Raw genomic sequence first — 57,950 nt, 5'->3', positions numbered from 1 at the left:
TGCAGTGACAGGATGAGGGGCAATGGTTTTAAACTGGAAGAGGGTAGATTCAAACCGGATATAAGGAAGAAATTTTTTACGCTGAGGGTGATGAAGCCCTGGCCCAGGTGGCGGTGGATGCCCCATCCCTGGAAACATTCCAGGCCAGGTTGGCCGGGGCTGTGAGCAACCTGATCTGGTTGGAGATGTCCCTACTCCGTGCAGGGGGGTTGCACTGGGTGGCCTCTAACGCCCCCTTCCCACCCCAAACCGCTCCGTGACTCCCTGTGACCGGCCAGCCCAGGGCGGTGGGGGGGCGGTGCCTCCCCGGCGCGGGGGCGGTGCGGGGGGCGGGGATTCCCTAACGTCACAGGGAGGGGTTTCCCCGCCGGCCCGGGGGCCCAGGCGCCCCGGCGGGGCCAGGCGGTGCGGGACCGAGCCGAGCCGAGCTGAGCTGCAGCAGAACCATGACGTCCCGCAGGTAAGGACCGACTCCCAGCCGACCTCCGCGGTTACCGGCCGCCGCCTCCCTCCGCTACCGGTACCGGTGGCCGCCGCCCCCGCGGCGGGCGCGGCTGTGCCGAAGCTGCGGGCGCCTCCGCGAGCCGTGCCCCTGCCCCGCGGGCTGTTTCGGGTGTGTCCCCCCCCGCCCCGACCAGCGTGCACCCCAAGCCGGTGGGAGAAGCCCCGCTGCCTCCTGGGCTCCGTAACCGGTGCTGGGGATGCTGAAGAGGGGACAGCGAAACGGGACCCAGCTTTACAACTTGCTTGGGATGCTTCGGGGGCAGCGAGGTGGGAATAAATTTTTTTAAAAAAAAGATGCTCTGGTGCACCTGGTGTTGGTGCTTCTCCCAAAGAAACCATTTCAAAGCTTCGGTCTCTTTTTTCTTGGGAGGCTGGGTGACTTGGGGACATCTTTTCGTCATTGTCCCTTCTCGGTTGCTCCTTCTCCGCTGTGGCTCCAAGAAGGGTTGATGACCAGCCGGTGGATGGGCTCTTTCCGTACCGGTTTGCCAGCCAGCTCTGAGCGCCCGGTCGCGTGCGCAGCGCCCCGGGACGCAGGGTGCAGGGGTTTCATCGTAACGGGTTTGGGGGTTCCTCATCCCTGTCTGGGGGGACGGCCTTAGGGTGACCCGAGAAAGCGTTTGTTGCTGTTGGAAGTCGCGGGTGTTGTGAAAAAGCCCGAGGAGGGCGGTGGCCGGGGAGCTGCCGTACAGCTGACAGTCACCTCGGGCTGAGAAACGGGATCGGTTACAGGACAGGGAGTGCTTGTTCGGCGTGGGTACGGGACCGAACGCGGGCAGGTTATGAGTGGGACTTCCACAACCGTCTCTTGAACGTGTAATAACTCCAGGTCCTCCTGCAGTGCCGGGGTTCTGGGGCTTGGTTGGTACGTGGTTTTTTGGGGGGGGGGATCTCTTTCCCATCTCTCCCCTGGGCAAGTGCTGAGCCGGGTTTTGTGAGCGTCTTGTTCAAAGCGTGCAGAAGTTTAGGAAGAGGCAGCGTTCGTCTGGGCGGTGCCACGTGAAGTTACGAAAGGCCCTTGCTGATGAGTGATCCTGAGATCACAGCCTGTGCTGGTGGAGCTCCGAGGGGCTCAGGTGGTCCCTCACAAGGGCCCAGCTGATGTCCTAAATAGTGGGTCCTTTGCGTGCTGTCAGCATCGTACCCGCATCCTTTCCTGCAGGTCGTTCCGGCTTGCGTGGGATCCCAAGGGCTATTTTTTGCCCTTGCTCGTCTCCCTGGGCTGTGAGAGCTGTTTGGATAAACACGTGTGTCTTAACCCCTGACGCTCTCCGAAAGGCTCGTGGGAAGCACGGGCTCGTGTGAGCGCTGGGACCAGTAACGCTGATACCCAGCGCTGGGCGCTCTCCCTGCGTGGGAGTGGATCTGTGGAGGGACTGGGAGGAGGTGGGAGGAACAGCTTTACCCCAGGACACCTGTGTGCGCTAATTGTTTTCAGGGGGGGTGGGAGGGGAAATAAACCTCCTGGTGGGTGTCTGACTTGTTTGGTAAGTGGCTGTGCTGGGAGCAGAGGGATCGAGGACCGGCAGATGCTGGTCATGCTGGTTATGGCTTTCCAAAAGGCCGTACTGGCCTGTTAGTGTGTGACATGAGGGAGAATCAAGCCCCGTTGTAGAAATAAAACAAATTTGTTGCCGTCAGCCTAAACCACAAAGCTGTTGCAAATACTGAGCTCCAAGCTGCTGCCAGGGCCTTGTTATTGCGTTATTTCTTCAAAACAGCTTGCTGAAAGAGTGACCGTTTCTTTCCTTCTCCCAGCTTTACTGGCACTTGGCCTCTCAGGAAAGGTTTGGAGGTCAGGGATGTGCCACCCCCCTGCAAGGACTGAGAAATTAGGGTTTTTTCTGGAACAGCGAGAGCCTGGGAATCGAAGGATAACTGCTGCCCCTCCTCTGCTTTGGTGCTTACATCCGCCCGGGCGCGACGAGAGGCCTTTTGCTGTGGTGTAGGGATCTCGGTGGATGAACCTCACATCCCCATCGCTGGCGAGGGGCTTGCAGATCCCAAATGCCCCGTTTCTTTTCCCAGAAAGGAGTTGGAGCGCTTGATCGGTGGCAGCTGGATTCTGCATTGCCCTCATCTGCAGGGCAGGCTTTCCTGGGATCCTGTGGCTGGGAGGAAGGGAAAGTCTGGAGGAAATGAGTAAATACCAGCTGATCGTCTCCAAGCGCGGCCGCGGTTCCGCAGGACCGAGTGCGGCGCTCGCAGGGTCGGTGCCGGTGCATGACGGGTTACGGAAGCCCTTTCTCCTTGCTCTCCGCACTGCGGTTCTGGCGCGTTGCTGTCACTGGGGAAGCAGGTCCCTGTGCTGGGAGTGGGCTGGAGAGACGCTGCCTTGCAGCTCCCCAACTCCCGGATGGGTTGTGACGGTGAGTGTGAGCAGGGCTGCTGCAGCCGCTGGGTTGGGAAGCAGTGGCTGCTCCAGCATGGCCGGTGACTGGGAACTGGCCAACGTCCCGCGCGTGCCCTCTCCAAGATGGTTTACCGCACTTGCGCAGGCGCCTAAGGCACCGCGTGTGTCCGGCTGTGCCCTCAAACCTTGCTTGCTGTCCAACCTTGAGCATCTGCTGCAGTAACAGGACCGATGATGCCAGTCCCCTGACCGGCTGAGCAGCCTCTGCTCCCAGCTTTCCCACTCCCTTTCCCAGTGAGAACGCGCGTGCTTCCTGCGCTGAATCCAAATGTAAATATTAACCTTGAGTATTTGAAATAGCTGCTTACTTTGGCAACTTGGGTGGTGGGGAGGGGGGAGGATGTGGTAAGTTCTGGTCCAGGAAGCAAAACCAGGTCAGTGTTTTGGCACTTTGGATATTCATCGACGAGAAATCACGGGCAGAGCTTAGGGCAAGGGTGGATGGAAGCAGGGTGACCGCGGATCTCGCTGGTGGGAGGAACTGGTGTACTTCTTTCCTATCTGGAAATACAGTTTATTCCCAGATACACCATCTCTCCCCCTTTCCAGTGAGGGAATAAGAACGGTTGATGGCCTCACTCAAAGAGAGAAAACTGGCCTTGCCTAGGAGAGGTTTTTGGACCAGGCCCTCGGTGATTTTCCAGCATCCCATGGTTTCCCCCAAGGCAGAGTGAGCCGCTCTCGTTCTGGTCCCAAGACAAACGAAGTGCTCCCGGCCCTGGAAGGCGTTTCTCGGGCGCAGCTGTATCCCTTTTGCGGGCTGCCAAGGAGAATTCCTCGCCGTCTGCCGTGGCGGGGTAAGGCAGAGCGCACCGAAGAGGCAGCTGGTCTCCTACGGCCAACGCTGTATTGAGGTTTCCTTTGTGGTTGGGTGGTACCGGAGCTGCTCGCTGCCGCTTCCAGCGGGATGGGAACGAATCGGATTTCTAGGAGATGGTCCCACGGAGGCACCTGAATGAAGGAATCAGGGGTTTTGGGCTCTGAAGCGGCGGAGCTCAGCCAGAGGAGCAGCAGTAGCCGACCGGGCTCTCCCAGGTATCCGGGCGCAGGTCTCGTGCCTCCAAAGCCCATTGGGAGATGCTTTGTGGTGTGCAAGAAGGTGGGTGTTGGCTTGCTCTGTGAGGCAAGCGCTGCTCTCGCGGAGCTCTTCCCAGAGGCTGGCTTCTCACGTTGACCGTGACGTGCTGGAGCTCTCGCTGGCTCCGTTTAAGGCGGTTTGAGGGAAAGTCTGCGTTCTGTAACGGAGGTTTTGACATATCCCTCAATTTGAAAAGCCAAAGGGCTTTTGGTCTAGCCAATTTGGTCTAGCCAAAGGGCTCCGTTATCCCTGGTGCCAGTCACTCCATGAGCAAACCAGTAGCAGGATTGTCCTGTGAGCGGGGAACCCGGAGCTGAGAGCTTTTCTGTTCCCAGCCAGCTCACGGATTTCGTACCTCTCTCCATAGCGTCTTTGTGGTGGTCACTCTCCCACCCTTGCCATGTAGATGCCCTTTGACTCCCAAATGGCTCGCTAAAAACTTATTCCCCAGGTGCTGACGTTTGGGTCCCCATCCCTGCCCTGAGGGATGAACAGAGCTAATACCCATTTCCAAGCTAAACCAGGCTTACGCCTTCTGGGGGGTGTGGGAAGGAGAAGCGCTTCGAAGCCTGCAGTTCTTTAAGCATCGATTAATGCTTTTTCTGCAGTAGGAATGGGTTTATTCTTTTGCTGAGCAGTGGGGAGGGATGGAAAGTGGCTCCTGCGGTCCAATTGCGTGTTCCAGGAAACGTGCGGAGGATGGAGCCGAATCAGATTTTGGGGCTGGTCTGTTTGCAGGCTTCCTGCGTGAGTCTGAAGGGAAGAAGGAAATTCTTTGCTTCAAACCAAGCTGGAAATCAGGAACTGTGTGTTTCCTGTATAGGTAGTTGTTTGGTTTTTTTTTTTCCTGCAAATAGCTCGTGCTGCTGCTGGTATCGATGGTGCTCTCCAAAGAGCTCTGCCCGCTTGCAGTGGCTGAGGGACATCCTGGGAAGGGACGGACACTTGAGCATCTCCTGGGCTCGCTGAGCTCCTGCTCTCCTTTCGCAGACGCCCCGGCTGCCGCAGGCATCCTGGGCAGGTCCCACGCGGAAAGGACCTCGCTGCGATCCAGCTGCAGGACAAACATCTGTCAGGTGGTGCGAGGGTGCGTGGCTGTGAGTATCAGGCTTTCGGGTGGGGAATCACAGCGGCGTTTCCTACAGCCCCCGTCGCGAGGGCTTAGGGCTGGGGGAGGCTCTCACAGCAAGGTTCAGTTTATCTTGCTTGCTGCAGCTCCTTGGTGTCGAAAGAAGCGCTGGGGGAGGAGAGGGTGAGATGAGTTTTCTAGTCGGGCTGGTGTTTGCTGCAACCCTCCTGATTGCGTTATCGGGTGAAGCGCCCGTCTCATAGCAAACATCTGCTCAAGGTTTGCGTGCACAAAGCTGGCCGAGGTGGTTCCCAGGGTGGACTTGCCGTGGCTGGCGTCTCTTGATTTATTTTTTTTTTTTTTTTTTCCCCCAAGGAAAACACAAACATAGATGTGAGGCTGCTTTCTGGCCTGGGAAGCAGCAGGGACAGGCACGCGGCAAGCGCGGGCAACCCCGGCGTGCTCCTCCACCCGGTCCCTCTCGCGCGCAGAGGTGGGGATGCTCTGCAGGTTCCCAGCATCTTTGGCCAGGCTGAGTTCTCACTTTCTTCCTGTGGTCCGTGCCTTCATGCCTTGGCATCGCCTTTTGTATTATCTAGGGGAGAAGATACCCGTGCTGGTGATGCACTAGGGCCTTTCGTGCGACCCCATCCTTTCCTTTTCCCTATCCAGCTGAGCAAGAACCTGTCACCTTAGGATAATAAGGCCTGGAAATTCCTCCCATTCCATCACAATCATTACATTTACAGTGCCATGACTCTCTTTAGCTGTAGCTCTGGATGCTACGAAAGATTTTTTATTATTTTTTTTTTTCTCTTCTCCTTCCCCGCTTAAATAAATTTCGGGCTCACTGGCCCACACCAGAACAGCCTGATGGGAAGAAGCTTCTCCTTGTGAGCAGATGCTTAACAAGAAATCTGCCACGCTGGACTGGAGTCAGCGGGAGGAGAGAGGCAGCTGGGCCGTGGACCCCTTCCCTGTCCCTGGCCATGATTTCAAGGGAACTAACCCTGGCCCAGGCTATTTTACCCCAGCCAAAGGCGAGAGGAAGGCAGCAGCACCAAGGGGATGGTTCCCCTTCCGTCCCATTGCCCCGCGCTCCTCTGGGGTGGCATGGCCGTGCCAGCCAGGGTCTTTGCTCCCCCATTCCCACCCCGCTTTGGAAATCCCCTCTCACACCCCTAAGCAGCATCCCTTCCCTGGAAGGAAGTCACCAGGGCTGTATCTGTCCTTGGGTTGGTTTTGGGGGTAGTTTGTTTGTTCTCCTCTTCCTCCCACCCTCCTGAAATATTTCCCTCGGTCTCCTCTCTAAGAAGCGTAACGAGCCCTGCCACTGATTAAATTCTAAAAATAGCCGTGGTATTTTTTTTTCTCTCCAATTCTTCATGATGTATCTAGGTAAAAAATAGCCCTGGCAACTCTTCAAAGGGGACGTGGGCCCGCTACGGGCTATATTTTTGTCTTGTCACCCTGCCCGGGTCCGAAATAAACCTCCTCATTTTTAAATTAGCTCGTCGGGTTATATAATCCTGTGAAGCGGAGGATTTTCTGGGCTCAGCGAGGGCGCACGTGATGCTGCGGGCTGGGGCAGAGGTGGCGTGGCGGGGTCGGGGTGACAGAGCAGGAATCTCCTCTCCTCCTGCTGACCCCGCTGCCAAGTGGGAGGGAGCCCGGGGAAGCCAAGGAGCCGTAGCATGAGGCTACCCAGGCGGTCCCGCTCATCCTGGGCTCTGCTCTGGCTTTTCTTCCTTATTTATTCATTTATTTTGTTGTGATGCTCAGAGGAACCTGCTGAGTGAGGAAGGGCTGGGTTAACGGTGAAAGCTCGTGGGCTCCTTGGCTCTCTGTCTTGCCTTGAGGGCTGGTTTTGATTTTCCTCTGCGCCTGGGAGAACGGGTCAGGGTTTTTTTTGCCCTTGGCATCATCCTAGCAGTGGTTCAGCCAGGTTGGTTAAGCGTTACCCTATTCCCATCATCCCAGCGCTCTCTCTCTGGATCTCTTCTCTGGGATGCTCTCGGGTGCTGGGCTCTACAGCACCTCTGGCCCTACCACTTTACTTGCCTTCAAAACATCTCCTGGGAGCGCCCGCCGTCCTTGCGTCTGCACGTGGGAGCCCAACCGACCCTTCAGGTGCTCAGACGCTGAGCGAGCCCGGCAACCCAGCGTGGGGGTCATCCCCTCACACAAGTCCAGCAGAATTCTCCTCTTCCAAAGCGCTTCCTTGTGCTTAACCAAAGTGCCTCATCCCATGCTTCTCTTCCACCGCTCTGGACAGAGTCCAGAAGAAGAGCAGGCCATGCAAGGGAGCAGCGTGATGGCCCAGAAGACCATGCAAGGGAGCAGCATGTGTTTGCTCTACACAGCTTTAAAAACTTCCTAACCACCAGATGGAGCAAAGGAACTTGAAACAACCACGATTGAGGCTTTGGCCAAGGGCTGCCATGGGGCACTGAGGCGCGGCCACTGCCCTGTGGGCATCTGCCAGGCCTGCAGCTTGCCAGGCTTCCCGTTGACTTCCTTCTCTGAGGCCTTTCCCTAAAAAGCAGGGCTCAGGGTTGTCCCGGGGGCCGTCTTAGCAAGACGATGGGTGGGTGCTGCCACGTGCGCGTGGCAAGGCTGTTCCTCGCCCTTCGGTTGTAACTCGCCATCGGGATCGACGTTCCCGCTCCCTGGCACGTCTTTTTATCGGGGCTTATTCCAGCCCGCGCAAGGGAAGGACGTGCCGCAACGGCAATGCCCGTTTGCTCTCTTGAGTTGAACCAACCCCACCGCCTGCTGTCATCTGTGCTGCAGACCGGAGTTTCGGTCCTGCCCCGGGGAGCGGGGGTGTTGGTGTTCGCTGCTGCTTTAAAGCAGTGGAAACTTTTGACGTTGTAACCTCGATGGTCAAAGCTAAGAGGAACCGGCGTACTTCGAGAAGCGTAATTTAGTGAGGAAGGCGTTGTTTGGGTTGAAATTGGCTGGTTTTGGTGTCCCTCCTGACCTCTGGAAGAAGAGGGATGCAGTGCCTCTCTGGGATTTGAACAGCCTTCTCCAAACTTTAAACCTCTAATTTGGGGTTTGGCAGAGCCGGGTGCCTGCCGCAGAATTAAGGGGTCTGCAGAGTAGCACGAGTGAAGACGGGCTGCCGTTTCCCATGGCTGGTTTTCAGACGAGCAGCCATCTGGTGATCTCGGGGCAGAGCGTAGAGCGGGCTGTTTGCATACAGTCCCTCTCGTGTGACGAGCTGTCCTACGAATCGTTCGCAGCTGGCGGGGAAGATGCATGTCTTAGAATCACAGAATGGTTTGGGTTGGCAGGGACCGTTCAGGGCCACCCAGTCCAACCCCCCTGCAAGGAGCAGGGACATCTCCAACCGGATCAGGTTGCTCAGAGCCCCGGCCAACCTGGGCTGGAATGTTTCCAGGGATGGGACATCCACTGCCTCTCTGGGACACCTGGGCCAGTGTCTCACCACCCTCATTGTAAAGAATTTCTTCCTTATATCTAATCTAAATCTACCTCCCTCTGTTTTGAAACCGCTACCTCTCATCCCATCACAACAGACCCTGCTGAAGAGTCTCTCCCCATCTTTCCTGTAGGCCCCCTTGAGGTCTTCAACGCGTAGGCTTTGCTATCGATGATGGGAATAAAAGTCTGGTTTCTGTACGGGGGACTGATGCGGTTTGGACATCGCTGAATTTCATGAGACAAACGTTGTAGTCCTGTGTTAGTTTGCTTCTTTTTTCCCCCCTTTTTGCTGCATCATGGCAGCTGTTATCTCTGGCATCTCTGGTGCCCGACCTGTGGCGGGTAAAGCTGTCTGCTTACGTGAGCAGAGGAAAAGTCTGAGTGTTAAGTAGGAAACCGGTGTGTATTTTAAAGCACAACTTTGCACGGAAGCGCTGGCAGTAAACAAAGGAAAGCCCTGTTTTAGTTGTGAAATCGCTGATGCTCTTGATTAATAGAAGCCGGTTCAGCTCTTCGTTGTCAGAACACGGCTCGTTTTCCCCTCTTGCTCTCAGCCTTGGGATGATGACAGAGAGAGAGATAGGATGCAGGTTTCTTATTCCTTGGATATTTTGTTAAGTGCCTTCGGAAAAGTTTTCTTGGAAAAGTTGGCTGTTAGGGCAACCTCGGTAGAAAATCTGTCTTCTGTTTGTACCCTAGAGGTAAGAAGAGAGCTCAGGTGCCAATTCTAAGCGATGCCCTGCCCAGAGACAGAAAATAAGGGGTTTTTTTGAGGCTTCATTGCTGTGTAGAGTCCTTTTCCTGCTAGCTCAGCACTGGTTTCTACGAGAAGAGATGCAGAAACATCCCTGAAGAAGAAGATGTTTCCTCTGAGCCCTCCTGCATCTCTAAGTGCCATGCAGGGCTGGCCGTGGCCGTGGTTCAGGACTGCTTTTCCACGAGCGGCATATTGCTAAAAGCAAGGCTGCCAGGCTTAGAGAATGACCTGGAGAAATGGTGAAAGGATGACAAAGCAGTGCCAGGGGCTTGGAGCCAGCACAGCCTTGTGCAGAACGGCCGCGCTAAGCCTCCGTGGTGCTTTACGACCCTCTCGGGTCCACGGGAGCTTAAAAGCCTTCACCGGGGTTTGATATTTCTTACTCTCTGCCCCATCCCTGGAAACATTCCAGCTCAGGTTGGACGAGGCTCTGAGCAACCTGATCTGGTTGGAGATGTCCCTGCGCCTTGCTGGGGGGTTGGACTGGGTGGCCTCTAACGCTCCCTCCCAACCCAAACCCTTCTGTGAGTCTGTGATTCTGAACATCTCTGCGGTGCGTGCTGCCCGTGCTGACTCCAAGGTGGAGCACAAGTTGGTTGTTTCAGAACACTGGCATCTCACCAAATCCACTGGAAAACTGTGGCAGGCACGCTGCTCCTTTGGGGTGCCATTTAGTGGCTGCTGTACAGGATGGCGTATGCTTGGGATGGTGGCATTGTCATTGATGCCGCAACGCTGGCGTGAGAAAGTAAGGATGATGGGTTTTGGCTGAACAGATGTCTTACGGCAGTTAACCTAGAAAATGTCAGCATCCTTCTTCACCATGAGAGCTACTCTTCCTCCTTTAGCAGGATAAGAGGCCCAGCTCTTGCTCTACGAGCCACTTGGATGGGGACAAACCCTCCAAGCAGACACTATTCGCCTCCCGCTCCCCCTCTCCAGGACAAGCCGTGCCCCGTGGGGTCATCCCCCAGTCTTGCCCAGCGTTTCCCAGCTTGGTGTGGCCAGACGGGGCTTCCGGAACGCTGGGCTTTGCTCTGCGATTGAGGCTCTTGCCGATCTCTAATCTCCCCTGCGCCTCAGCTGCTCCGTTGGCACGTTAAAGGCCAGCCGCAACACAACCCTAATTGTGCTAAGTGGCTGCGGGATAATGGACTGGATACTCGGGATTGTAGGGGCGGCCGCATTCCCGGCTATTTAATACCTCGATGGATGTCTATTTAGTTGTTTGCCAGCCCACAGGACGACAGCCTTCTGAGCTCTTGTTTCTCAAGCTGGTGATGCAAGGATGTTAAAGAACGAGGCAGGGGTGAGCTATGTGGTCAGTAGGGCTGTAATGGTCCCGAGTTTGCAAGGACGGGGTGTTGTGGTCTTGCTGAGCCAAGCGAGGGAGATCAGTGGCGGTTCTCGGCACTGTTTGGAAGAGCGGAGTTGTCCTCTGTCGCCCCGGCCTATGGCTTCTTGCAGGACTGAGGATGCAAGTTCTTGAAATGCTGGCCCAGGTTGCCCAGAGAGGCGGTGGATGCCCCATCCCTGGAAACATTCCAGGCCAGGTTGGCCGGGGCTCTGAGCAACCTGATCTGGTTGGAGATGTCCCTGCTCCTTGCAGGGGGGTTGGACTGGGTGGGCTTTAACGCTCCCTTCCCACCCAAACCATCCTGTCAGTCTGTGACTCTTTCTGCCCAGGGGTGACCTGTGAGCCCAAGAACTTGCCTGCATGTTCCAGTTATGTCGTCTGATCTAATAGAAGGTGTTATCTCTCCCTGTAAAGCCTGGATGCAAAGATGTTTCGGGACCTCTGAGCATCCCGAGGGTTCCTCCCGAAGCAGCGCAGCAGTGCTGTCCGGGACAGGGGCAGAGCCCAGATCCGTGAGCCGGTGCTCAGCCCTCCCAGCCCCTCCTGAGGCCTCGAGCAGAAACTTCTCTGCTTTGCGTGGAGGAGGACGATTTCGTAGGAAGTGCTGTTCAGACGCAGCAGCTCCATGGAACATAACTTTGCCTGTTAGCCATTTGTTTGGGTTTTTTTTTTTTTTTCTCTCTCTCTTTCTTTAGCTTTGGCTGCCCATAAACCGACAGACAGATGTCGTCACGTGCCATGTGGTGTGGTGGTTACCCTCCCCAGTCCCCTCCTAAACACTCAATTCACAGCTGCTGGCTTTGTACCGATAAGAGAACGAGATGACTTCCTTTTCTTCTCTCCACCCCCACTCCCTTCCAGAATAAGCTGGGCTGTTTTTTGGTAAATAACCAGCTGTCACTTCTTCGCTTGAAACTTTCCAGGCTCCACCACCTTGGCCAAGCCTCCTGAAGGATGCTGGAGGCTGGAACGTTGCTATCGGGCAGCAAACGGCCTTCCTCATCCTAGAGCAAGCTCTCCCCACCTCCCGTGTCCCACGAGTCTTACTGCCTTTTTTTTTTTTTTTTTTTTTTTTGTGGTTTCTGTGGACTAACGAATCTCTCTGCCGGGCCAGGAGCCTTGACCGGTGATGGTGAGGTAGGATATCTGTTCTGTCTGCATCTAGCTTCTATTTTTAACAACGCTGGGCAAAGCGAAGGGGAGAAGGCATGGAGATCATCTGTGCAGCTTAGATTGCGCAGAAAGGTTTCACTGGTGCTACGGGAGGATGTGAGCTGGTGACAGTCAGAGAGGTGTGGGTGCTGCTGGAGGGGGAATAGTGATTAACAGTGCTCGTTAGCCCCAGACTAGCAAATCCTCTGCAGAAGCGCAAGATTCTCCAGTGGAAACCACCCTTCAGGTGCCTCGGCAGCCCGTGGGTGATGGTGACTTTCTCCTTGCGCTGGGAAAGGGTGCGTTAGCAGTTTCGTTTGTATGATGACTGTTAACGAGCTCGCTGAAGAGGCTTTTGGTGCTGACTGCAGCCTGGGAGAGGCCGTCCCTGCCGTGTTATTTTGTGCTGTTATTAGATTTTTATCTCGCATTATCTCATTAGCGATGCCGTGTTAATAGTTCCTCGCTCATCTCTTCATTTGCCTTGCCGTGTCTCTAGCCGAGCGCGCTTTCTGGTGACCAGCAAGTTGGTCGCTGGCGTGCCTGTGTCGGAGCTTCGTCATCTCGAGGTGCTGGACGCCACCGGCCCAATTTTGTAGGTATTTACCATGAAATGGCACCGTTTAGTCAGAAGGGCGGTTTGGGAAGTAGTGAAGACTGCAGGAGCAGGGGAGGGAGTGTGATCCCTTTGCCAGGCCGGGGAAGCGCGTGAAGACAATCCCGTCTGCTGGAATCGCAGGGAGCGGATCCAGGGCCGGCACCGGGCTGTGGCTGGAGGCGGGTTTGAGGCTGTTCAATGCGCTGGGATCCTTGTGCAAGCGGCCGTGGCTCTCTGCCATGGAGCGTAATGCGGAGCGTGCCTTGGGTTTTCCTTCTTCCTTCCTTCCTTCCATGGGCGTGGGCCGGCCTGCAGCGCTCTGCAGGGATCCAGACGACGAAAGCCGCCGCAGCCTGTTGGGAATTCACATTCCCTTCGATCTCAAGAGCATCCCGCGGCTTTTCCGCTCACCTCCTTTCAGTGCTCCTCTCTCACATGTTGCAGAAGCGACCGGTTTCTCAGTTTCGGGTCTCTTGGGTGCGTTCTGCTTCACTGGATCACTGCAAAGCAGCTAAACAAACACGTTTCTGCTCCAGGAGGAAGCCCGTCAGTCAGACGGCAGCTGGGCCGGTTTCGGTGCTGGCCGGTGAGACCTATTTTTAATGGCCCAACTGTCTGGCAGGTGGGCTCGCAATTTAATTTTAACTTGCTTTGTGAGAACAAAACCATCTGTAATATACAGGGCAGGAAACTTCCATGGATGGAGGGACTTCAAAAGAGATTTCTCCTTCTGTCAGACCTTTAGAGACTAGTAGGTAAAGCTTTCTCTAGCTGAGCTTAAAGTGTAGGCTGGTGGTCCTAACACTGGAATACCCTTTGGGTGGAGAAGGCTGATTCAAATATAAGCTGGATTCAGAGAATTAACTCAGAAAACTTGAAAACTGCAGCTGCAAACAATAACCTCGCACGCCTTTGGGGCTGATGCGCTCAAAACTGCTCGAGGGACTGAGCTGCACCTTTTTTAATTAAGAGAAGATGGGTGTAATCCTCTGGGTGACTTGGAAGAGCCCCAGCTGCCACTGGTTAAGGCGAGTGTAACTGGGTGTTGAAATGCATGTTGGCCTGATAGAACCAGCTCTGCCTCTCCCATTCTGTGGAAACCGAGGAAAAAATTGTGTCTTTTTCCCAGTGGTTTTGGTCTTGTGCTGTGCTCCTTGTCCTCCACTTCAGCTCCCCATGGGAATCCACGCCAGTTCCCGGGGGAGCAGCTGATGCCCGTTACCCCACAGTCTCTGCCCCAAACTTTTGTCAGAAGTTGTAAACCTTAACTCAAATTCTATATAAGAGCCCTCTGCCCAAATCATGTGGGTATCCCGTGCACGCGTTCTTGGTGGTGAAGAGGGGCTGTAGCTCACCTCCTGAGCTGCCAGACCCACTTCTGAGGTGGCCGTGTGTTTAAATCCAGTGAACGATGAGTGGAAAGACTCTGTCTAATTTCAGCGCTCAGGAATGGGCAACTTCATGGACAGATTTACAGGCAGGGATGCCTGGCTTCAGGTGCAACCAGGCCAAGAGGAAATTGAGGAGATGCTACATCCTTCACCTCCAAACATGAACAAGGGAAGCTATTGACATGCAGAAGTGAGGGCTGGAAACCCATGTCTTGCAGAGCACGCTCGGATATCACTTTCTGCAAAAAAAAAAGCTTCCTTGTGGTGTTGGTGGCCCATGCTAGGAGGGCTCCGCTGTGACCCCAAAGCTGGGTGTAGGGGAAACCTTTTCACAAGGTGTGCTCTGCTCTTGGCTATTGCCTAGAACAGCTATGTCTGCAGTGATATCTTTGAGATTTGACAGGAGCTGGTCTGCAAAAGGCTGATTTTCCTTTGTTATGGCTCATATGCCAAGGTTTCTATGGTCGTCTTTCTGATGTGACTCTGTCCTCAGGGTGCTCTGACATGGGTCTGCTGATAACACGTGAAAACTGGTGGGAATGGGCCCTTGTGGGATAGATAACCAGGTGATGCCCTAAAGAAGGAACTCTTGCATCCAGGCAAAGAGCGTGCAATACCTTATTTTGGAAGTGAAAACGTACATTTGCACTTGTGGTGGGAGGCCAAGCTCTCTAACAACTCCTCCTTCCTTCCTGCCCTCAGTTCTTAGTTTGAAGCATCTCTTCCTGTGGCTAGAGAGGACCAGCTGGACCCTGAATTTTGGCAGTGTCCTTCCATGGCTGTAGGGGAGGCATGTTGCATATGGTAGCCCCAAGGCGACGCGGGCGCAAGAACACCCAGGTGTGAAGGCCTCTTTCACATCCCTCGTGAGCACCCATGCTTCGCGCTGCAGTCGAAGGCCAGGTCACGCGCTCATGCTCTGCTGCCTTCTGTTTGCCTTTTTGTCTGCAGACGATGTGTGTTTGCCTCCTGGGTCTTAATTTTGTCCGTGGCTTCCTTGCCTTCTCGCTGTAGGGTCTTTATCTGGGGAGTGCAAGGCACGATGGTGAAAGAGGTTTTCCCGTATCAGCCGTGTGGGACGGGCTGAGAGGAAGCCCCTACGATAGGCAGGGCCTTCAAATGTGCTGGCTTAACGTTTGTGGGGGGAATTTCGGCAGCCACTTCAGCCTGGAAACAGCTTAGACTGAGGATGACTGCTGGAAGGACCATCGCTCTCTCTTATTTTATTTTTTTCCCTTGTAACAAGCCTGCCACACTGGGTGTCTAGCAAGAAGGGTAAGAAAGAACGTGACCTTTTGGCTGTAAAGTTCACCTTAAAGTTCTTCCTTAATGCTGAGTGTGAAAATCATGTGTGGCGCACTGCGAGTAGAAGTCTTCTCCACAAAGGGAAGTCTGCGTTCGCAGTTTCTGGATTTTCTTCTGGAAATGGCTATTTTTGAGCTGATGACCTGATCAATAGTCCTGGGTTTTCCCAGAGAGATATCAGGTGATCACGTGATTGCATTTTGACTCTTGGCATCTTAGACCTTTGTAGAGAAGTGAAGTCGTACTCGCGGACTTTTCTTTTCCCCCAGCGCTCGTGCTCTGGTCTGCGTGGGGCAGAGCCGCTTTCCTGGGGTGGGTGGCTGATGATGGCCGTGCTGGAGCACAAAGGTTGCTGCCAGACACCGTTGGCGTCAGCCTGCAAGGTCTGAGTCCCTTCCAGGTTCATTGTCCCATGTGTTGTCCTTCCAGGCTGCTCAGCCGTACTGGAAATTAAGCCTAGCTTGGAGGATGTGTTTAATGGGGAGCGTGAAGCACCAGTCCTGGTGTCACTGGGTGAACTTCAGCGAGCCGTGCTACTTCTGGCCTCTCCCACGCTCTTCATCCCAGGCATCACATTGTGAGGACCTGTTGCGGGGACCTCCCTTTGAGAGCTTTCTGTGCTGTCTGTCATGGTGTGGCTTTGCTTCTGGCCGTGACTGCCTGTCCTGGTTTCGGCTGGGATGGAGTTATTTTTCTTCTCAGTAGCCGCTGTGTTTTGGATTTGGGATGTGAAGAATGTTGATAAAGGCACTGATGATACAAGATGTTGTTAATGAGACCAAGGACACTGTCTGGCTTCCCAGGTCTCCCTAACGTGCAGGTGCAGGAAGCTGGGAGTGATACAGACAGAATATTTGACCCAAACTGGCCAAAGAGAGCATTCCATGCCATAAAAGTCACGCTCAGTATGTATGGGGGTTGTCTGGGGGAGGCATGGCTGGTATTGATCTCTGGCTCTCTTGCTCCGTTGCTTGCTGCTGGGTTTCGTTTCTGTGATCTGGAAACATTCAAGGCCAGGCTGGATGGGGCTCTGAGCAACCTGATCTGGTTGGAGATGTCCCTGCTCCTTGCAGGGGGGTTGGACTGCGTGGCCTTTGAAGGTCCCTTCCAACCCAAACCATTCCATGATTCTATGATTGCTGCTCAGGACGGGCTGTATCAGTCATTGGGACACCAGGAGATGAGAAATCATGCATTGCTCATTTTGTATATTTTAGTAACCTTCTAGTCTGTTATTATTGTCATTTTCCTTTGCTGTTCCAGTAAACTGCCTTCATCTCAACCCACGAGTTTTTTCCTTTCTCCCTGTTTCTCCCCCCCATCCCGCTGGCGAGGGAGAGCGAGCAACTGCGTGGTGGCCAGGGCCAAACCATGACACTGTGCTGTAAAGAGGGTGAAGGCGTAGAAAGGAAGGACTTCAACCGGCTTGAATGGAGGGTTCCTGTGCCCACGCTTGTCACTGCAGGTGTTGAACACGACGGCAGCTCAGAGGAGGACTCGGCTGCACCTTTATCGGTCCACACTAGGCTGATCGGTCCCACCTTGGGTAGCGTAGGTGCCGCATCCCCGCGGTTAAGTGGCCGGTCACTGGCTCCAGAGATGATGGAGGGCACGGCGTAGCTGTGCGCTTTGGTTTGCGTTAGCGAGACAAGAACAAAGAGCGGGGTCTGTGTCTGAAGCGGAAAGAGCATCAGTTAAAATGCTAATTCAAACGGTTTCACATTCGAGCAGGGAAGCAGAGTGAACCCTTGCGGGCTTTGCAAAGCGTGGAGTCAGGGACCGCAGTAAGACCTTCTGGATGATGTGTTTGCCTGTGCATCCATCCCAGGTGGACCAACCTGTGTGCAGCATCAACTGGCTGCTACCTATGTGACGGGAGTTTTTCGTGGCCCTCATCCTCGGAGTGAATTTCTCTCCGTTCTGATGTCAGACAGATTTAACAAGCTACCTACTTGCTTAGGAAAAATCAATTTTTTTTTTTTTTAGACACGTAAGCAACTTGAAACCCTTTGTGAGGAGACCGTGACAGGTCATGAGTGTGTTGGAGATGGGGTGGATGGCTAAGGAGGTGAGTGAAGGGGACAGCGTGTGAAAAGAGGAAGATGTGTAAGCACGGGCTGGGATAATTTAGATAAAGGGAGCAGCTGAGAGCAGAATCTTGCATGTGTCAGGGAGACAGGACAGATGTGGATTTATATTAATTAACAATTAACGCCAGCTGAGGCTCCAGAGCCAGTGAATGGAAACTGTCTGCGCCCGCTCCCTGCCAGGAGGGTGTTTCCTGCTCCTATTTCTGGAAGGCCTGCGGGGAAAAAAGAGCTCCTGGGGTGCTCTGACTGCTCTCTCTGGGTTTTCTCTCTTCTCTCCTCTTCCTGTTTCAGCAGAAGCCACCCCCTCCCCCAGGACGGCGGCTGCGGGTCTGTCCTTCCTCCAGGTCTAGGACTGAAACCAGAATTAAACGACAAAGTCATAAAACTCATCTTGCCCGTGTAGTCAGAGGCCGCTGCTAATCCCCAGCTCCAACCAGTTTCTTTAGCTGAAACCGCTCTGCCCGGCGCGCCGCCTTGCAAGCGACGGTTGTGGAAAAGCTCTTCTGAAGAGCTGCGTACGAAACCATTTCTGACTGCCGTATTCGAGTTTCAAACCAAAGCGTGGGCGGTGAATTCAAAACCTCTCCTTGAGTGAGGCGTAGGGGAACGTTGGGCGCAGCTCGCCGTGCCACAGCGCGAAGCGTTGCCGTTCGTGAAGGTCATCGCGTGATGGGCAGAGGTGGAGGCTGAGGTTTCCATTGCGGCAGCCGGGGCTGCTTGACGCCCACGCCACTCAGGCGGCGGCGAGCTGGGGATGGCCTCACGAAGGACCGAGAGCGATGAATGGAATGGAAAAGTTGCGTTTGCGTTGATGCGGGGCTCTGATGTGCCACGCTTAATGCGTGGGGTTAGGCTAACGGGCAGCCCAAAGGTGTCTGCGCCCACCGCTGCCGGGTCACCGGGCCTCTGCCGGCATGCTTCACCCCATCTCCTCGCTCCGACATTGCGCTCTGCGTTGTTCTGGTTGTGTTTTCTCTGGGGAAGTCCCTCTGTGCACATGCGTTCGCTAACTGGGTGCCTTGAAATTAAACGGGGTGGGGGGAAAAAAACCTCCCGCTGAGCAAAACCCTGGCTCCTTTCTCAGGGTGTCAATTAGAAACCAGTCCTTTCTGGAGGTGGTGGTGGGGCTAGTGGTTGGAAATGTGCGTGCGTCCTCAGCCTAGGCTGGCCGCTGCACGCCAAGGGGCGTGCATCAGCTCTGTCTTGTGGCGTCCAAATCTGGTGGGGTACATCAGTTGAGGAGTCTACAAAACCCCGTGGATAGCTGCAAAAAATACCAGTCTGCCCCTCCTGAAATGGGAGCTTGATTTCTGCTTTGCAAAAAAAAAAAAAGTTGCTCTGGCCTTGTCCAACCCAGCACATCTTTCGTCCTTGCTGTTTAATATCGATCTCTTCTCAACCATTCAACTGTTGTCCAGCTATGGGCTAGGGGTTGGGGAAGCTGGTTACCCATGTCAGAAGCACGGCAGGGTTTTATCTACTTACGGTTCCTCTGAGAGCCTGTGTTACTTTCATTGTAGGGTTCGTGAAGAACCAGAGGACCTCCAACGATATCATGTTATGCTTTCTGCAGAAACACCTTGTTTGCGTTGAGCTGGCCGTTCCTGCTAGTGGTGAGAACTTGGTTTGGGCAAGAGTTGGAATCTTTAAATGAGCCGAAGGTGTTAGACATCTAGATGCTACTGGAATTCGGTCAAAATAAGTTGTGTACCTTCTCAGAGAAGGTCGTTAAGCATTCTCACCGGAGCGTGAGATCCATTAGGAAAATGCTCCGTAAAATACACAGTGAAGGAAGCAAGGTGGTTTCGATAGAAGTGGCTGTTGCACCCCAGGGAATGCGACGCAGGCTTTCGTACCTGCTATGGAAATGGGTATGCTGATCTGGAAATGGAGTACGAATTGTGTGTGTTTGTTTTCAAGTTGTTCACAGAAGTCTTGGGGGACGTTAGATGATGTGCACTGGCACGATGAGCTGTCGTGATGCTAATTGCTTTAGGAAAATGAAAATATTTACCTGTATGGAGAATGGAATAGATTTTCAGGGTATATTTATTTAATATGCTCCCTTGAGGCTATGCTTGGTATAATGAGTCTTCGGCTAGAACCAACGAAGGAGGCTGTTGCGGCTCTGTCAGGTTTGAGAAATGCTTTATGTGCAGCCAGGCCTGTGTTAAACGGCTTTCAATGAAGATATGGAATCATGGAATGGTTTGGGTGGGAGGGAGCGTTAAAGCCCACCCAGTCCAACCCCCCTGCCAGGAGCAGGGACATCTCCAACCGGATCAGGTTGCTCAGAGCCCCGGCCAACCTGGCCTGGAATGTTTCCAGGGATGGGGCATCGACCACCTCTCTGGGCAACCTGGGCCAGTGCTCCACCACCCTCAGCGTAAAAAATGTGAGTGTGCCAGATGTTGGACCCTCCAGCCAGGAGCATTCCAGTGACAAATGGGTCTAAATATTACTCTGAGCCCCAGGATTTTGCACCTTCTAGTCCCAAGTTAGTTCTGCGCTCACAAGCCAGCCTCCTCCTTGCTCTGCCGGAAGAAGCTCCGGTTGTTGACTTGGCCCATCTGCCTCCAAGGGCAGGGCTCACATCCCGCCCACCCTTCGCCGCGGTGGGACAGGGGGGTGTGGAACCGGGGGGGGGATGTCCATCTGCCTTGCATCGGCAGCATCTGCTGTCAGCGCTGACCCTTGCTCCCGGCTGGTGTCAAGAAGGAGAAGGGAAGTCTGCTGGTGGTGGGTCCCCTCCTCACCCTTTTCAAGTTTCTTGAGCCACCTCAGCTTGCAGGGTTGGAGTTTGTGTTGAACCAAACAGCTCTAACCACACACGATGTGCGTAGGCGTTGTCTCTTGAGCCACATTTATTTTGATGCTCTCCAAGCCTAACAAAAAGAAATTTCACCATTACAGATGCTCCAAATTCTCCTGCTGGTGTTGGGCTAAATTGGCCTTCAAACCCAGGCCCTACAGGACCTGTGGTAGACGTGCACCTGGTGCTGGCTCCTCTGGGGATGCCCAAAAATAAGTGCAGTGAAACCCTGGGCATGTGCTGTTCCCACATTTGCTTTCAAGCCTTCAGTGGTGACTCTGGCTCTTATGGGCGTGGGATTCTGGGGTAGACATCCTACGTCTGCTCGGAGGGGTCTCCGAGTCTCCGCAGCCAGTGTCTTCACTCGGCAGCCTTCTCTTCTGTGCCAGATGCACCTTATGCCTTCTTTGAGCTGGGTGAGAGAAGGGAACAAGAAAAGGTGATCATCTGAAATAACGTGCCTCTGTCTCCCATGGGACTTCGCTTGGATGGTTTGCCTGTAGGTTAGGGGCCCCAGAAGCTCTGTACGCGTTGGCTGGGAGCTGTGTCCCTCTGTGATACCTCAGAAAGTCGTTTTCAAAAGCTCATCTGCTAGTTTATCGAGATGCTGGCACCCCACTGCCACCTTCAGTGGCCTCTGAGTCATTTCAGAAGTATCATTTCAGGTATTGTGTTTTTTATCCGTGGGATGTTTGCTGGAGCTGTTTAGAATACCAGGATTCCCAGCTAGGCTTTAAAAAATGCCTTGTTTAATAGATTTCTGAGAGTGTAACGGTGTTGCTCAACTATTTGTTGTGTTTTATCCCAAGACAGGGGCACGAGGATGGGTTCCAGCAGAAATAAAAAGAGCATTCCTGCTTATGTTAGGGAGGAAATGAGTAATACTGTATGGAAAAGATGACTTTTTAGTAATTAAAGAGAAATTATTTAATAATTTTTAAAATGGAGAAAGGTTTCCTTTTCCAGAGCTTCTGCTGGAGCATTGCTCTCACCCAAGGGTCCATTTTGGAGCCAGATGCCTCTGTACCTGATTTACCTGGGCCACCACCGTTGCTCGTCTTGGTGCCCACAGTGTCAGGAAGGGTCCGTAGCCATTGTATCAGTCACACCGCGTTCCTCACGCTGGGTTTTTGGTGTTCTCATGGCTATCGGACCTTTCTGCTAATGAACGTGTGCTGGTCAGCCTGGCCTGGACCCAACACGGAGCCCCCTCCCACCCCTTCTGACCAAACGTATGCCCTTCCCCTCCCTCAGCCGAAGAGATGTATTTCTCTCAGCCTGTGTTGGGGATGGTCTCTCCCTTTCCTCTCTGTGTATTTTAATAAATTTCTTCATGTAGCTTTGGTTGTGGCCTTGGGTTCCTGAACGGCGCTTGCGGGTGCCTTTTTAATTTAAGTTTGACTTTTAGATGGGTTGAACGATGGAAGGGAAATGCATTTCTCTGCAGGAAAGCAGTATTGCCAGAAGTAGTGGCTATTTCCTTGCAGCAGTAGAGATGAGAAGCCGTTAGATCCCCGCTCTTATTTAAACCAATTCGTTAGCGGTGAGTCAGTTCCGCAAAAAGCGTTAACGATTGAGCTGAATGACCCCCTGCACAATAATACATGGCACTTACTGACATCGAAACAACGGCGTGATATTGATCATGCTTCCCCCCCTCCTTCTAGTTTGGGTCTTCTTTATTTGCTTTCCTTCTCGGAATATTGCAGAGCTTCCTATAACCGATCTGTGGGGGCAGAAGGTCTGGCTGGAAGGCCAGGGTTCACGCGCAAGCGGTGGTTGCTCCTCCGACGCGGGCCTGGTTGCAAGGTTTTAGTATCGCCATGTAGTGAGAGATGCGTGGGTCGGTGCTTTCTTCTCCTCTGCTCTGTTGTGGGTTGGTTTTGCTTACCAACAAATGTACTCCAGTAAAAACCATCATGAAAAACCAGCTCTAAAGCAGCTTTCTGCAAGTACAGCTTTCTCCAGGTCAGCAGAAGAACAAGTTGTATTGATAAAAGCAACTCAGGTTATGTGGTGGAGTCATGCCTTCCTTGACCAAGTCCCCAGTTTCAGGACCAGAATTCTCAAATAGAGAGAGCCTTGAATTTGAAAATACCCCTTTCGTGCCATGTGCCTGTTGTGTCCGTGCCCAAGGAGGTGACCTGTGCGAGGTAGTGCCAAGCAATACCTTCCCATCCACGCGCAGCCCTCCGAAAATGAACTGTGCAAGGAGGTTTCCTTTCTTCTAGAAATCCATGGGAGAGGTGCCTATGCTTGTAGACAGCTTCCCCCCTCCTCCCCCATTTTTTTTTTCCTTTCTTTTTTTTTTGGCCGCTGAATTTGGAAATTGCCTTTCCTCCCTCTTCTGTTTGCGAGGGCTGCAAAGGTTTTCTCCTCAGCTCGTTGTCTGTGTTTCTCGCAAGCTAAATAACAAGCGGTGTGGGCACGCGTGTGTGAGTTGGTTCCTGTCCAAGCGGTGGGAGTCATTGAGGGAAAGGGCGTTTAGCATTGAGGTTTCTGTTTAGTGACGCAAAGAGAACATCAAAGCTTGACAGAACCCCACCTTTGTCCCCGGTGTACCCCTTCCCTCTCTCTTGTTACAGTGCCGTCCCGCTCTTGAGTGCTCCCAGAGGGTTCGTAAGTGGCCCCTGCTAGTCCCCCTCAGTATTTCACTGAGAAAAAGATGCTGAAAAGGGACTGATGCAAATCGGTTTTGTAGCTGTGGTCCACAGCTGCTGTGGTGGAAAAGGAAGAGGGTTATGGTTCTCCCTTCCCACCCATCCTTCCACTTGGAGGGAAGTTGGACGCAAGGTCCTTTCGTTCCTGTTGCCTTCTTGTGGGAGCCCAGTGCCTCGCATGCTGGAAGATTTACAGCCCCAGCACCTCTGCCCTCTCGTTGGTGCTGAGAACTATCACCGTTCTCAGCATCACACTGGCCTGGTTCTAGCTGAGGTCCTGCAGCCCAGGACAAGTATTTGCCTGGGAGCCTTGAGGTGACAGGGGGATGAGGATGTGCGTGGTTCCTGGTCTCATGGCTGCCTCTGAGGAGCGTACACCCCTGGGAGGACACTATCACACTGATGTTCTCAGAACTGGTGTCTGCGGCTCGGGTACATGCCTATGAGAGCCCACATCCCGGAGATGTCTCCTTAGGTTTTTCCTACTGCGTTCTGGCTAGCGATATTGTGCTGGTTTTATAGCCATTAGGCGTTCGGTGGCAGCGTCACGTGCGGCCTTTGGCAGCTTTGCCTTGCCCCTGAGCTCCATTAAGCTCCATTAGAGGCCATTCCCGTGCCAGTAGCGGTTCTGCGGCACGGCTAAGTGCTGGCCCGGCAGACGGTGGGTTTATGAGAGAGCGTCACTCTTGTGGTGTCGGGAAGACAAGGCTTGGAAGCGCTGGGGTTCCTGTTTACCATCTGTTTCCATGGCCCTTCCCTAACGGACCTCTCCTCCTCCAGAATTCAAGGATCTTTAATCAAAACTGTTTGGCTGGCGGTGGGAGGGAGGAAATCCCAAATGATGAGGGAGATGGTGACATTTCGTGACCTTTTCTGTGTGTATCTCTGAGATAAACTCACTCCAGTCAGCGTGCCTGTTGTCGGTTCAGTCTTTGGGTGTATCTCCCACCGCAGGCGCTCGGCAAGACACGCGGTCACGCATTTCCCTGCCACAACCATGACAAACTTGCAGACCCTTTGAGGGGACAGTGTGTTAGCCAACTCAACCCACCGACGACCGTATACAAGAAACAAGCTTGCTAAATATTTCCAGATGCTCTCCTCTTGAGGACCCGCGTTTCACTTTGCTTGGAAGACCAGGTGTTGCGGTTTTTGAGTCGCTTGGTCCGGAGTTCCCGATGCGGGAACGCTCACAGCATCGCCCTTCGCTCTGAAGGGAGTTTTGAACGTGCAGCCTGTTCTCTTGCCGTTGGTGCTGCCCAAAAAAACCCTCTGTACGCTTGCTTTGTTATCGTACAGCATTAGTCGTGGCTCATCTTCTCCCCTTTTGCTCGTGAAAAATATTACAGCGGTCCCATGCAGGAACGTCTGCCGGAGCATGATCTCAAACCGAGCAATGTTTTCGGAACCGCGTGGCTCTCCGTTCGGGGTGCTCTTCGTGTGACTGGTGAGATTACTCAAAAGAGCCTGGCATTCAGAAAGTGGATTTGCAGTGGCTTCTGAAAAACTGAGCCGTAGGACTGGTGTCACATGGGAAATCATTGGGCTGGTGTGTGTAATTAGTATGCATTAAGGCCTGGGGAAACACTAGTTCTTGCGAATCCATCAAGAAAACTCGGTCGAGACCGATAGCATCAGAAATGAGGTCAGTAGATGGTTTGATGACACTTGAAATACAAAGATTACTTTAAAGGAGCGCACAGTATGATGAGCAGTTTTTCCCCTTAGGGTGAGCTGTCTCTCTTTTTCCTCTTCCACTCTGTCCCTGTTACGCATGTGCACCAACTACTACACTGGTTTGCCCAGAGAGGCGGTGGATGCCCCATCCCTGGAAACATTCCAGCCCAGGTTGGCCGGGGCTCTGAGCAACCTGATCTGGTTGGAGATGTCCCTGCTCCTGGCAGGGGGGTGGGACTGGGTGGGCTTTGAAGGTCCCTGCCAACCCAAACCGTTCTGTGATTCTATGACTGGGCAAAGAGGGAGATCCTGAAACACCCACTTGCCCTCGTGTTTGTGCCGGTGCTTAAGAAATCCTCCCGTAGCATCAGGGCTCGTCGTTGCCACAGCGTATCGCAGACCGGAGCGTGCCGTTCCTTCCCGGATGGATTCTGAGCATCCGCTCTTCATAAATGACTTCAAAGAGGGGAGGCTGAAGGCCTGAGGCTTGTGCTCTTGCTGAGCAGAACAAGAGGCTTTCTCCGCAGTAGGGTCTGAATGGAGGGCTTTTCTGAGCGGAAGCCGTTACTGCGACGCAGTGGGGTGGAAGGAAGGCAAGTGTGCTGCTAGGTGGGACCGGGGCTCTGTGCCCGCAGAGAGGGGCAGACTGGGGCTAATCGCCATGTCCCATTTGCACTTTGCAGGTGGTTTCATCCCAACATCAGTGGAATTGAGGCGGAGAAGCTGCTCCTGACCAGAGGTGTCCATGGCAGCTTTCTGGCTCGACCCAGCAAGAGCAACCCAGGAGACTTCACTCTCTCCGTCAGGTAAGCAGACCGCAGAGCACTGGAGGAAGGAGCCGTCTCTGACTCTCCAGCACGTCCAGCTCTCGTTAACATACGTGCAAGGGCAGAGGCACTGCGCCGAGGTGGCCCCTCCACGGTACCGCCTGAAATTAAGGGGTCACTGAACCCTTCTCCACTCCTCTCTGCTGAGCGCAGTCATTTCTCAGCTTGGCAAGATGGAGAGTTTACAGCTACCGTATTTTAAGTGCTTCCTTTCGTTCTTGGGGAATACATCCCAGCAATCCTACCCTTTGCCTCCCAGATGGCTCTGACCAACCGCAGCTTCTCGCGCCATGGAAGAGCACAACGGAAGGGAAAAAGTCCGGCTTTTCCCGTGTGTTGGCTGGGTGGGGAGTGTTTGGATCCGACTTCGCTAGCTCCCCGGTAATCTTGCAATCAGCAGCAGCTGTGAGTTAATGAGAGAGGCAGGAAGTGCTTCTAATTAGAATGGAAAATAAGCTCAGGCACGGAGAGCTGCCTTGAGCAAGCTCTGGCAGCACGGGAGTACGTGTGGGACGGGGAGCTGTCTTCATGTGAGCTCGGCGCCTCTCCTCACGTAATTTTGTGAGTCAGGGTGTTGTCTGACCGTGAAGCGAAGCACCGACGGCGCCTGCTCGGCCAGCCAGCGTGCAAGGAGATGCAGGTTGTGGCTGTGCAGCAGCATCCCGATGGGGAAGGATACCCAGCTAGCGGCACAATCGCCCTGGGATAGCCGGAGAAACAGCTCGGCCAGGAGAGCCGGTTCCCGCACCCGCGTTACCGCGCTTGTGCCGGGGAGTCGATCTGTGATGTTGCAGAGTTTTCTTCCCATCGCCTTCCCCCTGCGCTGGCCCGCTGCCTCCCCTCTGCGGGCTGTGGCACTGAGGGGATAAAAGCTCAGCCTCCTGTGGAACAGCCATGCCTGCCTGCAGAGTCCCAGAGCAGTTTTATTAGTGCTATGATTTTTTCTTTTATTATAATAGCAATAATATTGCTGTTATTTCTTTAGAGAGGAGGGGGGAAGGCAGTGTCAATTATTGGAGGGGGTTTGGCCTGCTTCCTACTGCAGGGAGACCTCAGCGTTGCAGTAAATGTTTAATAACGGCATTGTTTGGGCCATAAGACCAAGCCAATTAACGCCTTGCAGTAACGAGGTGGAAGTTAGGAGCAGAGCGAAACAGCACGCCTTAACATCACGGTGTTGAACAATACCACCGCAACCCAGATGGTAACTCAGTGGAAAGTCTGAGCAGCTCGCACAGTTCTGAGTAAACCAAAGCTCTGACACAGACCGCGTTTCCAGGAGAGCACATTAAACGTGACACACGAGCTCAGGGGCATCACCAATTGAAGACAAGGCGAGAATTATTTCCCTGACTACTTCTACCTGCCAGTCCTTGCTCCTTCCTGGCTCATCCCAACTCTGTTGCGTGACTTGAGGCAAGGGTTGTCCTATAGTCTTGGGCACGGAAAATTTGCTTGGACGTGGTCACTGGTTAGGTAGACCAGCTTTGCTTATAGTTCGTCTGGGCGATGCACTCTCTTCCCGCTGATAATGGCCCCAAAACATCTCCATTCTTGGCCATTAAAGCTGCAACACCTAATAGAGCATAGAGTGAGTAGCTGTGAAAGCTGAAAACTTGGGTGGCTGTCTTCCACAGAGCTTTTTGTTTTATTTATATATATATATTTTTTTTTTTTTTTCATTTCTGAACTGGACAGGTCTATATATATTTTTCCTTTCTGAGAAATAAAAGGTTTTCAAAGGAAACGATACAGATAGCTTTGAAAAAGCAGCTAAAATAGAGGTGTCAGGAGGAGAAAGTACCTTTAGGAAAACAGTCAAAACCTCTTCTTCCTCCTCCTTTCAACCCCCCTTCAGCTTCTTCGAGAGTTTTGAAAGCCAGCAAGGGGAAATGCAGCTCCGTTTAATTACGGAGAGGATGTGGGCTGAACAGAAAGCGGGCGGTGGAGTTTTGGCTGACCAGACCACACAGCGAGTGACCGTGTGCTGGTGCCTATCCAAATCCGTGTCCCTGAAGAGAAGCTAGGAAATGATATTGCGGAAGTCGTGAGAAGGTTTCCATGAAACTCTGTGGCTGCTTTCCCTTTCTTTCTTTATCTCTGTGCGCTCTTTGCAGCAATGAGTTTTCACGGGGCTTTGTTTTCTCAGAGGCAAGCCACGTGGAGAGGATGTGCTGCAGTAAATGAACGGATGATGTTTGTCCTTGTCTTGAAAATAATAGACAAAACTCCTTAAAAAAAATCATCAGCTGGGACCTGTGTTATCACAGGATCATGGAGCAGTTTGGGTGGGAAGGGTCCTTCAAAGCCCACCCAGTCCAACCCCTCTGCAAGGAGCAGGGACATCTCCAACCGGATCAGGTTGCTCAGAGCCCCGGCCAACCTGGCCTGGAACGTTTCCAGGGATGGGGCATCCACCACCTCTCGTGTCCTATGCATGCTGTGAAGTTCTAGGCTTTCTCTGTCTGACCAAAAAAAGACTTTTGGGGATGCAACAGGTGAAGATGTTGCTGACATTTATAGTGATTCTTTTGCCTTCAGTGACAAAAAAAAAAAAAAGGGTCTGTTTGGGTTTTCTGTGAGTCCTCTTCTTGTTGGCTGTGCTCTATGGCGAAGAAGAGCAGAATGCATCTACGCTGGCGGTCACTGCAGTATGGACACAGGTTCACAAGCTGGAATATTTTTGTATCGAGAAACCGTCCTAGATACCTAGCTAAGGAGTTGTGTAAAGCAGCTTAGCTTGGAATGGAGGCAACTCTCGCTTGTCTGAAGCTGCCAAGAAAGCTGGTGTCCACTGTTAAACAGCGCTGCATCCCTGTACGGGAGCTGTGTGTCTGTAAGAAGGGGTCGTGCCCTCCGGCACAGGGCAGCTGAGCGCTTTGGGCACGTCCTTTGTGCTTTATTTCAGCAGCCAGCGCGTCGAGGGCACGGTTCAATGGATGCCGCTGCTGCGTGGCCCAGTCCTGCTGCCCAGCGTGCAGAGGTGACGCAAGCTTTGAGGGAAGGAAACGGGGATGGATCAATGCCCTTTGTGTTTGGCGTGACCTTGAGGGCTGATGGGGATAAATGACCCCGATTATCTCTCTGCATTTCATCTCTGAAGTGCTCAGAGGCCTCGGGGATGGGGGGGTGGGTCTGTGAACCGAGCCTTTGTAGGTCTGCAGTGGGGTTGGGATGTGGGGCGGGAGCTGGGGAAAGAAGGGAGCTTTTGAGCCTCAGGCCAAGTGGCAAAACCGCGGTTTTCGTCTGCCGCCTTCTGTGCTGTACAAAGGCTCTTGGCGGCCGAAGCGCTTCACGTGCCAGCTCCTCTCAGAGCAGCGGCGTTGCCATCGGAGCGCTGGCTGGGCTCTGGATCTCGCAGCCGGTTTTCCTTTCCATCTGGTGAGTTCGGCTTGTACCCGAGATGCAAATATTGCCAGGCTTTGAAGTCTCTGCCCAGAAGACAGCTGGAGTTGGCGTGGCGGTGGGGTCAGAACTGTACTTAGCAGATGTACCGGGAGGAGTTAACCCTGTCTCTCTCGGTGCCCAGCCGTGCCACTCACCGGTTTCCTATATTACGAACGGTTGGGTTGTGTCTCCAAGACCTTGTTGTCCAGGCGTAGCAGGACTGTTCAGGATCCAGATTTTCACTCCTCAGACCTGTCTGTCAGTTTTTTTGCTGGTTTTGTTCCACTGTTAGCACGGGACGATGGCCATCGTGTGGATGCTGTCTCTCTCTTTTCACACTCGGTTGGTAACTGGCAATCGCCTCAATGCCAGAAAAAGCGTCCAAGAAGGGCTGGGCGAGCACAAACTGGAATTGCTGATTCTACATTGACAAAGTCCTCTTTGGCAACTGGGACGGAGTAAATAGGAATACGCGCATCTGTCAGGCAGGGTTTCGGGGAGAACCGCGTGACATGTGGTGACTGTGGCTTGAATGTGGCTACGGGTGTTGCCATTGAATCTCAATCCATGCCTCTAATAACGGCAGGTCTGGAGGAAGGGCTACGGGCTCTTTCTACAGGCTCTTCAAGGCTTGGCAGCGACCGTCCCGTCACGGTGAGAGGCTGCTGTGCTCCTCAGGGTGCTCCGTGTGCCCCTTCACATCCCACGGGTGCACAGGGCTCAGGGAATTTGACATCCTCTGCTGTCGGGCCTTTTAGGAGAGAGAGTTATTGCAAAGTCAGTAGAGTCCTCCCAGGTGGACTTCCACTGGACCTTGGTGTGTGGAGTTCAGTGTAGTACTCAAGAGGAGGTACCAGGGAGGAGGTCATTTCTCACCTTACCTGAGGAGCCAGGTATCCACCTAGTCTGGATCTCTGAAATCAAGAGGTAGGGTCCAGACTCCAAGGCAGACGGCACCTACAGCCCAAGAAAACAGAACGGGAGATGATTTTGTGGAGCTGGGGCTGGATATCCACCACCATCCAGATACCTGGTCTTTCACCGCATTGCTGCGGGGGCTTAGCCTGGCTACAGAAAGTCAGCAGAAATGGGGGCAATACGGAAAGCCCCTGCCATGGATCCTTCTTTCTGTTTAATCTCGTGCACAGATCGTGGTAGCTTTTCTAATTCCTCGCTTCGTGAATCGGCTTTTCTGTCAGAGCTGGTGCGCTGCTGGTACCGCCTCAGTCTCCTGCATCTCACTGTCACGGTTGCTTTGGCAACAAATGGAGAGAGGCTGGGAGCAGCTCCGCGGGGTAAGGAATAAGAAATTTGCCCAGATTTACGAATCTCTCTCTGACCCAGCTCGTCCATCAAGCAATGGGCTTCCAGCCACGTCTCCCCGGCTCGCGGGGGGGCTGCCGCTAAGTGCGTGTAAAATGCAATTAACCTGCCTCTGGGAGGTTAGCGAGACCTTCTGAGGGAGGAGGCTGGGCTTTGCTGGGCAGAGGGGGCTCTTGGAAGGGGCTGGTAAAGGCACCCAGCCATAGTCCCCTTGAGGGCACCACTGGAGAGGGGAAAGCGTTAACCCTTTCAGTGCAGTTTATAGGGGTTGCAAGAATCAGGCAATATATTGGATTGGGTGATTATTTTTTTTTCCTGGTTTTTATAACTAATTAGATGATAGTGAGTAGCCCTGTGCATAGAAAACTGTTCACCGTAAACCAGAGAGAGGTCAGAGCCTCATCCAGCTGAGAGGAGAAGTGGAAGGGATGGCGGAGGAGGAATTATTCACCTCCTCCGTGCGAGGTTTTCTGGCAAGCAGGGCAGGCTGGGAGCCTGGGAGGTGCAGGGCCAGTTCTTGGCTGAGTGACCTTGGCCAAGGAGCATCCATCCCTTCCACTGCTGTGGAAGCGTGGCCAGCATGAGCGGCGTAGCGCGTGGTGCCGCTTAAAGAAGTAAGCGGTGTTCAGGAGGCCGCCGGACTCAGAACACCGGTGCCACGTTCCCATTCTCTCCTGCTTACGGTCTTGTTCGCCTTCCTTCCTCAGAAGAAACGATGAGGTGACGCACATCAAGATCCAGAACACGGGCGATTACTACGACCTCTACGGAGGGGAGAAGTTTGCCACCCTTGCAGAACTGGTGCAGTACTACACCGAGCAGCAGGGACTGCTGCGGGAGAAGAACAGCAACGTCATCGAGCTGAAGTACCCCCTCAACTGCCAGGACCCCACCTCGGAGAGGTAAGCCTAGGAGGCACACGGCTTTGGTTTTAAGAGAAGAAAAAGACATGCACAACCTGTGTCTGCCTGCAGAACGCTGGACTGAAATGCCCCCCCAAAAAAAGTCTTTCCCAGTCCCATCCCAGTCTGTAACCACTCTTCATCCCAGTAGCAACGCGCCCTTGTCTTGCAGTGATGGGGATGGCTGACTCGCTGTGAGCAGCGGGTTGCCACAGGCTACTTCAGAATGTTTCCCCCAGCCGATTAGCAACCTTCTTTCCTCCTCTTCCTCTGTGCCACCCCAGTGACCCCTTTTTTTTTTCCCTTTTCCTCCCCCTCAGTTTCCCCAGTATCATGTGCAGCGCCTGACATGGTGGGGTGGAAAGGGGAACGCCTGGCAGGCCCCGAATTGCTCTAACTTTAGCAGCCGGGGTAAGTCGAAGCTGTGACTAGTCTCGGTTCCTGAAACAGGCGCTCCCCTCCTCGCCGTCATGTGAGCCGGTGGGCCGAGGCGCTGGGAAGTCCCTCCAGCTCATGTGCTCCCTTGTTGCCAGGAAGGTTTCTTTGCTCTTTCCAGATCGCAATGTGAAAAGCGGCCGGGCGGCCGCTCATGTTAGCAGAAGCTCTGGAAAAGCGGAAAACCCCTTCTGCTGGGTTTCCCCCTCTTCTCCTGCCAAGGAAAGTCTGGCTTTGTGAAGATTTCTGCTCCAGACCATACATCTGGTAGCATCAGGGAGGAGAGAGGGGAAAGGGTCCAAGTCCTCTAAATATACAAAATGATAACGGGGTCAGAAAATAGCGGGATGCACCAGGATAGTGGCGTTTCCGAGACCTGCCTGACTGGCAGCGGTGCTGTAAGCAGGCACCGAGGTGCTTCAGCAGAGGTGGGCCGTTCTGCCCTGAGCCGCCCCGTGATCCTAACGCCTTCTCACGCCTGGAGAAAAGGTGTCTGGCTCTTCACAGATCTTCCCAGTCAGGCTTGAAACGGCTGCCTTGGCAGCGCGGGGAGTCGGGACGCCAAAGGCCCAGCATCACTGGCTGCTGGTTTATAAACTTCGTCCTCTGGGACAAAGTTGCTGAGACGTGACGTGATGCCACCGCATCGCCCCTGGAAAGTTATTTTGAGCCTCTCCGAATTCCTGGCAGCTTGGCTGGCCGGCCAGGAGCCAGCGCTGTCCAAGTGGGACCCGTGGCATCTGCCCGGAGCCACGAGCTGAGCAATGGAGTGTGGGGATCGAAGGCTTCCAGGCAAAACAAACCTCTGCTTCACTCCAAACTGTTATTTGTGTCCGGGGAAGGCTGTGGTGGAGTGCTAGCCCATGAGGTGGACAGAGCTGCGATTTGGGTTTGGACAGGCTCAGGAATGGGCAGATGACTGGGTGCTTAACCCCAAGGCATCGTGGCCAGGCCGCTCCGGGTTTCTGACCCAGCCAGTTGAAAGATAGCCTGCGTTTCGCTGGGGCTGCAGCGTAAGTGTGTCAGCAGGCCAAGAGAAAGGATTATGAGAGATTAAAATGGAGAAACAGGGTGTACCACCTCAGATGGAGAGGTGGAGCGGCTCGCAGCCAAGCAGCGAGGCTTGGGAAGGGTTGAGCACAAACCTCCGCACGCTGTAATCGCCGCTGGCCGGAGACGCGGCTGCGGGCAGGGGTGGAAGGGGAGAAGCCTCCTGGGCTCGGTGGGGAACCTGGTTTTCTCAGTCCAGACAAGTGTCCAGAACGCTTCTGTTCTCCCTCAGCCGGAGCTGAGCTGAGTTAGAGACCCGGGAGGGGAGCAGCTGTACCCACAGCTGGGAGAGGACCCGTCTGAAAATCCTTCCCAAACTGCGTCAGTGTGACGTTCCCGGTCAGTGTTGTCCATGCTCTGTGTCTGATACTGCCGACTCAGACTGTTCTGCTTTTTCTTCCATATTAAAAAAAAAAAAAAAAAAAAAAGGAGAATGTAGCCGTAAGACCTGCCAGAATCGTTGTTCTGACAGCTTCGTTGGAAGCTATCCGTAAGTGACAAAAAAAAAACCATCACGCGGCATCACTGCTGCCATTTCACGTTTGGCTGGAGGACCGAGCAAAGTCCTGACACTTCCAGCCTCAGGCTGAGGTATTGATGTGACATTGCAAAGTGTTGGAGTTGTTTCTCAGACAACTCAAGCCGGTGTCACGGCAGCTGGGAACGCAGTTGGATTGGGAGCCTGGAAATGGGTTTCCCTTCAACACCGTCCCAGCAGTGAGCATAGCTCTGGTCTAAAGGCAATGCTCTGAGCATCTCTGAGCTGACCTTGCTCTCCATCGCTGCTCCCCAAGGTGGTACCATGGGCACCTCACTGGCAGGGAGGCAGAGAAGCTTCTGACAGAGAAGGGGAAACCAGGTAGCTTTCTGGTACGGGAGAGCCAGAGCAAACCAGGAGACTTCGTATTGTCCGTGCTGACAAATGAGGATAAGATGGAGACGGGAGACCGAAAACCACATGTGACCCACGTGATGATCCACTACCAGGTGGGAAACATGTTGTCCCCACTCACCTTGCGACAGGCGCTGGGTGGGTGACCCGGCTGGGAACCGCGCGTTCGAGTCTCGCGGTGGTTTTGTCATCCTCTCCTGCAGCCAGACGGCAAGTATGACGTGGGAGGAGGAGAGAGGTTTGACACGCTCACGGACCTGGTGGAGCACTATAAGAAGAACCCCATGGTGGAGAAATCTGGAGCTGTGGTTCACCTGAAGCAGGTAATAGCTGCTCTGGCACGTGTTTGTGGGTTCTGGGCTTGCCCAAACTCCTGGGGGAGTGCACAGATCTGTCCCTGCTCCTTGGGAACTCCCTGCCCCTAGAACATCCCGCTTGTCCAGGTTCATGCTTGCTGGGGAGATCCCTGGCCCCGCACTCAAGACCTCAGGAATGGACCCAACTCCTGCCAATACCTCTAGGGATTCGGGAACTGGTTTGGGTTTTTTCCAAGGGGAAAGTTATCCATCTTTCTGTTATTGAAAGTGATTTCTGTTCTGTCTTCACCTTTCTTTCAGCCGTTCAATGCCACGCGCATCAATGCAGCCAACATTGAAAACAGAGTGAGGGAGCTGAACAAAATGGCAGATCACAGTGAGAAGGCCAAGCAAGGCTTCTGGGAAGAGTTTGAGGTACGGGATGCTCCTGTGCTCCGTCCCACTTGTGTCTGTGGGTGAAGAACATCTTATCTGCACGGGAGTGTTGTGGTTTTCCAGCACTGAGGATCTCTTCTCAACACTGTTTCTCCTTTCCCTGTTTTCTGTGTTCAACTGTGTGGCTTCCTGCTCCTTTTTTCACTGTTTTTTTTTCCTCACATCTGAGGCAATTTTTCCTTCCTTATCCTAGAACTGCGTGCCTTTTGTTCCCTGCTGGGATTTGTACCTTCTCCCCCCATTAACTCTCTCATCAAGCTGCTTCTTGGCTCCCTTTCCCTTCCTGCCGGCACTCCCTCTGCTCTTCCCAGCATTAGGAAGCCAAGCAGCCTCTCGAAAGAGCCCTTCCTTTGCCTCCGAGCCCCCTTGTCCGCCCAGAACAGTTCATTCTTTTGTGCTCTGCCCCACAGATGCTGCAGCAGCAGGAGTGCAAGCTCCTCTACCCCAGGAAGGAGGGACAGCGACCCGAGAACAAGGCTAAGAATCGCTACAAGAACATCCTTCCCTGTAAGAAGACAGTGAATACTGGTTTAATTTTTTTTTTCCACCACGATTTTCTGCAGCCTTCTCTGGGCTGGTTAACCCTCCAGAGCTTTCTGATCTGAGTTGGGAAGAGGTGCTGGTGGAGTGGTCCAGTTCATTCACGGCGTTCTCCATCCCCTTTCTAACCTGGTCCTTCCGTTTGGCGTGGGAAACTGGTAAATTGCTCTCCTCTCTTTGTGCTGTGGGAGCTCAAGTGTAGTTCAAAAGCCGTGTGGAGCCAGAGGTAGAGCCTCCAAAGGAAATACTGGAGAAACCTGAGCTCAGGTTAGTCCGCAACACTGTGTATCGCTGATGTCCATCCACGTTACTAGACTGGCAGCAGAGCTGTGAGCCAGGTGGTGTGGAGAGCTGCTAAATCTCATCAGGAGAGCGTCTTACGCCCTCTTTTGCAGTAGTTACCCGTGTGACTTCAGAGTAGGAGCCTTGTGGCAGCCCTTGCCGAGGGGCATTGTGACTTTCCCCGCTCCCGTCTTCATTCTGGACTCTCTTCTCCTTCAGTTGATACCACGCGGGTGGCACTCCGAGACGTAGACGAGAGCGTGCCTGGGTCAGACTACATCAACGCCAACTATATCAAGGTACTTGGGAAAGGGAAGATGCCATGTGGGGGCTGTCTTCAGCCCAGTGCTGTGTTTCTGGTGGGCAAGGGCAGTAAAGTCTTGAGGGAAAGGCCTGTCAGGACCAGTGTCTTCCACTGGGTCCAGGCCAAACACTGGGTTTTTCTGCTGTATCCTGAGGGATCTCATCATTCTACCACGTCCTATTTGCCCCTGTCTAAGAGTTTATCTCAATCCCCTCCTGTCCTTGCCTGTTCAGGAGGTCCTAAAGGACTGACTCAGGCTCTCTGTCACCGAACATTATTTCTGAGGTCAAATTATAATGGTCACCCATCAGCTATGAGCTGCTTGAAGCTGCTTTTCCAGCAATGCTGCTCTGGCACTTAAGCACCAGCCTTTGGGAAACCTTCAAGGTGGCTTCATTCCAGCCACGTCCACCTGCAACTTCTGCTGGCAGCAGTCTGTCGCGCAGTAACCTGCGTTACAGCAGCATAAGGGTCTCTGGAGGCAGGCAGACCATTCTGCCGGCAGCTCTGTCGAAGCTTGCCACTGACGAACAGAGGAAAACTGGCTAGCTCAGAAATCCTGTGTGGTGAGGTGCGCTGGCTTTGCTGCTAAAGCGATTCTCAGTTCCTCACTCCAGCATCATTGGCTTTTTTCCGCCCCCCCCCCCTCTCCTTTGCTCCTCAGAGCATCCCTGAAGATGGAAGGAACTCGGAGCACTGCAAGATCTATATAGCCACCCAGGGCTGCCTGCAGACAACAGTGAACGACTTCTGGGCCATGGTGTACCAAGAGAACAGTCACGTCATTGTGATGACGACCAAGGAGGTGGAGCGGGGCAGGGTGAGCACTTGTAGGGTGATGTCCCCAAGCCTGAAAGTTACCTGCTAGCTAGTGAAGTTGTCCCTGGCTGGCTTTCATTTTGTTCATTTCATTCATGTTTCTTTAGCTCTTCATAGAATCATAGGATAGTTTGGGTTGGAAGGGACCTTCAAAGGTCATCCAGTCCAACCCCCCTGCAAGGAGCAGGGACATCTCCAACCAGATCAGGTTGCTCAGAGCCTCATCCAGCCTGGCCTTGAGCGTTTCTAGGGATGGGGCATCCACCACCTCTCTGGGCAACCTGGGACAGTGCTCCACCACCCTCAGTGTAAAAATTTTTTTCCTAATACCTAATCTAAATCTCCCTCCCTCTATTTTGAAACCGTTACCCCTTGTCCTGTCACAGCAGGCCCTGCTGAACAGTCTCTCCCCATCTTTCCTGTAGCCCCACCTTGAGGTACTGGAAGGCTGCTATCAGGTCTACCTGGAGCCTCCTGTTCTCCAGGCTGAGCAGCCCCGACTCTCTCAGCCTCTCTCTTCTTCATGGAAGAAACATCCCGCTTTGCTCTGCACAGCCACTCTCCCCAATCCCATAAATACCAACGGGGAGTTCCTCGAGTGACTTCAGGGCTCTGGGGAACTGCAGGTGGCAGAGAGAAAGAGAGAGGAGGCCTCGTGCTTGTTACAGCAAGCTCGACGGCCGGGTGCGAGCTGTGTGAGGGACAAAAGTCATTATTCAACCTGTGTGCCACCCGTACGTGTTTCGCTAGGAGTGGGTTGGTGGGGGACAAGGAACACGGTGAAATTCCATGCGGAGCCATTTACCAGCCTTCCCTGGGAACGAGAGGAGCTGGTTGTGATTGGCACTGGTGGCTTTGCTTAGGAATGGTGGGGGGGGCGGGTTGCAGCAGCCTAGTGCAAAGAGGAGATAAAGATAGCCTTCACGATCCTTCTTTTGTGTTGGCAAAGCCCCTGTAGCAAAGCGGGGATGGGCTGGAGGACAGGAGGGGCATAGGACAGCCTACGCAGCCCCTTGGGATGGAGATTTGGCGCAGGAGATAGTCTTGACACATTGGTTTGGTCATTGCCTATGCCTTTGGCAAAGCAAGCCAGGGAGATTCCCCTGGGGATCACGTCACACGTGTAGGAATGGTCCTTTCTGGTACATCCCCAGTTCAAAGGACGTGCTGGGGGTGCGTGGCTCTCCTCTGAACCTCTGCTGCGCACCCTTCGAATGCCGCAGCGTCCCTGAGCGAGGTGTCCAGGGGTGCATCCTCCAGCTCGCCGGTCCCCACTAACGGGCGACTCTCGGGTGTCCTGCAGAACAAATGCTTCCGGTACTGGCCGGACAAGAGCTGCGCCAAGGAGTACGGCTGCATCTGCGTGCGGAACGTCAGCGAGCGTGAGGCGCAGGGCTACTACCTGCGGGAGCTGGAGATCTTGCGGACGGACAGGGTGAGTCCTCCATGGCTGTTTTTGGGGTGTTTTGGGGTTTTTTATTTTACTTAATGGTCCCACTACTTAAGTTCTGGCCCACTTTGCCCCAGTTTTGATAAAAAGAGAGGAAGGAGAAGCCTCCCAGCAGCAGGGGGTTTCTGACTGGGTGGGTGGTGGGTCTCTGCTCCTTGCAGGACGAGCGCCCAAGGCTGGTGAAGCACTATCAGTATTTTAGCTGGCCGGACCACGGGGTGCCCAATGAACCAGGAGGGGTTCTGAGCTTTCTGGACCAAGTGAATCGGGCGCAGCGAAGCATTCCGGACACGGGGCCGATAGTCGTGCACTGCAGGTACGAACCGGTGGGCCGTCAGCGGGGCACTGCGGTGGGGATGGGTAATAAAGATGCGTCCCTTCTTTTTGGTTGCACCTGCGGCTGGGTCATCGCGTGAGCTGGTGGCGGGCAACTGGGATTTAAGTACACACGGGGAAAATGCAGCCTTCCTCCCTGGTGACAGCGCAGGGAGGAGCAGGCCTGATCTGGGGTTGGTAGCTCTAGCTGTAGCTCTAGCCTGTTAGACTCAGATCTCCCAATTTGGGTCAGAATTTGGCTGGGTTTATCTTACAGCAGCCGTGCCAAATCTGCCCAGGATGGACCGGGCGTGCAGATGAGCGCGGGAGCTGAGCTGGCTAACTGGGGAATGTTTCTTCCTACAATTACTTTTTTTTTTTTCTTTTCTCTTCCCAGTGCTGGAATAGGGCGCACAGGCACCATCATCGTGATAGATATTCTGGTGGATATTATTCACAGGCAAGGTACGTCTCCCTGTCCGTCCCGTGGCTTTCGCTGGTTGCCTTGCTCTGACCGGTTACGGGATAAACCCTGCTCTTGTGTAAGCGGTGGGTACGTGATCTCCAAGCAATGAGTTTGACTTGTCTGGAAAACAACAACGCATGGGCTTAACCGTCCCCAGATGGGCATGCAGGTGGACAGCCCTCGCGTAAGGGAGATGCTTTCAGCAACGTGGCGCAGGAGAGTCCTCGGTGGCATCAAGGTCTCCTGGACATCCCTGTTTTATTGAGGGCAGGGCAGGGGAAAACAGGTTCAGTAGGGTTGTAACTCCAGTAGGCCTTTTGGAAATAAGTCCTCCAAACTCTTCAGGTAGAGGGGCTGTCACCCTTACCCGGAATTCTAGAGCTGTTATGGAATTCTCCATGAAATCTTTGGGTCTGGTGCAGGAGCCTTGAGGCAGGCGGACCCTCTTCAGCAATGGCTGTACCTATTTCATAAACCATGCAAGGGTGGTAAGTCTGGATCCGTAGGAAGTTGCTGTAGAACAGACCTAATTCCCTTCTCCTCCCCTTGCTCCAAGCGAGTCAGCCCTGCTTCAACCATTCTCAGTCCAAGGTGCTCTGGCAGGGTTAAAAAAGAAAAAAAAAAAAAAAACCCACACCAAAACTCCTAAGGCACAGAGATGCACCAAATCCTTTCACAATATTCTGAGGCTTCGCTGACACAGTGTGCAGCAAGATACTGAAAGCTTTCAAAGTTGCCTGAAGAAAATAATTTTTCAACCTAATTCCCACTCCCAAAACTTCGCCGTCTCGCTCTTGAGCAGGTTTGGACTGCGATATCGACATCCCCAAAACTATCCAGATGGTACGCAGGCAGCGGTCGGGCATGGTGCAGACCGAGGCGCAGTACAAGTTTGTTTACATGGCGGTCCAGCAGTACATCGAGGCTGAGCAGAAGAGGCTGGAAGAAGAACAGGTGAGTCCCGTTCGGCTCGGTTGGAAAAGCAAGGGCAGACCTTGGCCCGCGCCAAACCCCGCTTCCGCTCCCACCTCCTCCCCAGAAGTGAAATACTGCCCTGAACACGTGGAAATGAACCCACACCCACTGCTCCCGCATGTGGGAGCTTGGAAGGCTTTCTTCTGTATCTGCCTGGAGTGGGATTTTATTGTCTTTGCTTTCTCTTTCAGAGGAATAAAAGGAAAGAGCGAGACTACTTGAACATCGGCTGCTCCCCGCTGGAAAAAGGCAGAGCCAAAGCGCAGCCCCCTTCGCCGCGGACCCCGTCTGCGTAAGCTGAATCTCTCTCTGCCAGGGCTGAGAACATCCGCAGCCGTAGGGAGGACAGCTTGAGCAAAGGCCCCGGTGTTCATCCTTTACCAGCCTGGTAAAGGCTGGTAAAGCCTCTTCCATACCTGGAACCTGACCGGTTGCTGGCTACCGTATGGCAACGGCTAAAAACAAACAGGGGCTCCCATCGCGCTGTCGGCAGCGGTGGTGGCAGCCCACCTTGCTTGGTGGAGAGGGGAGGAGGAAATAGATCCCGGCCTTTAGCCAGTAGTGCTCCGTATCCTTGGGATGTCTCTGGAGAACCAGGCAGAGAGTGAAACTGCTACTGCCGCTGATTTTTACAGCAAAATCTGAAGGAAGTAGAGAAGAGAGCAGTGGGAGGTGGATTTGTGCCCGCGTGGAGAGGGAGTGTGTGCTGAGTAGCATGAGTTCCTTACAAAAGCAGAGATTAAAATCCCCCAAATTATGTCTTTCCCTCTTGCCCCACGTAATGGGCTACCAGTGGGTGATGGAGAGGGTGACAAGTTGAAGGTGAGCGAGTAGGGATGCGTGTCAGTTACGGAATATCAGAGCTTTTGGGCACCTTGGATTGCAGGACTGGTTAAAAGGAGAGATGGCTGGGCAGGAGCAGAGCAGTGGGTGTTAGAGTGGAGATGGAAAAAGGTTGCTTGGCTTGGCCATCACCCGTTTCCCACTGGCCACCTGCCTGTGGGAAAAGATCCAGAGCAGGGAGGCTGTTAATAACAAGGCTTTGTTTCTTGACAGGGTTGATGATGAGTCAGCTTCCGTCTACGAGAACCTTAACATCAAAAGCCCAAAGGTTTCAGGGATGAGTAACACAGGGCGATAAAGGAGCCGGAGGTGAGCTGTGCGGAGGCCGTGCGGGTGGGAATGCTTCCCTCGATTAACCGAGAGCGTCACCGCCGGCTGCTTGCGTTGCGTTTGACCCGGCTCCTCTTCAGCTCCGTGGCCCTGCCCGCGTCCGGGAAGGCAGCCACGCTTTGGTGGGATTTGACGGAGCCTGAAGATGTGGCTGTGGCCAGCTGCTGGTGGGAGAATGGGGGGAAACGGGGCTGAGGTCTCAAGAGGGAAACACATTTATGACATTACCAGCTTGGAGGGAGATCTGCTTTTTGGGCTGTTGTGTCAGGAAGCTGTCAGGCTCGAACGAGACCGTGCTATGTGTGCAAACACGTAGGAGAGACTTCACACGCCGGGTGCGTCTCGGCCCTGTAACCGTACCAACGCACTTCTCTCCCTGTCACAAACCAAGCCACCTTTCTTCTTTCTTCTTTTGCAGTGCAGGATTTACAGTGTTTACGTCCACCCTTCCCAAGTTCTGCGATTGCGGACAATTTTTTTTTTTTTTTTTGCCCGTCTTGCCTTTCCCAAGCACCTTGGATTCAGCGAGGAGGAAAGCAGCTGACTGCAAGAAGCAACCAGAGCCTGCGTCTGAGAACGTGCCTTGACCTAACTTATTCATGAGAAGGATTTCGCCCCATCCTCCCCTGTATCAGTAGGTTGATATTTATGTGGAAGTGCCTCTGGACATTCATTTAGGGCATCAAGGCTCAGTTTTAATTTTTTTTTTTTTTTTTTTAATTTAAGATTCTTATTTTTTACACACAAATTGTTACAAGGAGCGGAAGTGACTATTTCCTTAGGAGCTTTCCCAGGGTTGCCCGCTTCGGGCGTTAGTAAAACCTTAGTACACTTCATTGTTTTCCTTAGGTCAGTCATTTCTAAGCTAGAAGTGTTTTTAGACTAAATCCTGGAATACCTTTGCTGCCTGTGAGGGTGAGAAATAGAGAGCGCTGCCTGGACCCAGGTATTTGCACCTCTGTTGATTCTTCTTCCCACGCTTCCTTTTGGCTCTACCGGTTCTGGATTTCTGCGAGCCCTGCCAAAGCACGGCAGATGCACGCGTGCCCAGGAGCCTGCTAGCCGCTCCGCATGCGGGTTTCCTAGCAGAACTGTGTTCTGAGACAGAGCGTCCCCGTCTTGGTGTGGATCTGAGTGTTGAGCTGAGTGAAGTCCCACCTGACGGGTGCTGGAGAGCAGGGAAGCAGCTTTGGCTGTGCGCGGTGCTTTTAGCCATCCCTAGGGAGGAGCAGCCCGGGATACCAATCTGGGCTGAACTTTTTGAGCTGGGCCCCTCTAAGCTTGATGCAGCCCTGCCATTACCTTGCTGTGTGACCTCTTTATTTCCCCCTGCAACTACACGACAAGGCAAGCGGTGTGTCTGATGAGTAGGGGTGTTGTAGGAGTGCGTGTGACCTGACCAGTGCCACGAAGATGAGTGTGTCGCTGAGCGGAGTATTCCAGCTCCGTCGATGAGTCTTGACTTGTGACTGCCAGTGCTTCCCGCTCTTCCAGCCCTAAGGTCTGCAGATAGTCCTGCCAACGAACCCCTTCCTGCAGGATCCATCCGTGTCTGGAGACGCGCTCCGTGGGGAGCCCTGGGGCTGAGTGCCAGGGCCTGAACCTCCAGCGCACGTCTGGGGCTGGTGTCCACGTCCTCCCGGGTCTCTGGGACCAGATGGACCTGCTGCGTGGTTGGGGTGTTAGTGCCTGGAGCGCCGGCTCCAAGCGTTGAGCGGAAGGGGTTGGACAAAAGCACAACGCCGTCCCTTGGCTGTATTTCCTGGCTGGTCTCTCTGATCCCTTGTCATAGGGACAGGAGAACTGTTTATTTTTATTGCACTTTTAATAAATGTTGAATATTCTCAAGGCTTTTCTTTTTTTTTTTTTTTTTTTCCTTTCTTTCTAAGTAGTTTGCTTTTTGGGGAACTGAACCGTAACAAAGATGTCATGACAAAGCGCTTCATCTCCGCTAGCCTCTATGTGCCGGGCTTAGTCCCAACGCACCTCGCGTGAAATGGAAGTGCCTCCTCCACCTTAAGTCTTGGCGGGTCATTTTTTTCCAAGAACGCACTTAAATCGGTGCTGTGAAGATGTCCTTTCGGTGGCGGGCACGGGGGAACGGACGGGATGGTACAAGTGAGAATCCCTGTCAAGCCCAAACGGCTTTGGCAGGAGCTGGCGCAGTGCCTGGCATCGTTTCCACGGATCTGGCTGGCGCCGATAATCCCAGCCTGCGGCTGAGCAGCCACGGCGCTGCAGATACGGCACACACAGCAGCTTTCCGTGGAGGTTTTGCATAGCAACAGCCTTGAGTTACTTCTGCCGTTGCCTTGGCCTTTTCTATTTCAAATTAGATTTTCTTGAAAGGGAGATGGGGAAGCATCTTTCATCCAGCTGGGAAGAAGCAAAAGCTGAGCAGCCTTTGCAGCTTCTCATTTTTCAGGTCAAATCAGGAGAACGCGGAGGGAAGTCGCACCTGGGACAACCCTGCCTGGATGCTAGTGAGTGTGAATTTACAGGATCATCTGTCCACGCGCGCGGGTCCAGGTGTGTCACCTGGGGTAGCTACCGTAATCTGGGAATGCAGCTGAGCTCAGGACTAAGTGACCACCTCTGACTGCAAGTAAGAAGGGAAACATGGAGTAATTGCCACAGATGGACACCTTGGGTTGTATAAAAGATAATTTAATACATACACGTGTGGTACGTACATACAATACTGTCTCACATCCATGCGTTTGAATAGAAAACATTGAGTTGGGAGCCGCCTTCATCATGAAGGCTGTCGTTAATCACGGTCAGGGATCACTGCATTAAATAAAAATATGGTGTAAGCAACTGGCCTGTGTCTTAACACTGACACATTTTAAGATTTAAAGGGTAAAGCTGTCAAAAGATGGAGCTTCTCACAGTTGGCCAGTGAGAAAGATGAGTGAGGCTCGCTGGTGCAGTCACTCGCGGGGCAGGGGGGCAGAGCTGTGTCTGTGTGCCTAACAGAGCCCACCCCTCGCGTTCAAAATTGCTTTGCAGGTAGGGGATGGGTCATCATCTTAGGAAAAACCAGGGGAATGGCTACTTTGTTGTGTTCAAAAGCTCATCAGGGAGTTAGCGGTGACAGATCCACCTTTTGTCAGCAGGAGGCAGCATCAACACCTCCAACACTCACTGACCCAACCCAACGGTTTCAAGCAGGTGGAATAAGGACAGTTTTCATCTGCTTATGCGACTTTGATGCGTCTTTACCCTCCCAATCCCAGCTCTTCTTAGGAATAATCATGTCGATCCTTCAGTTGGTGAAAATAGCCCTTTATTCCCTAAGGGAGTTGGAGGAACTGCACCCACTGCGGTCCGGTATCCAGCCAGGACAGCACACGGCCACGTGCCGCTTGAGGCAAACAGCCCTAGAAACGTGTCTGATGCCTTCAAGGCTCTGGTTTCCGTGGAGGGGTTTGGCAGCAGGATGCTGAGGTAGCTCCTCAGAGCATTCCTGGGCCGGAGACAGCTTGGCTGGCGAGTATTTCAGCAAAGCTGCTGGAGTTGGATGCGTGCGTTCAAGTGCGGGGAGTGTGCCGCGGGGGTCTGCCAGCGAACCGAGCAATGCCATCAGGGCAGCGGGCCCCGTTCCCGGCGTGCTGCGGGACGGGAGCCAACGGTCCCGCTAGACGGGAGAGAGGGGCTTGCCTGGCTGCTACTGGAAAGGGAGTTGTGTCACCGGGGCGGCCGCAGTGGTGTGTTTCGGGGGGAGATACTCCGGCCTGCTCATGGCAACGGTCCTTGTGAAGCAGCGGAGGTTCCCCGTCTTCAGGGCGCACTGGACCGGCCACAGGATGATGCAGAACAGGATGATGATCAAGGCGGAGAGGAGGAGGATGCGTTTCCAGTCATCGCACATGTCGCAGCGGGACAGCCTCCCAGCTAACCCTGTCGGGGGGGCCTCCGGACTCTCCGGCTTGCTCATGGCGACGTCAATGGAGATACACGAGTCTGGATTCTCAGGGTCATCGGATGACTGACGGCAGCAGAGCTTTGTCCCTTCCATCCAGAGAACCTTCTCCTGCTGCAGTTCGGGGGGCAGCGTGGCGAGGAGCTCCTTGCTGGTCTCGAGCGCTGGGGCACCTTCCAGAGGGATGCTGGTGAGCTGCCTGCAGAAGGGGCAGGGGAGCTGGTCCTCTGATTGGTTTGGGGGAAGCCCCGTGCTCAGGCGGGCCACGCACTCCAGGCAGAAAACGTGGGAGCACTGGAGCAGCTTGGGCGTCTTGAAGGTGTTGTCATAGGTGTTGAAGCAAATGGAACACTCAACAGGGGAGGTTGGCTTCGGAGACGTTGGGTTTGGAGAACCTGGCTTGTCGGTCGGGGACCTCGCTTTCCTCTTGCCATCTCCTGGGGAGGTGATAACAATGGGGCTGATGGGGATGGGGATTTCACCTGGAGATGCAGGGACTGGGCTGGTGGGAGAGTCTGGTGTGTTGGAGTGCCACAGGTGCGTGAAACACGACATGACGGAGCCCGGGGAGATAAACAGAGCCCTGGGAGACTCTAGAAGAGAAGAAAACCACAGCCTTCATTTTAAACAATGTGAGGACACCCATCACCAGGCCTATGTTTAACCACTTAAAAAGAACAAAAAGCAAGTCCGTGGCTCCTGCTGCATCCTGAGCCTGGAACAGATCCCTGCTAGAGGTGAGAATGACACAGGTAGCCTGCCGGAAGCTGCGTACCGAAGGTGAAGTTAAACATCCTGCAAAGAAGCAAGCAACCGGCAGAGATCCACCATCCAGCCAAAGCCTTTCCACCAGAACCACCACGGCATTATAGACAGCTGCAGTCTTTCCCCGTATGTGTCTCCCTCTGGGGAGGAAAAAGAAACCCCCAAAACAACACAAACCTACCCCAGCTGGTGCTCGCCGACACCTGAGCAGGGAGGAGAGCAGAAGACTCCATGAGGTCAAGTAGGGACCTCGCTATGGCAGTCTATTAGTCTGGGAGGCACTCAGAGATTATGGTGGCAGCATGAGCAAGGCCTAAGAGACAGATAACACCGTTCAGTTGTGGAGATATGGGGGGGTGGGGGTGGGCTGAATCTCTTCTTTGGTGTGCTTTGTGCCTTGACTCATGGTTCTGCACGCTGCCTAGCACCACGTGAGGCACCACCCAAGGATGCTGCTGCAATCATAGAATCATAGAATGGTTAGGGTTGGAAGGGACCTTCAAAGGCCACCCAGTCCAACCCCCCTGCAAGGAGCAGGGACATCTCCAACCGGATCAGGTTGCTCAGAGCCCCGGCCAACCTGGCCTGGAATGTTTCCAGGGATGGGGCATCGACCGCCTCTCTGGGCAACCTGGGCCAGTGCTCTACAACCTTCATCGTAAAACATTTTTTCCTAATATCCAATCTAAATCTGCCTGCCTCTATTTTAAAACCAGCAGCGGGATCGGGACTCCCTCGGGTCACAGGAGAACCCAAGGGAGGTGAGGAAACCCTGTTATCTTGCAAAGTTTTGTTCCATCCTCCGCCCCAAGCAGCACAAGGAGTATCTCCGTCTTGTCACCGTGACGCAGCAAGAAAAGCGACGCTGGAGGAAATGGCCTTGGTGGCAGAACAAGGGGAATTCTCCACCATTTCCTTGTTGCTCCGCTTACCCTAGGGAAACGCGGTTCTCCCCCATCCCCAGGCCTGGAGGAGTGCCAGCCGTGCCCGAGCCGTGCTGCCGTGCGCTCGCTGCTTTGTTGTGGCGCGCAAGCAGGAGCCTGGGCTCGCGTGGATAAGTAACGCCGCTTCCTGCAAATTGGTTTACAGCCCGGGCATCACCTTTAATTCCAGTTATCCCAGGCTCGGCACGCAGCTTCCCACACACTCCGATACTCAGATACACGGCTTCTCAGCTGCGGAGCGCTTTTACCCAAAAGCACGCGTTTAGCCGGAGGAAATTCCCCGCCATGGCCCTGATGCTGTGCGCCCGAGGAACATCGCTGCAGGATGAGTCACTGAACCAGCCAGGCTTGATTCTTTGTGCCGGGAGATTGACGGCTGACAAGCCAGAAAGGTTCAGATTGCTGCTGTAATTACAGGTCCGCAGCCAATCCAGCAGTGGCTCGCCAGCACGGGCCAGAGACGCCAACGCCTCGGCGTAAACGGCGAATTTACGGTAGCGGGAAGCCTGCCTGTTCCTCACCTTGCACAGAGGGTCTCCCTGCTCTAAGGATGAAGTATTCTCCCCTTTCTCCCCAAAGCTGAAAGCAGCTTTAAAAACCTTCCTCCTTTTTCGTCTCTTATTCTAAATTAAGAAATTTTTCTGAAGCCTCTTCTCAAGTTAATTTTCCCTCGCAGATTATTCACACTTTTCAGCAAGTTGAAATGTTCTTTTAATTTTTTTTTTTTTTTTTCCTGGCTGCCCCATGCATGTTTTAGCGCAATCGGGCAGATGCTGGTGAGTTACGAATCTAAGCCCAGGCTGGCACAGAGATGAGGGAAACCCCTGGTTTGGTTTTTTTTACCAAATCTTCTCTTTTGCAGAACTCCATCCCCCACGGCCCAGTTCGTTCCCGTCGCTCGGCTCGGGGCGTTTGTCGGAAATTGTTGTAATATATTTAGACTATACTTATTTTTATCAACACCTTGGTGTTGCACGGCACCTTGATCAGGCATAGCACAGGCAGTTGGCTCAAACTGGGAAGACAGGAAGAATGAGGGCACCGAGCCAAGGCGTGGGAAAGGCAGTTTTAGTTCCAACCGGTCCATCTCTGCCTGCTTCTTGCGTCTTGTGGTGCGTGGCCGTAGCGCTGATGCTCAGCAAGTTAAATTGGGTTTGGGCAGCAGCACAGGCAGGGACCAAGATTTCTCCTGGGCACCAGTGCTGTCCCACTAAATGAGAGCCAGGCACTAAAGCTGGGGGGTCCCGGTGAAGACACGCAGTGTGGAACCTCAATTAGTTAGGGTTTGGGGTTTTCACTGGTTTGTTTTTCTGTTGTTTTTTTTTTTTCCACTATACGATCATTTTTTTTTTTTTAATAAAATACAAGACAATATCTTCATTTGCTCAGACCTCCACAGTCAAACTGCGTTTCCTCAGACCCCACAGCTATTTACCTCCCTGACAACCTGGCCTTTCCAGAAACTTTGGGAACACCAGTAAATAACTAAACCATTCAGGAGAGACGCACAAACTCAGATTTAAAACTGGTAGTTAAGTACTTTTTACCACTCAACAAGTTCTAGAAAACTTCTTTTGACGAGATAAAACCCGACAAAAGAGAACACGTCGTTAAGATAGCGGCCTCTGCAACGTTCCCTAATGGTATCTTTAACTCGGAGCAACTGGATTCGCAGCAAGTCAAGAGGCGTACGGCAGATGAAAGGCTATAAATACCTGTTCAGAGCTCGTTCAGCAGGAGGAAAGCATGTTCTGGGCTCTTGATTTCTACCCCAAAGAGTCTTCTCTCCAGAGGCCCAGGGTCTTTTGTATTTATAAGCCGCCTTCCGGTATTTGAGCTCGCCGGTAGCTTCCCGCGTTGTTTCCCAGCACGATAGATCTGACAGGACAAGTCACCTCTAACAGCTCCCCGCGTACGAGTGGCCCTGCCGCGGTAATTCAAGTATCTTTTATACCTTCCTGTCTGGAGGTGACGGACCTGCTCCACCTGCCTTTCCCCATCACCGCTGAATCACTCCATTGGCTGCGGGCGCGCTCCCGCTCCGGCCGGTTTCTATGACAAACAGGGCAGGCTGGAATGCTCCTGATAAGGGGCAGCGACCGAGGACACTCGCCTGGGTCTGCCCCGGGGAAGCCACCTGAGAAATGTTGATGCCATCATCACCTCTGGACTGGGGCAGGACGCCTGCTTTCTGGTAAATTCTCACAGTTCGGCGACTTTTTTTAATCGCGCTTCATGATCTGGTCTTGTTTGTGCTGATGTAGCGGGCAGGGCAGCAAATTTTCTGAAAGAAAATTTCAGGGCACCTAAAAATGGCAGTTGTTGTTCTCTTGTTTCTTCACAAACAACAAATAATTTGAGCCTTAGATTAACAGCAGAAACAAGATTCAGACAAATTTGGTAGTGATGGGCATAGAGAAATATTATTTGGCTTGCAAACCTTGTGCGGTTCAAAGGACATCCAGAAAAAAAAAAAAAAGAGCCAACGTATTTACACTCAGGCGCAGATAAGGAAACAAGTGTGTGTGTGCGGCAGTGGAGGGGGGTAACAGACAAATATTAAAAATTCAGTCTAGCTCTTATTTATTGCAAATACTGCTTTTCTTGGTTCAGTTTCTAAAAAAAAAAAAAAAACACCACAAGATGGTCTGTGGACTTTTTTTTCAGGATGCTATCAGGAAGTCACTTCTCAAAAAATGGTTGAGAAACTTCACTCTAAAAATGTCTGGACCTGTATTTGTCTCCTGGGACAGAGACGTGTCTAAATCCCGTAGATGTTCGTGGCAGTCAGGTACAACTCGCTCTGGATTCCATGTTCTAGTTCAGTTCTTCCACGTTCCTCTACCTCAGGTCACAGTGTTCAGTTCTAGCGAGCTGAAATCCCAAAGGAGGCTTTTAAGAATGAGAAGCGTGTTGAAACTACCAAAGTTTTAAATCAATTTTACGATTAAAGCCAAGCTTAGCTGATCTCTCCACAGCTAGAAGGATCTGGTCTAGAGCATCCCTCAGGATGAGCTCTGTGGGTGAGGATCTGGTCTAGAGCATCCCTCAGGATGAGCTCTGTGGGTGACTCTAGAAGACAAACACCTCAATGGAGAGTGCAGGTTAAGGCTAAACTTGCCCAGAGCTGCATCTCGAAGGCGTAGCTCCCTCAGCGGCGTGTGCGTGTGCCGTAGGAATCCCAATCCGCGCACAAGGCTGGGCCGGCAATGCCGGCACGGCGCGCGCCCCCATCTATTTATGTTGCTGTTCGGGGATGAGCGAGGCTGGGAGCAAACCCCGTCTCCAGCTGACAACGCAGGATGTCTGATGAATGGATGTAAATCAGATTTTCAGATGTCTTGCTCACTTAGTCACTTGCTTAAGCGCTTTGGCAAACTGGGCCCAAAATGAACGACGGTTCAGTGACATAGGGGTATGTCACATTCGGTAACGCGCTGAGGAGCAAAAGCCTTGTTTTGGGTCCAGCTGAGACCCTTTGCCCTGGGAGGCAGTGGAACAACACTGGTTCACTCTTCGATCATGCCCTAAAGCCAGACCGAGGCACGATTTAAGCCCTTTGTCCAATGACGAGACGGCTGAACTGCAGCACGAGAAGACTGGTGCTGTTTCAGTTTCGGACGCCGGTTTCCCATCGACCTCAACGTGACTGCTACGTGGAACGGGTTGAGTCCAACCCAGCAGCTGAGAGCCTGGGGCGAACTGGGCTGCCCCACGCACGCTCGCGCGCTCCTCCCTCAGCAAGGATGGGTACGCAAGGCGCCGAGCGTGCCGAGACCCGGCACCATGCTGGGATGATGGTGAGGGCTGGGCTTCCCAAATTGAGTGGGAGGCTCGCTGTTATTTTTATCGTCTCTTGGAGGAACAGACGGAGCATGCCAGGAGCTGCAGCTGGTCTTGGGTGGATCCCAGAGGATTGGGAGCAATCGGTTTTGGGAGCACATACGCTCATGTTTGCACTCAAAGGAAGGGTGGTACTAATTAGAAAGAGTTGCTTTACTAATGCTGTTAGTTCCTTGAACTTGCATTGCACGTGCACACCTCAGGTGCTTCTCAAAGGTCTCCTCTGTGTAGGGGTGTGCAAACAGCAGTCTGAAAATACTTGCTTTAAATTGATTTTTGCTAAGCCACACAGGGATGAAGATGATGTGACTGGAACACTGGGATGAGACGTGGGAGTTACATCTCTCTGGTATAAGCGCCGCGACCTTGAGGAAAACAATTTCCACGGACTTCTGTGGCTCATTTCTAAATAAATAAAATAAAATAAAATAAAATAAAATAAAATAAAATTCAGAAAAGGAATTTTAAGCCTTCCTGTTTTGGTCACGGTCTTTGTCTGCATTGTGTATTTAGATGGGAACCTGGGCAGGATGGGTGTTGCCTTGTACATAGGGCTGGTCTCAGCAGCTCCAGCTGGAGACCTAAGGTAGGACCCCAGTCCCACCTGCAGTGAATAACTGTGATTGAATCAGGAAGCTTTCGATTGCCAGACCCCTCCCACCATCACCTCTCCTTATTTTACCAGCATCAGTAACCATTGCTGTCTGGTCCAGGATTGTGGGTGAAGTGATGAGATCTTCTGAAGGGTATGTATTCATTTCATGGGGGGGGATTTAGGGAGATTTGTAGTGAAAAAAAAGATTATTTCTAACAGCAACTACCAACCGGTTGAGGACATGGCTGTTTAAAAACTTGCAAGCCAGGCTCCTTAGGGTGGAGATAAGCAAAGTATACTACAGAGTCATAAAACCAGACTGCTGATTACAGTCTTCCCTGGCTTGTCTTTACCTCCACCACTGCCCAAGTATAGAACTCTTTCCATTCTCTGTGTTGTTCATCTCAGTAGATAAACTAAAGCCTCCAGATAAAGCTGGGTGGGGAAAAAAAAAAAATCAAAATCAAAAACCATCAAGCGATGAGCAACAAGCTTCCTCTGAGCTCTCTTTCCCTTCATCCAAGGCTAGCTGATTGCTCGTTATTACGTGCTGCTTAGCACATCTGGGGGTGCTACCTTTTCGTTCATGTTTGGGGTGTGGTTTACAGCTCTGATTTGTTGGGCTATGTCTAAAGGCCATGTATAAGGCCTGGAAGGGCTTTAGTAGACCTTCTGTGGTGGAAAAAACAAAAAAAAATATTGCAAACAAATCTTTGGCCTCTAGCTAGCACCACTTTTTGGATCCTACGGTGTTCCTCGGAGTCAGAAGGCCTGATGCTCTAGGCAATTAATGCCCCAGCGTGGTAAACAGCACCATTAAGTGATGTTTCCCATGCTAACTCATGGAGCTCTTTGATTTGTCTGGCTCCACGTGCAGCTAGCTGCCGAAGCAGGTGTTTGCTGTAAAGCCTTCTTGTTGTTGCAGTAGTTTGCACCTAGGGCTAGCCTGGGCTATTTAAATTCCAGCATATATATCATGTACTGTCAGGAAAGAGCCTCGGTGAGTCATCAGATAAGCGAGACGGGAACTCACTGTGGGATACTTTAAATGTAATTATATTTTATCCTTCTCTAACTGTTTCTATCACAGTCTCAAGACATTTCACAGACAGAGTGACCTCAGTCTTCCAGTAAGTCTTTTATTGAGGATGTTATCTCGTTTTACGGCTGGGGAAGTGTCGTGGTGCATGGGAAGCCCAGACATTGAGAAATGCTGCGGTGACCTCTGTGTGAGCGGCAACGCCTGGCTGAGTTGTGCCCCTTAGCATGGCAGAGTGACTTCCCAGAGCAGAAGGATCAGGCTTTAAACAGGGAACACCATCGAAGTTGCGTGTTACCAATAAATGTCCACTAAGGTAGCTTGATACATATTTAGAGAAGAACTGCTCCTGTCAGATAAAGCCACAGATAGTGCTCCTCGAGTGACTCTATGTGATGCCCATCTTTCCTGGCTAAGCTAAGCCCAAGTTCTGGAACCGTGCACCTCGGTTGTTTAATCTCGTTCAAACACTGGATCCAGCTGGCACCTCGCTCAGCACTGTTCTTCATTTCCTGTAGTCACCAGGAAAGCACCATGATTAGATAATCATTACGAGGCACAGATGCAACGTAGCAATTTTCCTGATAGTCTATAACTCATGTGACTATTACTCTTCAGCGGCTTGAGGCTGTGTGATTCAGCCACTCACGGCTAGATTCTCAAATAGCAAGGATAGCATCCATTCCCTGAACATAAGGTCAGTTCTCTTTGTTTCTTGTCCATTATTTCTGCAGGAGTAAGTGACTTGGACCAATGGCTAAACTGTGGTCTACAACTCATGGGAGATCCATGATACCACGCCCGGGAGACGGCTGGCTTTCCAAATGTCTGTGCTGCTTCTGTAGTGGCTTGCAAGGAAAGTTTGATACCAACACATAAACAGTGGTTTAAAGGAAGAGTAAATCACGCCAGAATTAAGGTCCTCGCAAGTATTCAGTGAGCGTGGCTGTTCTTTCAGTTGAGACAACACCCACAATGTAGCCTGCAAAAGGAGTGGGCCCAGTTGAAGAGTTAGATGTTCCCCAGGACTGCAGCAGCAGCTCCCTTTGACGCTGTAAGTGCAGCTGGAGTGAGACGTAGCGCATGTAAAGTGCACGGCAACCAAGGTAATTACTCTCCTGAAAGACAAACGGGATGCTCATCCCGTGGGCCAGTAAGGGAGCTGCTGTTGTTGCCAGCCCTAGAATCAGTTACCCAGAGGTGGCTGCAGTCATAGCACGTCGCTGGTGAGGGGGACTATCAGCAGGACTAGAGGAGATGGCACTAGAAGCAAGGTGAAGGGCGATGCTAACAAGTTCTCACCAACACACTGTTAATTGCTCTCATGACTCTCCCGCACGGGTCATGTTCCGGCGGTTTACTCACTTCCCGGCCTGGTGTGGTGGCATGATGGAACCTGGGAAACGGGCGGTGATGTCAGAGCTGAGGAGTGAATGTCTGCAGGGACATCTTGCTCCTCCTCTCCAGGGACTTTTCCTTACCTAACAAACCACCTGACCTCTGCTGGCGAAGTTGTCCCTGTCCACGCGTGAACTGTGCTCAGCTCCACTTGCACCTACTCAGCATCTGTGCAGCAGGATGGATGCCTCACCCCACAGCAGGGGTTGTTTGTACTCGTCAGAGCACATCCAGGCAGGAAGGGGCTGTTGGGATGCTAATGCATCTGAGCAGGGCCACGTTCTGGTACGCCTGACCTGAATTCCAGCGTGTGGCTCCCCACCAGATCACTACAAAAAGGATCTGGATGCTGGTGATGATGAGGGACAGGGTTCTCTGTGGTCTCTAAGTGCTCACACCCTGAGTGCTCTCTACTAATACTGATCTTTTCAGGTTCCAAACGGCACATTCTGAGTTGATCCCTTTTCCATGCTTCCTTCACCATGCAACTTGGAGAGGATCAGATGATTAAGACACCTTCTCAGCAATCTCCAGGGACAAGCATGACCCTAAGCTTTCTGTTTCTCTGTCATGTTCTCCCCACCCCCAAGGATGAACCAGCAGCCTTCCTTTGCTTATCCCCATGGATGTAATCCCACAGTCCTACGTATGACCTGAGAAATCAAAGGAGAGATGTTTCCACGAAGCTCAGCAAAGCAAGCAGCATGGTGGACACGGTGACCAGCTCCCAGCTCGGGGAAGGACACCATCACACCTTGGCCTTGGTGGCACAGGATTTCTCCCGCACTGAGCAAGCACAGGTCTCCACCTACTGTCTCCTTCCCTTTCCCATCCCAGAAACTTGATTATCCCTGAGCCGTATCATAGTCCTAAAACTTTGCTTCTTATCTTTTTCTTCTTTTTTTTTTTTCCCTTTCTCCAAAGATCCAGAGAGAAATTGTTCCTTCTTTCACCTCTACCCACCCAACATAGAAATGATGGATGCGATGAATAAAGTTAGGACATGCCATCATAGCTGTCTTTTTTAAACTCTGATCATTTTATATCCCTCTTTTATCCATGATGTCCATATTTGCCTTGCATTCCTTGGGTTTCTGAAGTATTGACAGAGTTGATCTCCTCTAGACAGAGGTTGAATGCTTTGTCAAGTGTGATACTTCAGTTATGGCTGGTGCAGAAGAGGTTTGGTTCTTGTAATTACGCCTGCAGTTGGATATTAATTAGTGTGAATAACATACACAGTTATCATTTACTGCTTAAGGGAGTGTAGGATCAAATCCCAGATGTGAGACTGCCTAGAAGTGTAGTAAGAATACTATCTATGTTGAAGAGAGTAACTTATACTTCAATCCTAAAGAATGTGGTGGGACAAGAATGCAAAGCATATCCTCGTAAGAATTTGTAAATACATCAGTAGGTGCAGAGATGTAAACCGAGCTCCAGTAATCTGAGGCGAAGTGAAAAGCAGTCGGTGTCGGCCCAAGGGTAAAACGTCCTTCTAGTGCAGCAGATAATTTCTCACCGTCACCCTTGTATGGAGATATAAAAAGGATGTTCTTTGTGCCTTCATAAAAGTTTAATTTATAACTTCATCCCTGGGTTTGGGTCTGTCCCCAAAGGCTTTCTGACGTACAGGTCTGAGCTGCAGAGACACGCTCACGCTCGGTGTTCCAGCAGGAGACATCATTTCAGCTAATGATTCAAAGAGAAAGAGCAATCATGAGTGATGTCCTTTTCATATATTTCTATTTTCCACATACATATTTATTATGCTATTTTAGCAAAGTAGGACACGGGAGCCCTTTGCAGCTCTCGCCTCAGGCTCCACGTCGGTTGCTGTTCGCCCTAGGGACCGGGAGAGCCACAAAAGCTGGTGTTTCCCGAGTGTGTGACTGGAGAGAACAAAACCAGGGGACAACTTGCCGGATCCTCAGCGGATGCAAGTGGATTTGCGGTGGGCCACCACGGAGCTCCCCAGTGTGCTCACAGTCGCTGAGGATCAGGGGTTCAGAGGAATGAGCAGCCTTGGTGTCTCCTGGGGCAGCAACCTGGCCTTCAGCGCCCGTACGCACGCGGGCACGCAGTTGCACGGATAAATTCCACTTGGATTCTGGTTACATCATCCCACCACGGTCCAGGTTACACATCTTATATCCTTAGCTCAGCACAGAGCACAGTGCTAGCGTAACGATGATATTCCGGCGTGATGATCAGACAGGAACTCCGTGCAGGCACGGGCTGTCTGTCCTGGCACAGCGGAGGTAGGAACGTGGAAGAGGGCTGTGGGATTTGGCCCTCTGCGAATGATGGAAAGGCAGAACGCCTTATGCATGTGATAAAACACATTCCAGCATTTGTATTCACAGTGCAAACCATTTTCCATCTGTTAATACAGATAGGAACTCTAGTTTACATATAAAATGCAAATGTTTGTGGGTTTTTTTTTTTCACACTCTCTTCCTTCAAGACTAATCCTACACTAAAATACTTATGGTGAGTTCAGTGGAAAATGAGGATGCTCTGCAGCTTCTGGGCACAGACCTTTGGCTCTCGCAAACTCAGCGTTGTGCCCCGCCACTCATTCTGAGCAAAAAAAACTACAACAGGAGAATTAAATCTTTTAAAGCTGAAATATAATTGTTGCATCTTCTCCATAGAAATCCTCCATTGAGTCAGCAGGATGAGAGATTAAGTTCTAGATTGTGGATCTGAGGTAGCAAACCCCCTGAGGCCTTCAGCTTCCAAGGGTGTTGTACGGACGCTCCTCAAGACACTACATGAACTGCAGGGCTTAGGGATGCCTCCTAGCACTGCTCCATCTCTGTGAAACACATTCCTGAGGATGTTTAATCTCTCTTGCCGAGCTGTGGACCTTTTGTGAAAGGGAAAATTCAGAATGGATACGCCGATCGAACCTACATCAGGGAAGGACCGGCCTCCAGTCCTGACACAATCAGTTTGTGTCGCAGGCTTCCCATGCCTTTGTCCGGATCTTCTCCCTGTGACAGAATTACCCTGGCAACATCCCCCTGGAAGGCCACCACCGGGTTTAGTCAGTCTTCAAGTAAATCGTTCTCATTGATCAGAGAAGAAGCGAGAGAAGAGCTCCTCTGGAGGGGCTTTGATGTATTTTTAATGTACCTAAAGCAGATGCTGAGCGGTTCAGCAATGGATGTGATATTAACAGCTGAACTACTCGTACACCAATTTGCCTTTCCTAAGTGCAATCTTAGATGTTTGTACAATCATCATGGAATAAATAATTAAGTTTCTCTAATCCTTCCTGCCATTATTGCTAATGATCAATAATTATGCTATAAAACCATTTTTTTTAAGAGAATCAAGCTTCCCTGGGTGTCCCGAGTGCCTTTCTTTTCCATGTTTTGTGCTTTCTGACCTGTGAACAGCCTCAGTGAAGCTTCACCCAGCGTTCACTGGGGAAATACACGCTGGCTGTGACGCAGGTGTCAGGAGGGGACAGGTCTCCGTGTTATAAAAGAGCCTTTGATCAAAACTGACATCAGGGAGACAGAGACGAGGAAAAAAACCTAGGAAGACCTCAGTGAACTGTGACAACGGTGACAAAAGAAATGGAGAAGAAAACAAGAAAAGTGTATGTATACTGCTTTGCAGATTTGTGAGATGCACTACGAGTTAATCAGTTCTGTGTTTCTTCAGATCTGTGGCAGAGTAAATGTGTCCCAGTCCTCCACGCCACGTGTAAAACAGTTCTTGAGTGTGGCTTCAGGGCTAAAGGGGTCGGTTCATGGCTCCAGTACTGGTCCAGTAATGGACACGCTGGCCAGGCTAAACGACGGCTTTATTAGCACGGTTCAGTCCTCTTCACACAGGTAAGGAGACACAAAAATTTAAAAAGCTCTAGAACCAGTTGCTGTTCTTTTTCTTCTCTGACCTGAAAATTATTACAATAATGGCAACATCTTGAGTCGCAATTTAGATTAAACCTAATCTTTCAAATTAATATCCAAATGCAAACTGATACATCAACAACTATTCCTACTAACTTCATTACACTCTCTCTCGAGAAGGAAGGTGAAATACTGACAGATTTAGTATCTCTGAAGGGAAGTGGGAACCTTGGGGCTTCAGCTTCTCAAGCATAAGGAAGATTTGTCTTTCCATTTCTTGCTTTTTTGCTTTTTTCTGTAATCAAGAACTCCACAACAAAAAATATTGTAACAATTTTTTCCTATATACTTTTTATTTTGTGCCTCGTTCATATTTATTTTAAATGTTCTTGAGGTCGTTCAAATGAGGTGCAGCTGCCCTCCTCACCCAACAATCCCTACCCCTTTGTGTTTCAGATGTAGTGCAACCACAACGCTGAGCCGACGGGAGAATTACAGTCCTGGAATCAGACTGCGATGTCACAAAAATAAGATCAGTGGGATAGATGGTGCGGCACCGCTTACAAACGCAGTCATTTCAGAAAAGACAGATGAAGAGTTTACAGAAGAAACAGGTCATCTCCATGGTTTTCCTTTAAACTGTGGAGCATCCTACTCTAGTCTTATTATTAGAAACGGAGAGAGAACAGCAGGTTTTATTTTTGTGACTGCAGTGCTCACAGGTGGTGAGCTGCAAGGGCCACAGGAAGAATTTACAGTGAAAGACAGAGGAAAAGAAAAACTGGTCAATGCTGGAGCGCTCCAACACGACGGGCTCCAAGCATAGAATCATAGAATGGTTAGGGTTGGAAGGGGCCTTCAAAGCTCATCTAGTCCAACCCCCCTGCAAGGAGCAGGGACATCCCTGACCAGATCAGGTTGCTCAGAGCCTCATCCAGCCTGGCCTTGAACGTTTCCAGGGATGGGGCATCCACCACCTCTCTGGGCAACCTTCTGGGCATCTTTCGTTTCGGAAATTCCTTTTGGTACGGAGCGCTTCGATGCAGGGATTTTGAGCCCACACCCACCTCCCCAGAGCACTCACTCCCAGGAAACAAAACTACAACTCACTTCATTCTGCTTTTTTTGTTGGCGACAAGATGTGGCCAGTTGTGAGAGAGCTCTTCAAACCCAGGCTGTCGACTGTGCGCCGAGGTAGTTTGATCTACCACGGCCCTAAAGATGTCAATGTGAGCGCGGCAGCCTCCAGCAAGCAGCAGATCACAAGTGCCATGCTCCAGTATTGTTCCATACGGATTTTACAGCCATGAGCTGGTGTCTGGAAAATTGCTGGTTCCTCTGCTCACGTCCTGTGTCTGCAAGGACGT

General features: G+C 52.4%; 2 protein-coding genes across 2 annotated transcripts; one reads left to right on the top strand and one right to left on the bottom strand.

The window, feature by feature from the left end:
• The first annotated feature begins 376 nt into the window (after nt 1-376).
• On the top strand, nt 377-42,053 carry LOC104482511 (tyrosine-protein phosphatase non-receptor type 11). The gene is made up of 16 exons (XM_086764631.1): nt 377-460; nt 24,997-25,119; nt 30,558-30,752; nt 33,032-33,224; nt 33,333-33,452; nt 33,747-33,860; nt 34,292-34,388; nt 34,923-35,002; nt 35,672-35,827; nt 37,130-37,261; nt 37,438-37,592; nt 37,989-38,056; nt 38,860-39,011; nt 39,224-39,324; nt 40,089-40,184; nt 40,624-42,053. The coding sequence occupies exons 1-15, from the start codon at nt 447-449 to the stop codon at nt 40,171-40,173; spliced, it is 1,785 nt and encodes a 594-aa protein (XP_086620757.1). The 5' UTR covers nt 377-446; the 3' UTR covers nt 40,174-40,184; nt 40,624-42,053.
• A 1,822-nt stretch (nt 42,054-43,875) lies between these two features.
• RNF223 (ring finger protein 223) lies at nt 43,876-45,128 on the bottom strand. The gene is made up of 2 exons (XM_010124009.2): nt 45,077-45,128; nt 43,876-44,723 (listed from the first exon to the last, which is right to left on the bottom strand). Exons 1-2 carry the CDS (start codon nt 45,126-45,128, stop codon nt 43,876-43,878), a joined length of 900 nt encoding a protein of 299 aa, XP_010122311.2.
• Nucleotides 45,129-57,950: the final 12,822 nt, after the last annotated feature.

This window comes from Chlamydotis macqueenii, chromosome 21 (assembly GCF_036417535.1).
Source record: "Chlamydotis macqueenii isolate bChlMac1 chromosome 21, bChlMac1.mat, whole genome shotgun sequence".
In the NCBI taxonomy this organism is placed as follows: domain Eukaryota; kingdom Metazoa; phylum Chordata; class Aves; order Otidiformes; family Otididae; genus Chlamydotis; species Chlamydotis macqueenii.
Note: the sequence above shows the minus strand (reverse complement) of the source record. Positions and strands in the feature narration are given on the sequence as shown.

Coding starts and splice junctions, on each gene's coding strand:
- LOC104482511 (XM_086764631.1), top strand. Junction 33,225..33,332: donor ACGTGATGATCCACTACCAG/GTGGGAAACATG, acceptor CCTCTCCTGCAG/CCAGACGGCAAGTATGACGT. Junction 33,861..34,291: donor GCTTCTGGGAAGAGTTTGAG/GTACGGGATGCT, acceptor TCTGCCCCACAG/ATGCTGCAGCAGCAGGAGTG.
- RNF223 (XM_010124009.2), bottom strand. CDS start 45,128: ATGGAGTCTTCTGCTCTCCTCCCTGCTCAGGTGTCGGCGAGCACCAGC. Junction 44,724..45,076: donor GTCGGCGAGCACCAGCTGGG/GTAGGTTTGTGT, acceptor CTTCTCTTCTAG/AGTCTCCCAGGGCTCTGTTT.